Here is a 72,089-nt window from a genome sequence, read left to right on the forward strand (position 1 = left end):
CTGGTGGATGTAAACTCCACCCCTTGTTGCCTTTCTTGCCCCTGCTGAAAGGAGCTAGCTGATGTTTCCATACTTGGGGGAACTTGCTGCCCCACGGTCGTTTCTTGACCCCTTTGGTTGCCTGCTGTCTCCTCTATGAATTCTTCATCTGAATAGGGGTTTAACCTTTGTCTCTTTTCTCCTTGCTGATATGTAGATGCCCCTTTGGGTGTCTCTTCTTTTCTATCTCTTTTCTTAGCCCTTTCCTCATTAAGAGTAGTCTGTAATACAGGAATTTCAATCACCTTTGCCTTAGTTGAAGGGTCTTGCGCTTGACTTTGTTCATCTGTAGAAACCGGTCGGTCTGCCATTGTCTCTTGCTGCTCAGAATGATGCACTTGTTGTTCTGAATCCTGCACTTCTTTTCCTTTAGCTGTCCCCACTAGTGGAGCACTTTCTTGGGCAGGCCGTTGGGAAGTTGTGGCAGATGATGTACCCGCTCCTAGGTGTTGAGGCGATGTAAAAAACACTTGTCCAAAAGATTCCAGGTCAACTGCTTTTTCAAGGTCTTTGATTGCTTTTTCTGTTATCTCTTCTTCAATAAGCTCTTCAATTAGTGTGCCCTCTACCCATTCTTGTTTATTAGCATATTGTTCAATTTCAGGGATATTGCAGTGTACATATCCCGCAAGCTTGTGTTTGATCCTTCTAAAGGCTATGAAGTGATTGGGGTGATAAGGTGCCCAATAGAAGCTTTGTTTTAGCAACAGAAATTTTTTCAAAATCTTATTTGCCTCTTCACAGGCTTCTTCTCTCTTATTGAAAATAAATGGGCCCAATTGATGTCTTATCTTGAGCTGTGCCTTTTTGCTTTTGCCATAGGAGTGAATCATATCTAAATTACCAAATTTCCGGAAGTATTCCAAGGGAAAGAGTCTCATAGGGACATATTTTGGCGGTCTGTAGGGGGCTAATTCACAGCCATAAATCCTGATTACTGTGTGGTTTTGGTAAAAATACCAGTCACCAATGCTGTAGCTTTTGGAAAGCTGTAGAATCTTTTGCATCTCATCCGTGAGTCTGGGAAGAGGAGTGCTCACCAATAAGGAAGAAGTTGGATGTATAAATAGGTCAATAAACTCGCAGTAAGTATAAGGAGAGTAATAAACATGGTGGCAGACTAATGACCAAAATATTACAGACCTTCGCTCCCCCTTAGCATCCAACTTTTTGAGGAAAACTGGGAAACTATCAGGCTGATAGTATAGCAGTAAATGATATATGTAGGAGGTGTAATTGAACACTCTTTCTCTCTCCAGGTCCATGAATTGCTCATGAATTTTGTCAGCTATGAAGGTGGCATAATCATATTGGACAACAGGGGGCTGTCCTGGAGCAAACATGGACAACATCACTAAGATTGTGTCATCAACAAACTCACTGGTTTTGAATCCTAAGATGCAGGATATCATGTCTACCAGCATTTTCCCTGTTTCATTGAACCAAACATGTAGATAAGGAGGAGGTTGCCGAGGCTGACAATCTGGTTGCATGAACAACTGGGCAATCCTTGTGATCTCTGAGCTGGGCAGTTTGGCACCTTGGTCAAGCAGAAGTTTCATGGAGAGAGGAGCCAGAGGCTTTGTTGGCTTAAAGTTTAGCATCTCATTTATGGCTTGAGGGGTGATGTGGAACAAGACAGTCCCAGATGGAGCCAAAACTACTCTTTGAGTGGGCTCATAATTTTCACAACATTGATGGATGAGATCAGGGAATACATTTACTTGTGGAAGATAATAGATTGGCATGTTAGACTCCCAGATACCAAGGACATCAGTATTGCTTCTGTATCTTTTCCTTATCTCACAAAAAGTTTCAATGTGATATTTGTTGCACAGTTCAACTGTTTCCTTCATTTGGAAATCCCTGTCAGCAAGGGGCAGCCACTCTAAGTTCTTATGCGGTGCATTCAAGGGGGCAATATTTAAGGCCACTGGAGCCTCCATGATCCACAATGTTTACAATTGGATTTTGAGTTGGTATGTGAACAGGAAACAAGGTGCTGGCAGTAAGTTTTTAGCAAAATTGCTACAATTTGAATTCTGTATAAAAGTGGTCTTAGTGAGTGACACTCTCCGGGACAACAGAGTCTGCGGAGTCTTTTGATAAGGAAACTAAAAAGACAGTGGAAAAGGGGCAGCTTTTGCAGGTGCTTTCGGTGGTTTTGCAGGCGGAGGCGAGCTTGATTTTAGGTTTTAATGGATAGTTTATCAGAGGGCCACATAATTGACAAGTTTTGCCCGGAAGACACGGTCAAACAGTAAGTTGGAGCACAGAGGTTTGGGGAAACAATGAATTTTAGTTAAATTCAACTCTCTCGGTGATTTTTAACAGAGAAATCACGTAAAAAAAACAGGGTTTATCGGTGACTGACGGATAAATACATGTTTCCCAAGAGTTTGGCGCAAAATGCAGTTGCAGGTAGAGCTGAGGAGGTGAGGTTTGCAGGTTAAACTCCTCTGGGTGGCGGATTGGAGCTATGGTGATCAGATCGTCGTGAATCGAATGCAAAGTTTCCGCAGACAAACAAAATAAAAATAAACGAAAAACCATCACTTTCGTGACTTTTGAACAAATTTGGGCTTTTTTCACTTTTTGGCGCTTTTTATGCTGACGTCATCATGACGTGGTTTTTGTCGCGTAGTGGGTACGGAGGGTGACATGGCAGCTGATGTGGGCGCTGACATGGACGGATGACGAGGCAGACATGTCGGTGGAACAGTGACATGGGGGCTGACGCAGGTGCCGACGTGGTGTATGACGTGGGCAGCGGGGACAGAAGGCAGTAACCGGTTTCCATCGGACCGCTTTTGGTACGGGGGCGGTTTCCGTCAGAGCGGGCCCGATGCAATCAAAAGAGGGCACACGTCCTTTGTACGACGGGAAAACCACCGTTCTATCGGGCGCTAACTCTCGTACATCGGGGCGGCTCTGATATCAACGAGAGCCGTCGGATGGGGAGGGCCCGATCCGACGGTTGACGGAACTGCGAGCTGGTGGCATGTTAATGTACGGGACTCGCTGCCATTTTTTAGCAATTAAATATTGTTTGGCGGGGTTTAAACTTTGGGTTATGGGTTATATGGAATGCGGTTATGTGATTAATCAAACATTAATCAAATCCTGATGTTTATGCACAACGACTATGGTTATTCGTTGAACCGGAGGTTAGCGAATCCCATGGTAACAAGTGGTGGGTTTTTATTGGTCCCAGGTGGACTAATGACTCCCGAAAGAAAGTTTATAGCCATATTAGGCCGGGGGTGGGGTATTTACAATATTTTTGGGTTTTTGTAGATTTTTATACATAATAGGGGAGGGGAGATATAAAGGGGATTTATATATTAAAGTTAGAATATTAATATGAATGTGAAGGGAAAAGCGCTAGGTGCATGACATTGAATCACCTAGGCTTTAGGGTGTTTAGGAAAAATAAAACTTTTTACACAAGAAATGTGGCTTTTAGCTCTTAAGCCAACCAACAATTTCACTTGAATTTTCATGGAAATGGAGGGAAGTCAAGAGTTTTTGAGCATATCTCAATCTCTTTAAGGGATGTTAGTGAGTGTTTGTTGTGAAGGAGGAGAGGGGAGGTTAGACATGCAACATCTGATCTGTCATCACACCTTTGCCAGGGTTTTTGAGAAATCCATGAAATAGATCATATTCAAGAGATGACACTGCTGATAGCCCTGTTTCTGCAACTTCAATCTACTTACCCATTCTACAATTCCTAGCATTTTTTCTTCATTCTAATTGGGTGCACTTGAACTTGCAAACCCTGATGTAACTCTTTTTCTTTTGACTGCCCTCCTATCTAAATCTACCCTTATCTCTTCCAAGGGCCCAGATTAAGCAGTTGGGCTCCTTAATTTCTCTTATCTAGCTAATGATCTACCAAGCTTGAACTGTTTGGACAGATCTTTATACTCTATTCTATCATAGTAAATTCAAATATGGACTAGCCCAGATTGAGCTGTTGGGCCATCCATCAAATGTGACTAAATTACTGATTGCATGACTTGAAGTTCTTTCAAAAATGGAACAGTAGTGGCATTTGAGCTAGCACACTTTCCTAGTCTTTTGGTTTGGGGTTCATTTCTGTTATTTTTTCTGACCAATTCATTTTTCTTTCCCTTTGATTGTTCTTTTAGGGCATACCCTCTTTTCATTTTTTAATTTTCTTTGTCTGTATACAAAATATGGAACCTTTGCAGCATGAAAAGATGAACATATTTGGCACTTCCCTGGTCAATCATGAAAAATGAAACCTATTGGTATAGGAAACTAACATGACTCACGTATTTCGATAAAATCTAAAAATATCTGTAGATGACAATGACTCATTTCTCAAAAACTGTGAAGCATGTTGACCTAAAATTAAGTGGGTTGATTCATCTCATCCCCATGCATCTATTGTAAACACTTCATGGCAAATGGGTATAAGGTTTAAGAGATATGGTGAAAATATGTTCGTTGTATTAGAGCAGTAAGAAAGTGTAGTGAAAGGAAGAACTACAACATATTTTTACACCTTTGTATTTGCAAATGATGTCACAAGGTTTGGCGTAGCTACAAACTCACCAAGCTTGAAATTGAATACTATAACATAGGGCTCTAACATTGGCTCCAATGGGGATGGCATCCTCCCTGTGAGGTGCCAAAGAACGTCGTAGATTAGTAGCCTAATCCATTGGGCTACTCCCAACCCTGGAACATGTTCCTACTCTACAAGCCTGAGAATCAAAACTGAAATCTAAACTGATTTGTACACTTGAACTATACATGCTGCCAACTGAAATTTGAAACTACCGAAAATTGAAACTGAAAATTGCTACAAAAACATTCTTAGAATGTTGAGCTTATTGGCACACCATTTCCTACTCTAACCTGCTGAAGAACTACTGAAATCAAGTGATAAAAAAAATCCAGTGAAGCCAATCAAGTAGTTTCTTAGATAGTATGGTTTTTTTACCATGCTTGAATATAATAAAAAATGAAAAACATAAGAGCAAAGGAAACTGATAATACATTTGATCCTCATAGTGGAAACATGACTGAAAAATTAACACTGAAAATTCCTTTCATATAGATAGATACAGGATCATAAAAGGCATGGATGTCATAGTTTGATTGCTGATCCTCAAGGCATTCTACAATTTGATTGTCATGGTTGGACAATTCATATGTGCTCTCTTTGCCAACATATGTTTTCAACTCTGATTCATCAAACCCATTCCCAAAAACAAAACTTCTTTAATCTCGATATCAAAGGGTAGCACCACCTCCTTTTGTTTTGGATGAATAAGGTTTTCAAAGGGTTAACTATGATCTTGGAAATTATGGTATTGTATTTGGGCCTCTAAAATCTCAATATCTTTCACAAGATTTTCAGCAAATGTTTCTAAAAAATCAATCTTACCTTCTGATCTGCATTTGCATGACTTAAAATAAATATACAAAAAGATTGAAAAAACTTCATCAATTTGATCATCATAAAAAATGTCCCAATATTCCTTAAAAACTTCAATAGAAACAAGAATTTTAACATACCATGTCATCTCGATTGACTAGGAAACTAGATATGTACTTTAAACTCTGAAGTTTTTGGATAGTGGAGTCACCATCGAATGTTGAACGTTGAATTTTGGATCTCATTGACAATGGAGTTTCCCAGTGAATAATGCACAAACTTTTTGTGTCTAATCACTATTCACCATCAGTAATTAGATTTGAAACTTGATGATTCTTTCCCAGGGAAGATGGAACCTTTCACTCCCTGACAACAACGCCACTATGTTAGCACTTTGTAGTTCCTCCAGGCTAAGGAGAGGAACCCAAAGGTAACCACAAACCACTTTAAAACTGGAATCTATCCCTTCCAGCTTCAGAGAGGGCTCTCTCTATATGAATCTTCAGTCACTTAGATGACTGGTTGTCTTAGGTTTTAGGCTAGGTATTGAGATCAGAGAGGAATAGGTCTTAACAGTTTGATGGCAAGGAAGAGGGAAAATCCATTGGGCATGGAGTCATATTAAGCTAATGATTTTTCAGTGATATTATAGGAAAATGAGGAATCCTTAGGTAGGGGCAAGGTAGTCAATCCTTATGGTGTATTTGTCAAATTTTGTTTTAGAGAGGTGATCAGATGAGTAGTGGAATTGATAACATCTAAAGCATCTAGTTGTGGATGAATTTGAGATATTACAATGGAGTAAAAATACTAAAATGTTCAGTTAGCCATAACAAAGCACTTAAAAGTGAATTCTGAAATAAATTATGCTTAACTAAACATTGAAGACATGAAATTTAAGCATGTAAATAACATAATATAATGAGAAAAAAAATAGGAGATAAACATCACCATAAGAGACTGACGCATGAATCCCTGAACAAGTAGACTTCAACCTTCATCATTCAATGTAACTTAATGAAAATGTATTATCTACCAAACCCTGACCAACCAACCTTTTTCAAACTAAAGTTCATAAAATATATACTATAATCTCATCCTTGGACTTAGGATATCAATCTCAACCATTTCCCCAAAGATAGAGTCAGTTACATTAGATTTATAAATTGTCTGCTAAGAAAAAGGGATCGAATTTCTGGAAAGTAGGGGTCAACGATTAGATCATAGCTCTTGAATAATGACAGTTGTTACAAAAAAAGGATGTTTTTGTATATTAGCTTGCTCTAGAGAGAAGTCTCTTTAAGTTTAAAAAATCATTCTCCATCTCCCCAGAATCTGTACCCAAAGATCATGACTAAAACAGGAAATGATGAAATCTGAAAAATAGGGTGTAAAGATTCATTCGAATATTCCAATATATGAAACCAATGAAGAAAATGAAGGAGAATTTTGTTATTTGATCTATTCTTGACAAAAACCTTTTTGGTTTTCAAAATTAGCTTCGCTCTTTTAGAAAAGCATGCGAACAAACAATGACCGAAAGAGGAAAAAATACATAATTTTATTTTTTAAAAATTAGGCCTCAAAGGTCATTGAATATATCCCAAACCATGAGAGATGTGTAAAGTATGAGAGAGGTTTTTGTAACTTATGGGCCAAATAAATAAATAAAAACCTCTCATATTTTACAAATATATCATGGTTTTGGAGATATGCAATGACCTTTGAGGCCTATTTTTCAAAGAACAAAATTCTGTATTTTTTCTTGTTTCATCCATTGTTTGTTGGTGCACTTTTCTAACAACGGGAAGCTAATTTTTCAAAACAAAAAGAGATTTTTGTCAAGTATGGATCAAATAAAAAAAAAATCTTTAGTTTCTTCAAAGGTGTCATATATTGAAATATTCGAGTGAATCTTTATAGCCTATTTTTTCAGATTTCATCATTTCCTGTTTTAGTCATGATCTTTGGGTGCAAATTCTGAGGAGTTAGAGATGAATTTTCAAAAACTTAAAGAGGTTTCTCTCAAGCACAAGCTCATATACAAAAAAATCCTTTGATTTTGTAATAAATTTCATGATTCGAGAGATATGATATAATCTTTGACCCCTATTTTCTAGAAATTCAGTCCCTATTTCCTGGCATGAAGTTTCTAAACTAATGTAATTGACTCTATCTTTGGGGAAATGGTTGAGCTCGAACCCCTTAGTCCAGGGATGATATAATTTTGTATATTTTATGAATTTTAGTGTGCAAAAGGTTGGTTTTTTAGGGTTCTATAGAGAATACATTGTTCATTGTACATTTTCAATAAGTTTCAGTGAATGATGAAGGCTAAAGTCTACTTGTTCAAGGATTCATGCGTTAGTATCTTATGGTGATGTTTATCTGCTGTTTTTGTTTCATTATATTATGTTATTTCCATGCTTAATTGTCATGTCTTCAATATTTATTTAAGCAAAATTTATTTCAGAATTCACTTTTAAGTGCTCTGTTATGGTTAAGTGAACATTTCAGTGTTTTTCATCCATTGTAATATCTAAGATTCATCCTGAGATAGATGCTTTATATGTTATCAATTCCACCACTCCTCTACTCACTTCTTTACAACGAAAATTGACAAAGACAGCATAAGAATTTCCTACCTTTCCCTGTCCAAGGATTCCTCATTTTCCCATCATATCACTAAAAATAATTGGCTTAATACGACTCCATGCCCAATGAATTTTTCCTCTTCCATGCCATCAAAATTTTAAGACTTATTCCTCTCTGATCTCAATTACTAACCTAAAACCTAAGACAACCAATCATCTAAGTTAATGAAGATTCATATAGAGAGAGCCCTCTCTAAAGTTGAAAGGGCTAGATTCCATTTTTAAAGTGGTTTATAGTTACCTTTGAGTTCCTCTCGTCAACCTAGAGGAATTATGAAGCGCTAACAGAGTCATTTGGATAACTCGCTAGACATGCCTCTTGGTGTGGTATGGTTACAATTAGGGCATAATCTAAGAGAGGAACTTAATGAAAGATTCACTAAAGCCTCCCTTAGGTTAATTCTTTTGGTAGCACTCGTAACCCCAACTCTCCCCTCAACCCTCGGAATGGAGAGTCCCTCATGGAAGCTGCCACCGAGTGGAAAGAATACAACTGTGATCAATCCTCTCCTATACTAACTTGTCCTGACTGAACTAAGAGGATAACCTCTATTGGAGCCCCGAAAAAATATTGGCCATACACCTAGAAACAAAGGTTGAAGCTTCTGACAAAGAAACCAGAGTTGAAAATCCATTACACTTCAGAAGAATAACAGAGCAAAAAGAAAATCCAAAACAATGGGTGCACACCGAAAGAGCCAGGTAGTTATAATTACCTCAGGAGAGAGATGAAACCACCCTAAATATTTTATCAAAGCAACACTATTGAGTGTCGAGTAACCTCCTAGAGTAATGAGACCATGATTTTGGTGTTTCCCATTAGTCGCTCTACAAGTACATGCCCTCTCCCCCTTTGGATAAGAATGCACCACGAAAGGAGCCAAAAAAATATTTCCTCAAGGTTTCGCCACCCAAAATATCCCAACCACCAGATTCCACCATGAAATCCTTCAATACGAACCAAGGATCATAATGTAAAAAGGCAATTCAAATCACAGAGATGCAGGACCAAATTCCTAGCCACTAGCAAAACCTCTGCTCCTCCCTCCACGACATCACCTCTGTCGTAACGATTGAGTTAATTTGATAGGTTACACCATTTATGAACAATAATCCTGCATGTATTCGTGCATGGGGGAGGCATGCAATGCCACCCCCTATCTTAATCATTATGGGAGTTGATGGGGTGGTAGGCACCCTCCTTCCCCCCTGAGATCCCTTCCTCTCTGATCTTCCACCCCCATCGAGGTATTTATTATTATATATATGTATGTGTGTGTAAGAAAGAAAGAAAGAATTATAACTTTATATTATAAGCATAATCTAGTTACAAGGCCAATACCTTACATATTAAGTTGGTTCTTATTCTCGAATATATATATATATATATAAACTAAATTCTATTTTTTAATAATAAAAAAAGGTTATATTTTATTTTATTTTGGAATAAATGGACATTTAAATATAAGACAAAATAAGTTCCTTATAAAGACTCAAATCAGCTGTATTATTATTTTATATGGTTGTGACATTTGGGGTTGCAACATTTTTAGAGAATCACAAAAAAAGAGATAACAAATCCAAAAATGCTTTACATCTTATCATCTCAAAATTAAAGGCAATGTGCTCTATATTATCATCCTCACAAAAGTTAGTTGTTTCCCCTTTGAGACCATAGTTATGACTAAATGTACCAAAACAAGACAAACAACATGGAAAATAGGAGATTCCTAACAATACTTTAAAATCCAGTAAAAACCATTTTCAACTCAAGTGGGTTGACATAAAAATGCCAAATCTTGGCTATATTATTGGTGAATTAATAAATAATTTATTTTATACAATAAAAATAATATACAAATATTATTACATTTAAACTTAAAGATATTGTGTGATAAGTATTAAAGGGTATATTGAAAAATAAAATATTATAAAAAATTTATCACCCCATAACTTGAAAGATCGTAAGTATCTATCTATTTTAACTAATTAAAAAAATTCAATATAGTAAAGCAAAATATTCGACAATCAATAAAGTATTATAAATTTAAAAAATTGTATAATCCAAAGCAAAATATTTTACCACCAATAAAATATTACTAAGTTAAAAGAATTTGAATTTTTATGATATTATAAGAGTTTAGAATAAAAAATATTTATATTCAAACTTTCTAACACATATTAAAATGTAATTTCAAAATATTAATTTTAATTTTAATATTTTTAACTTATTAAAATTATAATAATTTTTTAAATACACAAATAAAATTATAAAACAAATCAAATAATTTCTTATAAATACTTACGTGATAAAACAAATCAAATAGTTTCTTATAAATACTTAAATGATAAAAGTGTTTACACATATTTGATAACTCGTAGCAAAAAACTGAAACAACATTAAGTTACGTAAAGGGAATGAAGTATTTTGATTCCTCTATTTGTAAATAACACCCATAAATTTAATAAAGGAAGTGATGTAAACATGACATACTTATGAAACTATTTATACTTCATTTAATTTAAATAATGTGATACCACATATGCATCATTGTCTAAAAGATTTATCATTACCAAGACCAGATTTATCATTACCAAGTTGTGACACCTTGCATTAAAGGAAGGGTCCCCATTTAAAATAATGTGATATCAACCGTGCATCATTGTCTAAATTATCTATCCTTCACCAAATTCTCACATGTTGCATTAAAGTAAAGGTCTCGCATATACATCCTTCTCCAGGTTAGCAATAAAGTAAAGGGTCTCCATTGGGGGATGACTAAAGAGATCTAGTTTTAGAAGGAAAGTATGTGGAATTCCATTTCAAAGTATCTATCATTACAAAGGAGTATCTAGGTCGATTGATTGATTAGTTAATCAATGTACCATTTCAAATGGTCGAGCACCTAGATATATGTTGATTGATTGATTAGTTAATCAATGTATTATAATGTATTATAGGATTTAATGAGTTATAAGAGGTGATAATTAATTATATTAATATTGTTATACTAATAGTGCGCAGCATAAAATCAAAGATAAACACATCAATAAAAACATACACAAATGACACAATGAGTTAACGTGGTTCACCCAACTTTAATCTGGGTTACGTCCACCAAACATAGGCATCGACAATCTTTATTATCAAAAACAGAAGATTACAAGATAATCAAGCTCTTCACAAACTCTCACACACCCTCCAATCCGTATGGAGACCTGTTTTATAGCTAAGAGAATCTAACTGACTCATACATCCTCCTACAACAAATATAGGGTGCATTAACTCTCTCCCAACAAAATAGAGCTAATATAGCAACACAATCTGATTGTTGTCACCTACTAAGATTTTTGCCTATTTTATTAAAACCGAAAATCTCAACAATCTCCACCTTGACAAAAATTAGCCTGATGCCCTGTTTCTTTATTATCGCTCATATGGCCCAACCTTTGATGCCATAGGCAAATGGAACTACTGTCATGTTCAGACACCGTAGACACATGAACTGACCCTGTTCTTCCTTCTAACTGAAACAGATTTCCTACTTTCTTAGCTTTCATCACTAGTAAAATACCTTTGTAAATTTTCATTACTCCACCTTGAATTACAGTTTTATATCCATTTGTGTCAAGTGCCCCCAGTGAAATTAGATTTTTCCTTAAATTTGGTACATGTATTACATCAGTTAATATTTTGGTTGTCCCATCAAACATTTGCAGTTGTATACTGCCTATTCCCACAATATTAGATGTGACATCATTACCCATGTACACAACTCCATCATTAACTGATCTATACGTCTTAAACCATTCTCTATGAATACACATGTGGTTTGATGCACCGAAATCTAACAACCAATGTTGATCATGATTTGACAAATTAACTGATAAGACTTCGTCGCTCATACCTGAACCAGATGCCGAACCTATATCGGTCATGTTCGCTTCCTTCTTCTCTATCGATGAAGCTTCTTTAGAAGTTTGTTGTCGCTTCCAGCAATCCTTCTTCAAGTGCCCCGATTTTCCGCAGAACCAACACTTTACTTTACTCTTCTTTCCTTTTGACTTTGAACGCAAATCGATGTGCTTACCAGAGCGTCTTTCTCTAGAACGACCTCTAGCCATCATTGCCTCTGATGTAGAGGTGTCAGCATTCGACCGCTTCTTGGTCTCCTCAGACAACATAGCTCCGACGACATCATCAAATTCAATGGTTTCTGATGAACTAAGACTGATAGAAGTAACAAAATGATCCCATGAATCGGGCAACGAGCACAATAAAGTTATGGCTTTATCCTCAGATTCAAATTTTACTTCTATGCTTTCTAATTGTACCAGTAGAGCATTAAAAACATTCAAATGATCAGTAATCGAAGTACCTTCCTTCATTCGCAAATTGTATAGCTGCCGCTTCAGGAGAATCCGATTTGTCAAGGATTTTGTCATATACAGCTTCTCCAACTTCGTCCACAAACCCGCAGCAGTTTTCTCTGACACGATGTTAAACAAAACATCATCAGCTAGACACAGTCGAATACCGCTCAAGGCTCTTCCATCCAATTCATTCCATTCATCATCTGTCACGGGGTAAGGCAGTTTGGATCTTCCCGATAGTGCCTTTGCCACACCTTGCTGTACCAGGAGATCATGCATCTTTACCTTCCAGATCTCGAAGTTATTTTTGCCATTAAACTTCTCGATTTCAAATCGGGCACTCTGAGTTTTCGCCATTTTGTTTAAAACAAAGAATCTCCAATTCCAACTTTTAAATAAAAGAAGTTAATAAATAAAAAACCACCTATGCCTTATATTGCCTTTACTTTATATTTAAAAAAAAACCTTTTGCTGTTTGCATTTCAAATTACAATTAAAAAACAGTGTAATTGGATTGACGCGCAGCAAAACATAAAATGAACTTGTCGCTTGCTGACCAACTAACGATCCGCGCCAACTAAAAAACGGTGTAAGGCAAGAAAATTGGCGCGAGTTTACCTTTAGTTTCCGCGCCCATTAAGTTCTTAGCGCGCTGGTGTGCTTCTGAACATCGGTCCAGCGCCAACTCCAATTCTTGGCGCACCTGGTCAGTGCTTACCCGCGCCAATTGACAAAACGTTTGAAAAAAAAAACAAAATACTCCACCACGCACTGAGGCTGTTTATACTCCACGTACGCAGGTTCAAACGCAGGGTTCACACGCTGTCAATCTTTATGCGCTGGCATAACACACACCCTTCTGGCATACGCACCCTTCCGCAGCAAACTATGTCACGTGGAGTTTCACGAGTTATTTCAACGGTGTTGAACTTGATGGCATGCGCACAATGACGCGTTTTGGTTCTCTTTGAGAACTGAATTCCTTTATTACGCGGCAATGGAGCGCAGTTTTATTATGTGTTTTTGGTTGGGAGCGCCGTTCAGCCAGCACCACCGTGAAACAGCGCAATTTCCCACATAGCAGGTCAACAGCCGGTTCAATCCACAGCAGACTTGGACCTGCCCCTCCTCCGCTGCGCGCTCTGATACCAATTGTTATACTAACAGTGCGCAACATAAAATCAAAGACAAACACATCAATAAAAACATACACAAATGACACAGTGAGTTAACGTGGTTCACCCAACCAATTTGGGCTACGTCCACCAAACATAGGCATCGACAATCTTTATTATCAAAAACAGGAGATTACAAGATAATCAAGCTCCTCACGAACTCTCACACACCCCCCAATCCGTATGGAGACCTGTTTTATAGCTAAGAGAATATAACTGACTCATAAATCCTCCTACAACAAATATAGGGTGCATTAACTCTCTCCCAACAAAATAGAGCTAATATAGCAACACAATCTGATTGTTGTCACCTACTGAGATTTTTGCTTATTTTATTAAAACCGAAAATCTCAACAAATATGATTTAAATATATTTTTTATAATGATAATTAATTATATTGACAATTTAATTTTTAATTATATTTTGAAATTTATATATGTTTGTATTTAAAAAAATTAGCAATTGGATTAATTTTTTTATTATATATATATATATATATATATATATATATACAGTTGTTGGGTATTAGTTTTTCTATTCAAAAAAGAGAAAGGAGCGAGTTCCCAATACGAGGATTTTGGAACTAGCTAAAATAGGAGGGAAGATAAAGACAACGCCATTCCAATCAGCTAAGGAGTTGAGTTCATAAGTTCCTAGTTTTCCAATTATTGATTGCTTGTAGATTTTTACAAATTGTTGCAAAAAAACTTGACATCTACAATTCATATAAACTAAATAGATATAACTTGAGATGCATTCGTTGATTCAAAGTAAAAACTACAGAAAGATCCCATTTCTGATTTACAAAGGGTTCTTCTTTTGGCTTATTATTGATGCTCTAGTCCCCAAAATTATCTCCAGTCTGGTTGGTGAGGATTCCTTTCGGGAATGTGATTGATTCCTCTAGATGTGCACACCGATTGCTGAGAGCTTCAATTTATGAGTTTTGACTGGTGAGTCTTCCCATTAGAAAGGCATTTTCTGACTTTGACTGATACCAAATTTCTCTGACTGTTTCTCTCAACTAGTTGATCATAAAATTGTTGGTTCTGTAATAGACACGTTTTTCATTCTTGGAAGCTTTATCCAAAGGATTCATGTTCCCTTTGTAGCGAAGGAAGATCTTTGCGTTTTTCTTCTTGTATATGAGAAGAGAGAGGCTCCTCGACAAGGAAGGGAGTGGTGCAGCAGGAGAATGCAAAGGAAGAAAGGACTGTAATGAGATGCAACGTTTCAACGGAAATGCCAACTTAAACAGAGAGCCCGAAAGACTATAACGAGCTAAGAAGCTCGAAACAAAGACTGCAACTTGCCTTAGACTATCAGAGGGAGAAGATACACAATGTGATAGGGAGTTTGGAGGACATAGCGAATGAAATCTCTCTCTCTCTCTCTTTCTCTCTCTCTCTCTCTCTCTATATATATATATATATATATATATAGATTACTTAAAAAAAAAATCTCAAACCTTATAGCTTACAAAACATTTCATAACACACTCATTACTAATTAACTATTGCAAGAACTGATTAAATTTTAAATATTATAAAAAAATTATTAATATATTTTAATAATGATTTAAATATTAATGAAATTAATTAATTAATTTATAAATTGTATTATTTATTTTATTAAATACTTTCTAAATTTTAATAAATAATTTGCTAAAAATAAAACAACATCATAAAAAGGTCATTGGTAAAAGGTCAAAATTTATGGCAAAACAGTATTGGAATAGTTAAATATAAGTAATCATATTAGAGTAAATTGTGACTATAATAAATATAAATTAAATAAAGTTCACATTCATTGTTTTTTTCCCAAAAGAAAACTTGTAATTTTATTAATGAAAACAAAATTACATGTTGTAGGTGTTGTGACGCATTTCATTGGCAAGTCAAAGATTGTTGATCAAAAAATCAATGAAAGCAAGTAATAATGTACAAAAGGGTAGTTATCATGCTTTTCTCCCTTTTTTCTTCTCAACCTTACACCACTCCCCTTGAGTCGGCATCGAAGATACCAGTGCAAGTGAAGTGTCAGACTCAAGTCGAGAGTTGTCTTTATCAGAGTCTGAGTTGTCTGATGTATGTAGTTGTTTGGATCCACTGATATCCATTGTTTCTGGTATCTTTGTCGGTTGCGAGTCCATCGGATCTTGTGGATTTAATTCCTATGCTTCTGGTTCTTTGTTCATCTGGTTGTTCTCATTGGGTCTGGGCTGTTCCACATCAGTTTCCTCCTCCTCATCAGAGAGTGCTGGGGGAAATTTCTATCCCTTGGGTGGTTTCCCCGTTTTCTTCTTTCGTCGTGTATCTTTTTTGGCTTCAGGGCACATATTTTGTAGATGTCATGTTTGCAGGCAGATTCTTCATTTAAATGTTGTATTTTCATAATTTAGTATCTATGTCTAGCTCCACTGTTTGTGCTTCAGTTGAATTCGATCTGGAAAGCCTTTGCTGAGATCTACTTCCACACAAAATCATGCGAAAGTGAAAATTATTTCCTCCAGTGTTTATGTGTCCATTTTAACATAACGCCCAATGGCGTTATCGATACCTGCAAGGACTTTTTGGTTCTAGAGATGTAACGGGAGGTTGTGTAAACGAACCCAAATTGGAATCCTGGAAACAACCTTTATATTTGCATCAAATTTTGGAAACCATGGTGTGATGAAGAGACCTGTGGATCCCCAGAACCATGGTCCCTCCCGAAATATAATGTCTCAAGCCTCTGTTGTAGGGAAATTTACAATCAAGAAACCCTTGGAACAAAGGTGAATTTCACAGAGTGTAGTCTAGTTTGTGAAAATCCATTGGAAGAGCTCAACAGTTTTTGGCCAGAAACAATTGAATCGACAAATTATATCTCGTTTTTCAAAAGTATTACAATGCTCCTCTATTTCTAGTATATCTATGTTTAATTCCGAGGTATAATTCAGTGGCTCCACAATATATGGACTGGGTTCAATTCCATCTTTCTTTGGTGATGTTGTAGGTGTATTTTTCCCCTTGATGATTTTCTTGAATGCAAGTCATCCATTTTTGTGCTTCTGATGTGTTTCTGTGTTTTTTGTTGAGATGCTCCCAATGCCTCCTCTGGCATAATTTGTTTTACTGTAGTCTGCTACACCGCCTCTCAGCCTCAGATTGAGTATTATGGTAGACATGGGTAAAATATTGTAGTCCTTGAGGGGCCTGGGGTCTTGAAGTGCTTTGCCCCCAAAAATTAGATGTTGCAATCCGATAGGATATCTAGCATCATGGGAGATGAGATTCTTCAAATGAAACACACAGTCTGTTTCATGTACCCAAAATAGAAGAGACATCCCGGAAGGGGATTTAATAAAAAATTGAAATCAAAGAGGATTTACAAGAGGTCTGGGTTCTGTTTCCATTAGAGGATGTCTAGTCTAAGCAACATCGGATGCACCGTAGTGGATTAAGGTTTCTGTGTTCTCCTTCAGGGTTTTGTTACCCGGTATATATTGGTCGGTATCACTTTTATGATCAGTATCCCACCCAATAACAGGTATCCTGTCCAACGTTGAAGACCAAGTTGGAAGCATGTTAATGGGGAGCATTATATTTTCCCCCACATATAGTCCATGAGGTAGATCTGCGCAGGGCATGGGAGTACCCTTCTTCTTGCCTCGCAGATAGGGTGGGCGTTCTTTATAGCCAATGATTGCAAGGAGCCTCCCTCCGTATGGTCCTAACTCCACCATGGTGATGCGCTTCCGGTGTTCCCTCTGTCAATTCACACCCCCGGTTGTTCCATGCCCCCTTGAAACACCCTCAAGCTTAGACATACACAGTTAAGTGTTTCACTAAACCGGTGACGTTCAGTTACTTTGTGCCTAGGTAGATATACAAACCCTAAGCAATAAATCAGCCATGATTGATCCCATCGAGCTGGTTCCTCGGATGATTCCCAACTAGGAGACTGGATCCGCCGTCTTCCCTATGCTTTGACTTCCCTGCAACATAGCAAGCTGCCCATGGGATAGAGAATGGCATTGGCGCCCCAAACCCCATTTTTTAGCAGAGTAACCCTAACCTTGTATTCCATTTTCCACCTGATACCTATTTCCAGTATGACATGGTTGTTCAATCCACATTCATTGTTTATATATATATATATATATATATATATATAGTTAATATATTTTTTCATCCATTAGATCATCAATTAGACATATATAGTTTATCCATTAACCTCTTCATTGTTGTGGCTTACTACAAGGGAAACAAAACTGATGACAATGGATACGTTGTATTAGTATTTTGTCTAACAAAATGAGCAAAATAAAACTAATAGTTGGGCATCCCTATGCCAAGACAAATGCATGACACCCTTGACAAAAACATTGCATATTATTTGTTGGATAATACTAGTAGACCATAACTATAGACTATATAAGAAAATAAATAAAATTCCATGATCATAAGCCAAACATAAAACATGTAAAAGCATCAATCATCAAAAGTTGTTGTTGGGAAAAAATCCTGCACATAGGGGTCTGCTAGAGAGTGACACACAGATTGAAGATGCCTCTCAATGTGGTCCAACTAGGAATCTAGGCTAAGTAAACAAGAGCTTTAGTGTCTTTGAATATGTTGGATGTCATTGAGGTAGGTTATAATTGCATTGCAATCTTCATGTTTCTCTTTCAAGATATGTCCCAATAGTGTTTCCATTTGCTAGTGAAGGGTGATGGAATGGAGATGCTAACTCCTACACCCCTTTGTATGGAAAGGGTTGAGAAACCAACCAACGAGCCCAACTTGAATTTCAAAATCCTAATGGGTTTGTCGATATGTAGCAGTCAAGGATTTAACGTGTTGTATTTCCCCTTGAACTTCAAGAAGAGCAACAACGAGGTAAATTTCAATGATTGACTGTGCTTGGGTCTACCCAAAGAACCATGATCTCCAGACCCATGCCTTAATTTCATTCTTTGTTTTGGCATGGTGCTTGGTAAGGACTAGAACTCAACAATAGGGGCTTCCAGAGAAGGGATTAGGGAAATGAAGAGACTATGAGGAGGTTAGAGTAGAGAAAATTGGAGGGGAGGGGACTGAGACTAGGCTAAATAGAGGAGTTGAGATAGATTAAGAACTGCATGCTTGCTCCATTCCTTGTCTATTGGTTCTTGGGTACAACACCCTCACTGGATTTCATTCAATCTTATCTACTATACCCCAGAGACGATGAACGGGAAACAAATTGTTGAAGCAACATAGTAGTAAGAGAAATGGAAGTCCATACTAGGAGGGGCTAGCCCTTCCTTCACTGGAATGCCAAGGAGCCAAACATTGAGGGGGGTAAATATCACATGTAACCTAGAAAGAAAGTAGAACTGGTATAAAATGACAATGCAAGCTCAAATAGAGTGGGGAAAAACAGAGGGAGTGAGTATTGCCATATTAATTTGTTGTGGGTGTCATGACTCGTCGCATGTGTGACTACATGGAGGGAGTTGGCCATGTCATTTCACTCTTTAATTCCTTGAGAGGTAGTGCAGTGGCGGGCTTTCCCTAACCCCCTCCCTTGTGGTTTCATCGTTTAAGCTTAAAAAAATGAAGCGAACTTTGATAACTAATTTAAAACTTCATTATATTTATTTTTGAATCATCATTTTAAAGGTTATTTTCTAAAATTTTATCAATACAAATAAATTAAATTGATTAAAATAAAATTAATAATCTAATTTTAAGGCTATAGTTAATTCAGTAATCAATTTGGTCTATAATGCCTCCTTATTTGTGTGATGAAAGACTCACCTTTACAGAGCAATTCAACTATTAAAATTTACAGAGATATATATACTCTATCTCCTTGGATTTGAACCTATAACCTTTTTTTTGTAAGGTTAAGCACTTTATATTTATTTTCAAAAAGGAAGTACATAACTATTTTCCATAAGCTACTGGTTTGCCACTTGGGAAATCAGATCAATGGAAGAGGCTCAAAATTTTGAAATTTCATATCATAAAAGAAACAAGTCTATCACTTAAACTAAAAAGATAACTAGCAGAAGTACATTAGTTAGATTAATAAACAAAATCAAAATAGTGCCATTGCAAAAAGTTGTAACAAAATACTTGGCTCACCTGATCATGTCATCCTAATGGATATTCCACCTAGATTGGTGGGGGAGAGTCACTTTCTTCTTCAAATGGGGTGAAATTAATGTCTAACTTCTTCTTGGATAAAACTAAAATTTTCTATCTAGCTTCTCAATTTTCTCCCTCACTTTTGTTGTGCAGACCATAATGATCTAGGTGGCTCCAGAAACGCTCAAAATTCATAAGTGGTTTTGGAAAAGCTCAAAAATAAAGTTTTCATATTGAAGTGAACCAAGGTTAGATTGAAGATATTAGAGCATGATTTCCAATGGTGCCAACGTCACCTCAATCCGAGTTTGTATGGGAAAGTTATGGGTTGTCAAAGTTTTGGTCAAACTAGGCCCAGTGGTAGCCACTAACGAGGCAACAATTTGGAATTTACTAGCGCATAGATTCCAACCACTGGAATGGGTGAATTTTTCACCTCTTTAATTTGTTTAGTAACCATTAAAAACCTCCACCAAAATTTTAACTATTACCATGTTAAAATAAAAATGAGGTGGCAAGCTGCCACCCCCCAAAAAAACATACATATATATTATAATGTGGTGGGCGGGCCACCCGTTGGCGGACCTGCCCAAGCCAACAACAGTCAATACAAGTGTGGTCGATGTGGTTCGAACCCCCTTGACCGTGTAGGCCAGCTCGCCCAATAGGCAACCCATCCAAAAAAACAAAATCAAACAAATCGTACCGGCCACCAAAAAACAAAATGAACAACATGCCAATTTTAACGCCAACCAACAATTTATATGGGGGAGGCCCATGGGCTTGACCTCAAGACCTCCGCCCACCTAATCTAGGCACCCACCAACTATCCACAAGCCAAGCATTGGTGATTTTGCCCACACAAAAATATATAAACTAGTTTCTCTCATTTGCCCAGGAGGCAGGGATAATTTTAAAGATGGAAAATTATCTTGAAGTTTAAAAACATTGGCGAATCTCACTAGTCCCTAATATGCAAACTATAATTTTTTTATTGATGTAATTGTAAAATTATTCAAAATTATAACGATTTTATACATACTCACTATATAATGTTGGCGATTCTTAAGGTAAAATAATTTTATAGTGTAAAATTTGGATGAATCATTTTTAGAGAAAATGGAAATTGACGAATCTTTTTTTTTTGAAAAATAAAGGAAAATTAGCCCACCTGCGAATATTAGCCCCTAAAATTTTCCATGCCAGGGGGAGAGACAGAGCGGAACAGTGCGCACGAAACCCAACCTAGGTAGGACATGTATTTCGATGCAGGAATATTTTGAGGAATATTCCACCAAATATTCCAAGGGAATATTCTACAATATATTCTTTATGCAGCTTCTTTAAGGAATCTTGGAGATTCCCTAGGGGGGTAATTTTTGAAGGTAACAAAGGTATGTCAACTTTATACTCATTTTTATCAGTTTTCCGCAAGAAATCTGATGGTGCAATAAGTTTCCACGTCTGAGCAGCAGAATTTCGGGCAGTCAACAATAAGGAATGTTTAGGGACTCTTTTAGATTCCTGAGGGTCCAGATTCCGATGGTGTCAGAAACAAGTCGAGTTTAGAGTGGTTTGACATGATTTTGTGCCACGAATTCAATGGTGCGGTTGATCTCTTCATAAAAGCTTCACATTTTTAGGCTATCCCCGGAAGTGGAGGTATATGATGCAGTAATGCCATGTCTTTGTTTTGATTTTCAAAGGTGATGATTTTGTTGTTGATTTTGGAATCACGATTTCCATTACACCAAAACTCGCAGGTGTTAGTAAACAAACACATCACCAAAGTTAACGGATCCTCGAGAGGCGGTTAAGCACATGCCACGAAACACATGGGAAACGATAGATTATCCAATGCCCAACAATCTCCCTCCAGCGTGAGTTGCATGTGATTCGAACTTGAGACCTTTAGATCTAATACCACTTGTTGGAATCATGATTTCCATTACACCAAAACCCGCACATTTTCAGAGTTAAACAGACACATTTTCAGAGTTAACAGATCCTTGAGAGGCGGTTAAGCACATGTCACAAAACACACAGGGAGCGCTAGATTATCCAATGCCCAACAATTGAGATCCTTGTTACCATTATGTTGAAGGATACTTGTAAGCCATGTCATGTGAGAATTTATTGTCTTGTCATGCTAAAGGACGGCCCATATGAGTGAGAGTTCCTGTAGGAGAACATCTCGTGGAGAGACATGCCACTCTAGTTGAGGGAGTTTATCCTTGTAATGACAAAGAATGTACCATGTACTTATCATCATCTTGCAGCATTTAATGAAGCAACCTCCCCCCTCTTGACACCAGACCCTGAGACATAACCCACACTCGGTAAACTCCAATATCAATGTATGTGTGTGCTTTGATTTGATGGTTGTCATTTTGTTTCCTCTTCTTCAAAAGTATGCACATGTGGTATTTCATACTCTTTCACATGCAATTCTGCTAACATCATAGAAGTAAAAGATTTTAGTTAATTCTGGTAGCTGAAGAGATCCGGATCACATAATCTCTTACCGAGTGTCTGGTCATTAAATAAGAACTCTTCACATAAGAGTGTTAATATGCCAATGAAGTTGACCACTTACATATAAGAGGTGTATCAAGATCGAGTTGAAGTACCAATTTCTAGGATCCATTGCCTTGTTTCCCTTTCGACATGGTGGTTAGGGATAAATCTATGGTCATGATGTACTTCCTCTTCAACATATGAATTGGTTCATTGAACCACTTCAAGAATCACATTTGAATAACGAGCCGTAGCTCGACGAGTCACAGTATGAGATCAAGGTTGTGAGGAAGATGAGGGATTGACTTCTGAACTCATAGAGGGGGTACTTTTGCCCCTTCCTCCTCTATGTTCTGTAGAGATTCTATGTTGAGCCATTGAAGGAGGGGAGAGAGAGTAGATAAGACAAAAACCTGAAAAGACGAGATCCACCCAAAGAAAGGATGAGGGAGAGGTACATTGTATTGAAGGAAAATGCAACTCCTTGAAGGAAAAGACTCCAAACTAGAAAAAGAAATAGGGTTGGCTTCCTCAGCTTAACAAGCCTCTTGTTACTCTCACACTTGAAAACCCAAAAGAGTGGAGGCCAACATGGGAATTCAGTTGGAGAGGAAGGAATAGGAGGACATGAGGACTAAGCCAAAAACCATAAAGGTACCAAGAGATTGACAAAAGAGCCAACAAATACAAAGCAAAATTTGAGATTTGGAATCAAAACTAAAAATATGATAAATAAAATCCAACAAACATGAAAAATTATTGTGAAACCAAATTTCCAAGTCTCTTGAGATCCGAACTTTGAACTAGCAATATCAAATCCACAAATCTCCACTTTTAACCCACAAACGCAAATTAAGCCCGAGAATAAGGACATTACATCTTAAGAAAATTCTTCGAACTGACACCCAAAAGCTTGACGACCGCCAAGGCCCCAAGAAACGAAGGTTCCAATTAAAACACCATTAAAATAAAAAGAGTTAAGCTTTAAACAAACCGCAAAAAAATAAATAACTCACAAAACTTTCCATGTTACAACTTCTACTAGATGATAGACCAATTTAAACCATCCTATCAAATCCTCAACTTGCTCCACCATTCTTGGTCATGATTCCGTTGTTTTACTGTCAATAAATCGTAATTATGTAAAGATCAAGATTAAAGACAATCTTCAAATTGGATTGTCCTTTCAGAGTTTTCTTCTTACTAATCTCAATTATGAGACTCACACACCTTTGCCCCACGATCAACCATTCAAATGCGTTGTATTATGTTTCCAACTCTCCATGGAGTGGTGTATGGTCTGCATCATTTAATGCCATGGTTCTCATGTAAGTGGACGTTTGAATCCTAATTCTAGATACCCTTCTTGGAGATTGACCCATATTCATTTATTTACTGATAAAATATATAATTCAAAAAAAAATATAGTTATAAATGTTATATCAATTTGAATAGAAAAAGGCAAAGCCCTAACATATTATTATGGTGGTATACCAACTTCTCATCCATTTAGCTTTATAAATTCTACGTATCCATCACTCACAACTTGATTAAAGCGTGAGGACAAAGGAAATATATATTGCAAGGAATTAAATGCAAGAAAAAGCATTCATTAATCATGTTAGGATTATAATAAATGAAAATGTTGATGACTCCTAAGTTTACAAAGTTAATTAATATACAGAACTTATGGGAGGTTGCTTGCGAAAACAGTTAGGGATATTATATAAATAGTGTTAGGAGAGAAAGCGTATACCATAGTAAAAAGAAATGACACGTATAACTTCAAGGGATCAGCCTTTTTTTCTAGCGTGTAGGTTATTTAGATAATGATGTTAGATGGGTATCCACAAAATATCATTATCAAAATACAACTTGCAGCATCATTAATACAATTTAATACAGGATTTAATGCCATTTAATATGGAATTTATGAGTGCAGTTGTTTATAACGCGATTTTTTGAAAGTTTTTTTGGTGGGTTTTTCTGGTGAAAATCCGGTAGCAATTTATTGGAATCGCAAGTTTGATAGCTAGCTTTTGCACAATCAAAGCGTTCCAGGGGTTTTTCAGGGTGTTGAATCCGAATATGCAGTTAAAAAACCATTTTAACTGCAACAAATCATGATTTAATCTCAATTTCTTCCGCCGGATTCGAATCTCCAAAAAGCCGCATTATAGACAACTCCTTTATGAGTGACTTTTAAAACATAATTTAATGTTATTTAATATAGAATTATATGGTTTTGGGGCAGTTTAATGGATAATTTGAGATATGGGAAATTGATAATTGGAGATATAAGAAACTGTTGAAAGTCGAAAAATCCAAGTTCAAATTTTTTTTGTTATGAATAAAGTTACGGGAAGGAGAATATTTCATAACCCAAAAATTTACTGGTAATTATGTGTTAAGCAAAATATTAGATTCCTTTAATTTTATAAAATTACATATATTTAATATTTATATAATCGGATATACACTAAATTACGATCACGCAATCAAAACACTTCAAGCGAGAAAATTAATTTTAAATTCAATTTCTGTTATATTGAAATATTTAGTTGGAATTTGTCCATCAAAATAGAACTCCTTCCATCATTAATGCCATTTAATATCCTGGTAACATTATTGCCATTTAATACCGAATGTAATGTCATTAATGCCATTTAATATCCTGGTAACATTATTGCCATTTAATACCGAATGTAATGTCATTTAATGTGCAATTTATATAATGTGACATTAAAGTATGTTCGGATCAAAATACTTGGTAAACGTACACCTTCAATGAGAGGATTGATTTTAAATTCAATTTCAGTTATGTTAAAGTGTTGTAATTATATTAGTTGAATTTTGTTAACGAAAATGTGATGGTGAATTTAATGATTTTCGTTAAACATAAGTAATTTAATTATGAGTTGTTTTTAGTGAGATTTTTTAAAAGTTTTTTTTAATGGATTTTTTGCATAATTTTTTAAAAATCTGGTAAAAATTTATTGAAATTATAAGTGGTTTTTTTTTAGAATTTGGCAAGAATTTATTGAAATCATAAGTTTGATGGATAGCTCCTGCAATCGAAGTGCCCTAAGGTTTTATACAGTGAAAAATCAATTTAAATAACATAAATCAAGATTTCAACTCAAATTTTTCCACCGATTCTGACATTGGAAAATCCAAAAAATCACACTAAAAACAACTCATTTACTTATATAAAAATAGTTTTAAAGTATTAAAATAAAATTTTATTTTACTACAAAATATATTATTTTGAATTAAGTGGTTAAGTAATATTAAAATATAATAAATAACCTAATATTATATATTTAATATTAATAAAAGAATAAGTGATAATGGAAATTAGGTTTAAAGTGTTGTAAATAAATTATTGTGAGTTAAAAAGCAATATCTAATAAAGAGTTTGATGCAGGAACTTAATAATAATAAAATAGTTAAGATTTAATATTTATTTATACAATTAAAGAGATAATATGACTATTAGTAAGTTATATACAAAGTAATTTAAAAAGATAATATTTTTTTTTTGTGATTTTTAAAAATTAATGAATTATTTTTAGAGTTGGATGAGCCCAATTAGTTTTGGGTGCATCAATTAATTTAACCTTGAAATTTAATTGACAAAATTAGCAAAAACGAAATGAAATATTTTTTTTCTAGTTAAGACTAATCTAAGTACCCACGGGAGATTTGAACCGGTGACCTATCGCAAGGAGTGCCTTAACAAGGCACCCATTCACCATCAATCCAAAGCCCCATGGGCAAACTAAATGAAATATTACATAATAGAATGGATGTTAATTTGTTGAAGATGCCACATGAATCAATTCTTTATATTGGATTGATGTCATGTTGGGTATCACACGTGAGTCATGAAATCACTAAAATGACCAATTGCAATGACAGAACATTTGGTCACATATGCGAGGTGGTGTCTCTCAAAATGTTCTCTACTCAAAGAATAATGCCTAAAGCATCTACTAGGGGTAAAACCTCCTTGCTTTAGGCCAACCAAGGAAGAAAATTTGGCCAAAGAGGGCACCCCTTTCCAAGCGTAAGATATTTTTATGTAAAACACACATCACTAGCACTTTGACATAATCAAAGTGAATAAGAGCATTTGCAAATCTAGATTTAGACTTCAAAATATTCCACATCTAGCCTTTAGCCATGGGGCAAAATTACCTTTAACAATGAAACCAGCGTTAGTTGGAGGAAAATGACAGCTTGAGGTATAACATTGATCTATGAATACTAAAAGGATGGTGATTGTTAGGTAAACTTGACTCGGGGAAAGAGTCAAAGTTGATCAAGTCAAATAGTGGTGATTTTGACACGTTGTTTAGCGTACCGATGGTTTTCTACCCATGGGATTGCATGTGATGGAGCCTTTAAAAGGTTGTGAAGACTTCATTATAAGGGGGCCATGTAGGTGAGCAGTGAAGGCTCATTTGGCTATGGTTTTGGCCAAGGGCTAATGGAATTCTGTTAGGTTGAGTTTTTCCCTGGAGTTGGGATTTTACCAGGGTAAATATGGTGCATTATATGTATGTTTTATTATTGTTAATGTGTTTAATTTTTTTCTTAATAAATAGTTAATGCTCTTCAGTTAAAATTCTAACATGTGGGATTAGAGCCAAATATTGGCTCCAAAGGGATGCCTCTGTCACCAAGGGTTTATATGGATTGATGAATATAAATTCTTAGAAGAGATCTAAGTGTTGTTGACTACCAGGGATATATTTCTCAATTTTTGAGAAGTTCTCTAAATTTATCCAGTGGATGTTAGTGTTAGTGTTAGAGTGGTGTACAAGTTAAGGTTATCGAACTTTCAAATTGAGGTGGAGGAGCTCATAATGCAGGAGTGCAACCTACTCTCTGTGGTCTACAAGAACGTGATCGATGGTCCTTCTGCATGCACCTTCATAACCTGCATGGCCCTTTCCTGCCACTTTTCTGCTATCAGCGCCTTCCTCTACACTCTCACTTCCCTAGCCCTTTGTGAGTCTCCTACATCCATCCTTTCAGAAACATCACAGTCCCCTGTTTAGTAGCATTTCCCCCCTTGTATCCTTCCCCCAGCACTGGGGTTTTATGTTGCCATACTTGCTTCTTGGAAAGAAATTAAACCTTCCTCCACCATCATAACTTTAATCCAAAGAGGTACTTCCTTCAGCAATTTTCCCCTCATCCCTTCTCTGAACACCGCATCATTCTTCGAGAAGGATTAATAACTTTATGTCGTGAACTAGACCACGTATCCCACCAAAGTAGACTGTACCCAAAATTCCACTGCTCTGATTAGATCGATGTCCATGTGTTGGAGCATTGCAAGATTAGTGGAGCCCCAACCACGACGAGATGGTTGTTGTCCTTTTAGCTAACCCTTCACTTGCAGTCTCCACAACCAATTGTATAGTTCCTCTTAGAACTTACACCAGAAGATCTCATATTGATTGCTTGCAGCTTATAAGTACAATATTTCGTTGTTCACCTTAGCAAAAATCCATCTTCCAAGGACATCTTATTGCGACTCAAAATGATCCACTTGGTCGTCCCACCAATTTATTATTTCTTTCTTAAAGATCCTTGATACCATATTCCAAACCCCTCTTTTTGATTTTAGGTCCCAGCGATGGAACCATTTGTTGGCATGAAAATGACAATAGGGAAGAGACCCTGGGTTGAGGCTCAAGGGGCCAACAAGGCTCCATTGTAGTCTAGGACAACTCTGGAATTTTCACCTTATCCGGAGGGTAAGGAGTCTCACCCGAGGCGTGTCGCGACTGAAGTTAGATGGAGCTAGGAGGGGTATCGATGAAATGTAAATAACATACAACAATAGCTCATCACACTCAATTAGTTGTACTATCTAAGACTGTCATTTTGTTTATGTCATCACAGGAAACTATCTAGTTATTGATCATTCATTTAAAAATTTAAGGATCCCACAAGGAAAACAACAATACAATATGGAACCCAAACTGCTTCTTTCATTAACTAGAATATAAGAGAGTACATGACATAATACAAAAGGCTCAAGGCTCGTTCATCAAATACACAAAGAGTACTTTTCATAGAATACAACTGATAGGAATGGACATAAGCAGAGCCAAGGACAGTCCTAGCTCTTCTGCAACCAATCTGGCTCTTAGGATCCTACCCTTGCTCACCCACTTCATCACCAACCCCTTCCTCATGCTATCTTTTTCCTTTTATCCTTTGCTCTGCATTCCCACTGCCAGTTCCGTTCGGCTGACTTCGCCCTCAATTGCCTTCTATTTCCCTTGCTCGGTTGCTTCTGTACTCTTCCACCACCTTGCCTCAACTACCCGTTCACTCCCAATTCCTGTACCTTTCCTTTGGATATCAATCCACAACCCAAACCATTGTCCCTGCCACCTGTTCTTAACCTTTCTTCCCGCCAAAATCTGAAATTCAAAACGAAGGTCCCAACACTGGGCTCTTGGCATTGGTTCTACTTTTCTCTCTAGTCCGCAGCTGGTCTCGATCAATTTCGAGGGGCTGCTAGTATATCTAGAGGATTCCCTCCTCTCTGGTTCTGCAAGTCCCTTCGATACTCCACAATGAAACTCTATCCCTGCTCCTCGCACTTAATTTCTCCGACAAATATGGAAGGTTCTTCCTGTTAGCTTCGCTAACAAAAGGCCCAAAATTGGATCCATATATGTCATAAGAGTCTCCAAAATGACTTAAAAAAATCATACATCGATCGAAACAAGCAAGGGAGGAAAGCCCTTGGAAGGGCTAAAAATCACTATCGAGAGGCAAAAAACTAAAGGAAAACCATAAGCACAGGCTTAAAGCAGGCATTGCACGACAGCCATTAGATCTGGCCGATCAACGACCCAGATCTAAGCGGAAAATCGCATATCGGTCGGGCATAAGTGACAGAATAAAGGCAGGCGCATGACCTCGCCGATCAGCGATCGCCGATGATCGCATCGGCGGGAAACATATGCTGTGATCTATATATATATATATATATATATATATATATATATATAGCGAGAGAGAGAGAGATACAAAGGCTCGGACATTGAGAGATCATCGATTGCGATGGGGTTGCATCGTTGTATCACATCGGTGCTATACCATAAGGTGGGGCCTATGCATAGGCGTATGTGCAATGCGATGCACAGACTTGACAACATTATAGTTGGGAATTCGTAATGTTTGAAGTCCGCGCCATGCGATATAACCCAGACCCAAAAGGGTCCGGGAAGTGATATATATAATATTTAAGGTTCGACAACGACAATTTTCTCGTGTTTTTAGTGTTTTAGGCATATTTCAAAACACAAAGGAAAAGTCAAAATAGGCAGGATTTTGGGCGAGCCGTGGGCGGTAGTGGTTTAGGCCGAGCTCCACCCGATGCCATACAGCAACTGCCACGTGTCCAAGACAAGGAGAGAGAAAACCACCCTCATTGGGCAATTAACTCTAGTACAAAGGAGGCGTCGGAAATGAATAATCACCATTGGATTTGGGACTCCCAGATCGACGACGGAGACGTGTTGTCATTACAAAGGCGGACCTGAGAGGGGAATAAGCCATTTCTAAGGATTTATTAAGTCCAAAAAGGATAGAGGTAGGCTGGATTTTCACAGTGTCACTTTCTGTTTTAAACAGAAAACAATCCTGTATTGACATAAAGGGGCCATTTAGAGGGATTTAAGGGCCCGAAGACCCATTGCACCATATCACTGAGCCCGGGAGACATATTTTCGGGAAACAAGAGCCTGGAAGGGGAAAGAGAAGAGCCATTCCACCACACAGACAACGCAACATAGAAGCATCATGGATCACGTGCAGCTAGCCTGAAACAAAATCGGCCATGAAGCATCAACATACAACGCAGCTCATCCATAACAACATAATCAATTGTGGGGCATCTCTAGCACGAGAGAGCTCCCAGATAGCACAACAAACCACCCAAAAATATTTGAAAATTGTTATTCCTCTGTCAGAAGGAGGAAAAACCTCCAAGCCATGCTTTCCTTCAGGGAATCAAACAGTTAAGGGATAGAGGGGATAGATTAAGACTCTGAGCCTTCTAGAGAGCTCAGGAGCATTGTAAAGGGCTTAGAAAAGGCAAAAAACTAAATTTAATAGGGGTTCAACTTATGGAGATTATTCCTCCTCTGTTCCTTCAAGCCCCTCATCTTTATTCTAGCAATACAAGCTCCTTTTGCTATTACATGTTCAATCCCCATTTTCTTTACTGTCCTATGCTTGCACTTGAAGCATTTTTTCATGTTTCCTTTGTGTTTAAGGCCAGATAACTGTCATCTTATCTCTACTTTTAGATTTGTAAGCTTCTTCGCTGCCTGTACCTAACCATTCATATGTGGTCATATATGCATCTACCAATACAGTCAATATTCTCTTTTGCTGCCTATAGCTAGTCATTCATTTATGTTTATATATGCAATCTGTTGATACAGTTAGCATTCTCCATCTATCCATTAAATCTACAAACTATTGAGCATTAGTGGTCTAAAGCCTTGTGTTGTTGAGGGTGTTCATGCATGTCTTGAGTGAGAATAGAGTTGAAATGATTATCTGACTTGATCCAAACCATCATTCATTCCAGTAGCTCAGATAACAACACTAAAGATTATATGTTACCAGGCATCTCCGAGCTACAACCTAGGAGAGTTTCCTGGAGTGCTAAGATAATTGGCGCCGTTGCCGGGGAGAGGAAACTGAAGCTCAGCTTCCCTGGGAAACGACACAGATCCAGCTTTGATGATAGACAAAGTCTGGGCACATTAGTGGTTGTAATCATCTATCTAGCAACTCTACTGGAGGCTGAACCTCTTAGCGACTCCACTTCATAGTTCTGGCTCAGTTTGTGAGGCATACTCGAAGAAATCCTCAAAAGCTACAAGTTGACCCAGTACCTGACCCTGAAAAAATCATCAAAGAGAGAACGGTATTGCAGAAAGGAGCATCAGGTTCAGGAAAACCTAAACAATCTCCTATATCTCTTCAAGAAAGGCTTGTAATATAACAAATACATGTTAAGAGTATAGCATCTAATACTAGAAGTGAATAAAAACTCTCAGAGATGCATAAAGCTCCTTATTCTTTAGGTTCTCCTTTTGCTTTAAGCCTAAAGGAAACCTCACCTCCTATCCATCATAATCCTTTAGTCATGTCAGTCACTCCTCAGCCCTCTATCATTCAGACTTCCAGTACTCTTTTAGCCACCACAGCTATGGTAGGCCCACAAGGACCTACCAAAATGGAAAGAATCATAGCTACCAAGTAGGGGCCTCTAATACTACCCACTCCTTTGAATGCTACGCCGACTGGAGAATATCAAAAATATAAACCTAAGTTCATTGGGACTGAAGGTGTTACTGCTGAAGAACACCTTGAGTCATTCTATAGCTATGCTGATAATATGGACATTAGTGAAGATGATGTGTGGATGAGGGTCTTTACCAAAGCCTAGATGGAGAGGCTAGAAAATGGTTCAGAGAACTAACCCCAAGATCTATAGCAGATATTGAAGCTTTAGATGATGCATTTCTAAAGCATTGGGGGGATAAAAAGGACCTCCTCTATTACCACACTGAGTTTGGCAACTTAAAGAGAGAAAACAGTGAGTTGCTATCTGATTTTAATAAGAGGTTTAACCATATGTACAACAAGATACTAGCTGAAGTAAAACCCACTACTACCTCTTCTAAACTCACCTATGCTAGCGCTTTTGATTCTGACTTCTACCTACTGTTGAGGGAGAGGAGATGTGCTACTTTGGCTGACATGCAATATGCAGCCTTGGAAGTGGAATCAAACATTAGGGCTACAAAGAAGCTCAAGGGAAATGTTGATAGAAGAAGACAGAGAGGCGAGTCTTCATCATCCTCTGATCCTAAGGTAGATAAAATGACCAAAATGATAGAGTCATTAGCATCTGAAATCTCTAAACTAAAGGTTGAGTAGCACCCGAGGAAGGGGAGAGCTCCTAATACCTTTTCTCCTAGAAATCCAAATCCAAATCCATATAGAAGAACTAATGAGCAGTTGCAGATTTTGCAAAGAAACAAAGATGCTAATGAAGACCAAAGGGTGAAGGCTCCTTTTCAAAATATAGTCATGGAAGAAGAGCAGTTTGAAGAAGAAGATGAGATCCATTGTCTGGAAGACAAAGGCAATGCTTCCTTTTTGACCTCAGCTGCCTATGAAAGGTCATTATTCAATGGCCAGATCAACCAAGAATTGGATGGTGAAGCTATTCTACAAATCGTAGATCAACACCAATATAATCTGAGGTCTATGATGAATAATGTCAAAGAAACTCTTATTCATAAAGCTATTGTCCCTGCAAAACAACAAGCTAATAAGCAGAAGCAACCAGCAGTTGACCCTAGCATCCTCAAAGCTCTAGCCATAGAGGTAAGAGGCCTTGACAAATCCCCTTCTTCTTTCAGTTTTCAATCAGAAATCTAGAAGCCAAGAATACCTATGCCCCTAATTGAACCAGTGTAGAATGAGTCATTCAAGAAATCTATCCTTGAGGCTCTTGAGCCTAAAACCATCCAAGCTTCCACTGACTATGTAAATCTGCAAGATGACCAACCAACTGTTATTCTCAACCCAATGATTGAAAATTGTGAAGACAGCTCCCCATCATTCTATGTTTCTCTGTATATTCATGATGAAATCCTTCACAATTTCCCTCTAGACACTGGAGCCAACCATAATTCGATGGCTGAGGCTGTCATGGATAACCTTGGTCTTGACATTACCAAGCCTTATCAGTTGGCCTCTATACAGCTTAAAAAACCAGTTTGCCAAATCACAGAGGAGGAAGGCCCACAGATTTGGGACATGTTCTTTGATGGGGCTTGCTCTAAGGAAGCTGCAGGAATAGGTGAAGTCCTTGTGTCCCCCACACAAGAATGCATTGATTCACCTTTTATATTAACTTTTCAGGTCACAAATGACACAACAGAGTATAAAGCAGACCTTATTATTCAACAGGTATACAAAAGCTTCCAAGCAAAACATCCAAGGCTAAGAGCATACAGAGATAAGGTGAAATATAGACCATCTCTGCCTGATAATATCAAATGCTGTAAAGTTTTTGAAGTAGGTGATCAAATCAATAGGCTTTTGCAAGTCTTTGATGAATTTGTTGATATACACCTTAACCAAGAGAAAGAAACCTTTAACAGAAAGGCAAAAGGGTCAATTTTCAATTTGGTGACTGTTTTCTCATCAACGATGCGTTAAAGGAAGGAGGAAATGTTTTTGATGGCCCATTCAATGGGTTGTTCTTTGAATTTTATTTCAGTTAAGGCTTTTAAGCCTTGATATTGTAAATATTTTGTTTTCAAAGTTTTTATTTCACGCTTAATAGACTCCATGCCCAATGCAACACTAGGAGGAAGATTTGATCTTGTTGTATATAGGAAAGGCATTGATATGAGATCCTTAAAACCTCACAGGGAGGGTTTCATCCCCAGAAGGAGCCAATGTTAGCTTCGCTGACAAAAGGCCCAAAATTGGATCCATATATGTCCTGAGAGTCTCCAAAATGGCTTAAAAAAATCATCCATCGATCAAAACAAGCAAGGGAGGAAAGCCCTTGGAAGGGCTAAAAATCCCTATCGGGAGGCAAAAAACTAAAGGAAAACCATGAAAATACCATAATCACAGGCTTAAAGTAGGCATTTCCCAACAACCGTTAGATCTGGTCGATCAACAGCCCAGATCTAAGCGCCAAATCACATATCGGCCAGCTAAAGGTGACAAACTAAAGGTGGGCGCATGACCCCGCCCGGGCATTGAGCTATCAGCAATTGCGATGGGGTCGCATCGTTGTATCGCATCGACGCTATACCATAAGGTAGGGCTTATACAGAGGCGTATGTGCGATGCGATACACGGACCTGTCGACATTATAGTTGGGAATTGGTAATGTTTTAAGTCCGTGCCCAGGCCATTATTAACATATTTTCCGTGTTTTTCGTTATTTTAACGAAATACAAAGGGAACGGGAGATAGTACGATGCGATATAACCCGGACCCGAAAGGGTCCGGGAAGTGATATATATAATATTTAAGGTCCGCCAACGGCAATTTTCCCGTGTTTTTAGTGTTTTAGGCATATTTCAAAACACAAAGGAAAAGTCAAAACAGGCAGGATTTCGGGCAGGCCATGGGCGGTAAGTGGTTTAGGCCGAGCTCCGCCCGATGCCATACAGTGATTGCCATGTGTCCAAGACAGGGAGAGAGAAAACCACCCTCATTGGGCGGTTAACTCTAGTACAAAGGAGGCGCCCGAAATGATTCATCACCGTTGGATCTGGGACTCCCAGATCAACGACAGAGACATGTTGTCATTGCAAAGGCGGACCTAAGAGGGGAATAAGCCATTTCTAAGGATTTCTTAAGTTCGAAAAGGATAAAGGTAGGCGAGATTTTCACAGTGTCACTGCATTTTCTGTTTTAAATAGAAAACAAACATGTATTGACAGAAAGGGGCCATTTAGAGGGATATATGGGCCCGAAGACCAATTGCACCATATAACTAAGCCGGGGAGACATATTGCCAGGAAGCAAGAGCCTGGAAGGGGAAAGAGAAGAGCCATTCCACCACACAGACAGCGCAACATAGAAGCATCATGGAGCACGTGCAGCTAGCCTGAAACAGAATTGGCCATGAAGCATCAACAAAAAACACAACTCATCCATAACAACAAAATCAATTATGGGGCATCTCTGGCACGAGAGAGCTCACAGGTAGTGCAACAAACCACCCAAAAATATCTAAAAACTGTTATTCCTCTGTCAGAAGGAGGAAAAACCTCCAAGCCATGCTTTCCTTCAGGGAATCAAACAGTTAAGGGACATAGGGGATAGATTAAGACTCTGAGCCTTCTAGAGAGCTTAGGAGCATTGTAAAGGGCCTATAAAAGGCATAAAACTAAATGTAATAGGGGTTCAACTTCTGGAGATTATTCCTCCTCTGTTCCTTTCAAGCTCCTCATCTTTATTCTAGCAATACAAGCTCCTTTTGCTACTACATGTTCAATCCCCATTTTCTTTACTGTCCTATGCTTGCACTTGAACAATTTGTTCATGTTTCCTTTGTGTTTAAGGCTAGATAACTATCATCTTATCTCTGCTTTGATAACTTAGATTTGCAAGCTTATTCGTTGCCTGTAGCTAACCATTCATATGTGGTCATATATGCATCTGCTAATACAGTCAGTATTCTCTTTTGTTGCCTGTAGCTAGTCATTCATTTATGTTTATATATGCAATCTGCTGATACAGTTAGTATTCTCCATCTATCCATTAAATCTACAAACTATTGAGCATTAGTGGTCTAAAGCCTTGTGTTGTTGAGGGTGTTCATGCATGTCTTGAGTGAGAATAGAGCTGAAATGATTATCTGACTTGATCCAAACCATCATTCATTCCAGTAGTTCAGAGAACAACACTGAAGATTATATGTTACCAAGCATCTCCGAGCTGCAACCTAGGAGAGTTTCTTGGAGTGCTAACACTTCCCCCCCTTTTGGGGCTCAGGGGTGATGTTGTTTTTGTTTTGCAAGGTAGCTCTAGGCGGGGAGTGAGAGGCTCTGGTCACGGGGGTCGTGGCGCCTGTGGAAGTCGCAGCTCATCCATGGCTTCTACGGCGGGCGATCATCGACAAACAGTCTCGCAACTCAGTCGTGATGCAAGTGTGGGCGGTCGCGGGCATGGGCATCTCTGGGGCTTGGTAACGCAGGGTCGCTCCAGCCAAGGTCGCTCTAGTTCCATATGCATGACGTCTTCCATGATGACAGGTCTCTCCTCGACAATTCTTGAGCTGCTTCACTCTATTTCTACTCATCTGATGCCCATGATCAAGCTCATGGAGAGAAACATGAGGCTGTCATGGTTAAATTCAAGCAACTCCAATACTTTCAGTGCCATTTTTGTGAGAGGGTGGTAGTACTTTGGCACGGCCAAAACCTGCTAACCGAAAAGTTGGAAAAGCTCGAAACCTAGCTTGCTCACTTCGAGAACTATGTGAACTGCATGTATCGTCTGCCACCTCCCCTAGGTACTAGGTCGAACAACCCCGCTTCCATCGCATCCGACAACTGAATATGTTCACTAGTATATTCCTTGTTTTGTTAGTTTTATGGAATGTTAGACCTCTAAGGTTTTGGACCTCTTTGCTGGAAATCTTGCTTTTTGTATGTTGTATGGTCATCACATTGGTCAACAAACCTAGTCGGGGTTAGACCACATGGTTTTTGATATCCATATATATTCTTTAGGATTAATAGAAATTTTAACTTACAAAAATTGGAAAAACAAGTTTTTTTAATTAATTATTTTTAATAATAATAATTTTTTAAATTAATATGTTTGAATATAATCATTGTATTAGTATTGTTTAAACAAATATATCAACACATTACACCTTTGTTCATTGTAAAATGTAAATAATCTATATGTGAATCATTTCACAATAACATTTTACAACATTAAACACTACAACGAATTAAAAAACTCATTTTATTCCATATGAATAAGGACCCTTCTTGATACAAAATAGAAAAAAATAAGGGCTAAAATGATTAAAAAATAAATAAACAAAAATTGCAATTATTTTAACCCATCACCATACTAACTTAGACATCACATTAAACAAAATATTGATTTTTTATATACAAATATTCCAAAATATAAAAATTATAAGGTTCAAATAGGTGATTATTATTTACCTCTTCAATTAGGTGATTATTTACCTTTGCAATTATTATCATCGTTGAAGTTGTTTGCAAACCTCATTTCTTCGTTAGTTAAAAAAAATGTATATAGGTCACCATTATTTACTAACTTGATTCTATTTTTCTCCATGCTTTATCTATTAAACAAAATATTGAATTTTTATATACAAATATTCTAAAATATAAAACTTGTAAAGTTAAACTAGGTGATTATTGTTTAGAAAATCTTCGGCAAAATCACATAATCAAACATTTGTCGACGCGTTTCAAACCAACCAGTGTGGTTCATCGTCAGGACAAGTTGAAGAACCAAACTGGCAAAGCTTGAATAAATAGAGCGTGCAGAGACTCCAACAGCTATCAAGCTAACGGCTAATTTGACCTAATGCTCCTGGTCAAACCACTAAATTAGTAAATTAATATTTCTAGAAATCGCTAAATAGGTAAATAAGGGAATTCGATTGTTAATTAAAAAATAAATATTATCATTAATATCTCAAAAATAATATTAATATTTAAATTATTATATCTCATAATATATATTAAATAAATTATTCCAATATTATATAAATACAAGAGAAAGGTAATAAATCACTATTATTTTAATAATTTAGTTACACTAGGTAAATGAGTAATAATTATTTAATGGTCTCTTTTAAAAGTATATTAAAATAATGGTCCATTAAAATACTAAGGTATATAAAATAATATATGTTTATTATCTCCAAAACCTTAATAATATATGTTTATTATTTACCTCTTCAATTAGTTGTTTGCAAATCTCATTTCTTCATTTCGACAATGATAACATATCCATATTTATAATATAATATACATATTTATGTAAATTAAAAAACCTAATTAATAATAAATTAAAAAATAAATATCATAAATTATTATTAATTTATTTTTTTATTTTTTTTTTATTCTAAATTTTATCTTTATATTTACATAAAATTATATTTTTATATTAATATAAAATTCTTATAATAAAGATATATCAATATAATAATAAAACATTTATTATCAAAATTTAATAGAAGAGTTGCCTTTAAGTGAAATTTTTAGAGTTTGTAATAAATTTCTTGCGGCGGGAAAAATTCTGTGATCAAATTTTAATGTGTGTTGTTTAAACTTATTTTTTGACCGGATTTAGCACTCTGAAAAATCTCTTGAGCATTTCAATTGTACAGAGTTTATTTATAAAACTTATGATTTCCACAAATTTAATGAACAAATTACAGCGAAAAATAAATCAGAAAATAAAAAAAAAATAAAAATCACATATAAATAAAACCTTTAATAAATTATAAAAATAATTTATTATAAATATTTCATAAATTATTCCATAAATAACCACAATAATTTCAGTTATAAAATTAAATGATAAAAGTATTTGTCTCATTTAAAATAATGTCAATAACGTCCTATCAAATAGAGTCAGTTTCCCCAAATCTATCCTTCACCAAATTTTTGCATGTTGCACTAAAGTTGGTTCAATCACTAGAACGGTAAGTGGGATTTGTAAAGTGGTGTAGTTTTATGGGGAATGTAAGTGGAATGCCATTTCAAAGTATCTATCATTACATAGGAGCACCTAGATGTACACGCATATCGATTATTTCAAAGTATCTTATCATTACATAGGAGCACCTAGCTGTACATGCATATTCATTCATTAATAACCATCCGATGAGTTAGAAGTGATCATAGGAATGAGAAAGAATTGAGAAACTAGTGTCATTATTGTTAAGTAATTTAAGGAATTACACGTTGTTCGATGAAATTACACGTTGTTCAATGTAACGGGACATTGAGAAAAAGACACGTTGTTCAATGTAACGGGACATTGAGAAAAAGACTTAAAAGTTACGTTAAGTTTGAAAATTAAATTAAATAATTTACTTTTTCTAACTAATCATTTAAATTAAATTATTGATATTTTTAACTTTAATTATATGATATATATATTTTATATTAACATTAATCAATGAATAATTTAAATAAATAAGTTAATTATCCTCTTAAACTAACCATTAATAATATTTTATTTATTTTGAATCCTAACTTGTATTAATAACCTAATATTATAACTTATATATATATATATATATATAATATAATAATATTAAATTAATATAGTAATTTGACTTATGGACCGTAGGTCAAAATTAGCCGTTGGTCGATTTAGCCGTTGGAGTCTCTACTCAGACTATTTAACATGCTAAGCTGGATCTGTTTCTTCAACTTGTCCTGACGATGAACCACACTGGTTGGTTCGAAACGCGTCGACAAAGGTCTTTCCTCATGTGATTTTCGCCGAAGTTCTGCTTACAACTATTATGGATCACAAAAGCCTCAATTCAATAATTGAAAATTTGTTTTAAAAAAATTAAAAATATAATTAGAAAAAATAATTATAGTAGTATTTTTAAATATTTAAAGTGGGAAAAAAATTTATGCATGGTAAGAAATTTATATTTATATGATTATCACTGAAAATTTGTCCAAAAAAAGCTTTTGAATAATAACGAAGTATTTTTAGGAATAAGTTTGGGAAAGAGTTTCTAATATAGAGATTTTTAAGTTAAATTTTTATTTTTGGTATTAATAAATATTAGTATGCCCCAATATAAAATAATGCATAGGTGGCATTTACAGGATGTTGTCTTTAATATCAAAGATTTATTATCTAGATTTCATTATATTATTCACCAGCACACCCGTTGGGAAGTGAATATGGTAGCAGATGCTTTGGTCAATTAGGGAAGTCAGGAACGACACCTCACATGGGATGGAGCTTAGTCGGTTTTTTCATCTAGGGTCGATGTTCAGGGCATTAAATGATGGGTGGAGCAAGATAAGTCCAAGTGGGAAGCAAAGGTCCTCGATGGGGATGTTATTAAACAACCCTGTAATAACAAAACACATGATTGACATGCCACGGACTAGAGTGGAGTGTGGGTTGGTGGACACAGAGAACAATGCCACACTCTACGCCTGTCACATCTACGATACCGTATGGCTCATGTCTTGCTCCCATGTTGGGGGTCACTTTCTCGAGTCTCGTCGTTTTAAATGATCAGGTGGTAGAATTTGGGATGGAGTACGATATAACCTTTTGCATCCAAGATTACACTTAGTAGTTGAGATGGTTCGACTCTCACAAGGGGGATTGGCCATGTTCTTGGGGATTCCTGACATATAGATTTATGAGCTCATGATTTACGAGAGGTTTGGGATTTTTAAAGAGTGTGTAAGACATGACAAATGTCCTTTCTTGGACCTCGCAAACTCTCATATTATCTTTCAAATGCAAGTCTCAATGTCGTCAATACCCCTTTATAACTGCATAGGGGTCTTTCATGGGCGGAAAAATTGTTCTGTTAATTGGGGTGATGTCGAGGATTTCACCACACCGTCCGACTCCTAGTTTATACCTCACCTAGCTTCAATTTCCATGGGAGGTTTGCTTCCTTATAGGTATCATCTTATTCTTAGGTTTTATTTTGTTGTTAGGTACTCTGTCTTTTGGGCCTCTACTTATTATTTCGAATGTTTTTGCGAGGGTCTAGATTTTCTATCCTCTTCCTTCACAATATAGGAAGTGGTCCATCCTTTGAATTGGTGGCAGTTCTGCCCACCTCGTTGCTTGTCTCTTCAAGGTTTAGAAAATGCTAGTATATCCTTTAATTGCCCAATTTTGGTTTGTGGCGTCTGGTATCTAGACACATTATCCATTTGTTTTTAATGGTGGGAACTGGCCCTCTATCATACTATGTTCAAGATATTTTGTCTTGCCTTCCGTGTGTTTTTCTAAAACCCGAGTTTCATTGTTGGTAAAGCTTGTGGGGGTGATGAAGTCTTGGGGTATTTGCTTATTTTCATCTAAATGGAAAACCTCTCTCTCCCTACTCTATAGCTTTGTGGATAATGCCCTTGTAGATAGGTTAATTACCTCGTATTTCAACGACATTCCCCTTTATGGTTCATGTCAGTTTTATGGTCATTTGTTTAGTTAGTATTATCCCTCTCCCTTTGATCTAATGGCTCCTTGACATAGAATGCCAAGTCGCAGAGGTGGAGCAACAGGCTCATCTTCTTCACATTGATGATTGTTTGGATGGTATTATGTGGCGAATTACTTTGATTCAGTTCTTCTAGAAGTAAGGAAGGAAATTCTCCTCCTTGAGTCAAACTAATTTGGTGATCAGTCTTATTTGTTTGATTCAAAGGTTACAGATGGCAGCCTCAAATGGATACCTGACTTGGGGAGATTCAAAAAGCATCAACTTCACTTTCTTCATTCCATAACACTTCACCAACATATGGAAACCTTGCTTCATATGGTTGTTCAGGACAAGTAGGTAGACAACTATAAAATATTTGCAAGAAAGAAGGACATCAAGCGGATTCTTCGAAACATATGTGTTAACCTCGACGACATTGCGACTAGATTAGCAAGGGTGGAGAAATTTATCATCTTTGACTTGGATACAAAGTTAGAATAGATGAATAACATCCATGCTATCATCAACGACCCACCAATTAACACTTCATCTCATGCTACCACCTCTCCACATGCAAACTCTTCTCCCTTCTCTCCAATCATTACCTCAAATTAAAGGATTTTGATGGTTTCTGCAGTTGCCACTACCGAAAGACGTTGACATGGGATTTCTGGTAGTAGTTTGGTTTTCCTTCCTGACCTTCAAAGGCCACTTGTTCTGTTTCAATGTTATACACTCTTTATTGCCTTTAATAGTAAGGCAAGGATCGCACCTTCGTTTTGGTTAATGTATGGGGGATACAATTATCTGTAGTGAGTTTTACTTTCTTTTTTTCTTTTGTTTTTATCATCAATTGTTTTGCAATGCTCTAGGGCACTGGTGGTCATAGCTGATAGACAAATTATTTTGCTTTGTCTCCTTCTTAAGTTTTGTATCTTATTTTCCAACTCGTAGTTTTGGCGGTTTTTTTTGCATACACCTGGTTGAAGAACTAGTCTCCCAGGTTAGTCTTTTTGGTTTATGGATTAGTTAATGCTATTAATGTAATACTTTTTCATATTAATGGAAATATCTTGCTGAAGCTTACAATTTTTTTTAATAAATACTAGTATTATTAAATTAAAATGAAAATATTTTTATCCAATTATTTACACTTTTTTAAATTTTAACTGTGAAATTGTTAGCTAAGGGGGTCTTCTAGTCCCACAAACAAGGAGATCTCATAGAACAATTTGATGTCGCCCTTAACATTATCATCATCATTATTATTGTTATTACTACTAATTTTTCATATTTTGATTTGTATTGGATCATTATATTTTTTTTTTGTCCATCTTGATGAATTTGGAGTGGAAAAAGTGGAGGAATCAACTCATGGAACCATTTTTACTAGTGGGACCCAGTTTGGTAAAACGAGGTCTGAAACCTTCTGGAAGCGTTTTGAGGCATTAGATGAACTTTTTGGGGGTAAAATTTGCCACTTTATTGTAGCACCATTTAATGATATTCTACACACAAAAATATTTCCAAGGACACAAGAAGCGCATCAATCACAGTCAGTATGCAAAATTTATGCCACTCAGAAGTTGACCTTCCTATATTCACACCTATAGTTCTTGAGGATGCCATATCAGCCCCCATTATTCATGGAAAAGGGGCTAGCCATGTGATTATGTTGTAAAAGACTCTAGAAGAGTCTATATTGTAACTCTAGTTAAGAGTTGATGTAGTCAAAATTAACCACTAGTAGGCTATTAGACTGTGTTATAACCGAGCCACTAGGAGGAAGAGACATTCCATTCTTTCGAACTCATTGCACCACTTGTAACAATCATTTAAATGCATCACTGTATAAAACTAATTAAAAAACACCAACACTTGAATATGAATACAAGACTTAGTTTATTGAATATAATGAATCAATATAATATGTTATGGTGCTAAATTTCTTTACTTTAGTGGTATGCAAACACAACTTCTTGTTTTTGAATATATTTTATTTACATTGGAAAAACAAGTTTTTATTTTTTTTTTTAAAGTTAATTGATTAATTAATTATTTTTAATAATAGCAATTTTTTTAAATTAATATATTTGAATATAATCATTGTATTAATGTATTGTATTGTTTAAACAAATATATCAACAAATTACACTTTTGTTAATTGTAAAATGTAAATAATCTATATGTGAATTATTTCACAGTAATATTTTACAACATTGGACACTACAGTAAATTAAAAACTCATTTTATTCTAGAGATCTTTCTTTATACAAAATGGGAAAAATTGCGAACTAAGATAATAAAAAATTCAATCAATAATTGTTACAATTATTTTAACCAAATTTAAACAATATATTCACATTAAACAAAATGTTAGATTTTTATATACAAACATTCCAAAATATAAAACTTATAAAGTTAAATTGAGTGATTATCATTTACCTCTTCAATTATTATCATTGTTGAAGTTGTTCTCAAACCTTATTTCTTCATTACTTGTCAAAGATATTATATTTAGGTTATGTTTTATTTACTAACTTGGTTTTATTCTTTTTCATGCTTCATCTACCCACATAAAGACAATGATAACCATATCCATATTTATAATATAATATACATGTAAATTAAAAAACTTAAATTAATAATAAATTAAAAAATGAATATTATAAATTATTATAAATTATTTATTTATATATATATATATAATATTTTTATATTAACATGAGATTTTTATAAGAAAGATATATCAATATAATAATAATAAAAAAAATTATTATCAAAATTTAATAAAGTTATTTATAAGTTTTGGATAGACGATGATTAGGTGTTTTGTTAAGGCACTTCTTGATGTGAAGTTACTAGTTCAATTCCCCACTCTAATTAACTTGATATATTGGACATGATGAAGATGTAGTCCCACCCAACTTATAAAAGATAATAATAATTAATAAAATAGTTGTTTTTAAGTGAGACCTTTGGAGTTTCTAACAAATTTTTGACCATAATCCATAAAAAACTTTGTAATCAAATCTTAATTTATATTGTTAAAATTAATTTTTTTATTACATAAATAATTTTAGTACTCTGAAAACCCCTTAAAACACTTCAATTGTACAAAGTTCACCTATCAAAAAACTTTACAAAAAATTTCACATATAAACAACACCTTTAATAAACTATAAAAATAATTTATTATAAATATTCCATAAATTTATTATAAATTATTCCATAAATAACCACAATAATTTTAGTTATAAATTTAAATGATAACAATATTTATGTCATGTCCTTGACCAAATTTTTGCATGTTTCACCAAAGTTGGTTCGATCACTAGAACGGTAAAGGCTTCTTATTGGTGGGATTTGTAAAGAGATCTAGTTTTATGAGGAATGTCATTTCAAAGTATCTATCATTACAAAGGAGCACCTAGATGTCATTTCAAGTATCTATCATTGAAATACATGCATATTCATATTAATTAATTAATGTATCGTAGGATCCTATGAGTGACAAGTGATGTTAAGTATATTTGACACATCCTCTATGATTTCCAATGAGTTAGAATTGATCATAGAAATATTGACAAATTCCTTATGATTCCCTCGTGGAATGTTGAATTTTAATTTAAAATATTAAATATATTAATATTTTTTATATAAAATTATTTTTAATCTTTAAAGAAAAGTTAGATGGAGCTTTGCTAATTTGTTAAATATGGTGTGATATTCCCATCATTTAAAGAATTTTAGCTGAGAAAGAATTGAGAAACAAATATATTTAGTCAAAGTTTCATGATTGTTCAGTAATTTAAGAAATTACACACATTGTTCATTGTAATGGGACATTGCCGAAAAGAATTAAAATATGTTTAAAGTTAAGTTTGAAAAAATGTTAAAAAAAAATAATTAAATAATAAACACTAAATTATAGTGGTATTTTTAAATATTTAAAGTGGTATTTATAAATATTTAAAGTTGAAAAAAAATGATGTATCGTAATAAATTTATATTGAAAAATAAATTTAAGTTTTATATTATAATTGTATGGGAAACATTTTCTATGTTTTTGAAAGCTTTTGATTAATAATGAAGTATTTCTGGAAACAAGTTTGGGAAAAAGTTTTCAATATAGAGATTAATAGAGTTCAGGCTTCTGTGATCCATATCAATTTAGAGAGAGAATCTTCGGCGAAAATCACAAGGAAAATCATTTGTCGACGCATTTCGAACCAACAAGTGTGGTTCATCATCAGGACAGGTTGAAGAAACAGATCCAGCTGAGCAAGTTAAATAGGCAGAGCAGAGACTCCTGACTAACGGCTAGTTTGACTCAAGGATCGGGGTCAAAAATATTTTATTAGTTTAGTTAGCAGAATTAGGACCAAAATATAAATTGAAGGGTAATTTAGTTTACAAATTTTAATAAAAATTAGTTAAATAATGGACCCTAAAAGCAATATATATAACATAATATTATTTAAAATATTTAAAATAAAAGATCTAACAAAGGTCAAAAGGGGGCCATAAATAATTAAATAAAATAAATTAATCAAATCAGAAGTAAAAACCTATAAATATTATTAAATAAATAAATATTAAATAAATAAATTTAGAATAAATATTTATTATTTTTATGTTAAAACCTATAACTATTATTAAATAAATAAATAATAAAATAATCAAATCAGAAGTAAAAACCTATAAATATTATTAAATAAATAAATATTAAATAAATAAATTTAGAATAAATATTTATTATTTTTATGTTAAAACCTATAAATATTATTAAATAAATAAATAAATTCGGAATAAAATTAGTTAAAACATAATAATAGTAAATAAAATAATAAAGATAAAATAAAATAAAATAAACAAATCAAAATTAAAAAAATTTAAAAATTATGGAAAAATTAATGGAAGAAAATCACAAAGGATAGAAAAATAAGTAACGAAGAAATAAGAATAAAATAAATAGGTTAGTTAGAAAAACTAGTTAAAAAGTCTGAATAAATAAATAAAATAAAGACAAATAAAATATAGGAGGGTAGGTTAGTTAAATAAATAAATAAATTCAGAATAAAATTAGTTAAAAGGACAAAAATCAGTTAAAATAATAATAATAATAATAATAATAATAATAATAGTAAATAAAATAATAAAGATAAAAATAAAAATAAAATAATCAAATCAGAAGTAAAAACCTATAAATATTATTAAAAATTATCGAAAAATTAATGGAAGAAAACCACAGAGGTTAGAAAATTAAGTTAAAAAATGGTAACAATGTAATGAATAAATGAGAATAAAAAGAATAAAACAAATAGGCTAGTTAGAAAAATTAGTAACAAGTCGGAAAAAATAAATAAACTAAAGACAAAACAAAATGTAAGAGGGTAGGTTAGTTAAAAAAGTAATAACCGAACAAATAAAATAAGAATAAAAATAATAAAAATTAGTTAAAGGACTAAAACAATAAAGGTGATAATAGAATGAATCAATAAAAGTAAATCCATAAATCAGTAAAAATGAAAAGGTTAATACTAGATAAATAATAAAAATAATAATAAAAGTAAATAGATAAAAAGAAAAAACCCTACAGAAGAGGGCGGAAACCAACTAGGAGGAGAGAGCAGGGACCCAACATCTACTGACTTTCCAGCCATCGTCTCTATTAAGATTGCAAGATCTTTTTTCAATTTCAAGCGCTTCCCTAAATTTACCATGATGGAAATGCGAAATCCTAGCAATAACACTAGCCTCCTCAATGCAAACATGATGATTGGTTTTCTCAGCATGTTCAGCTAAAGCGGAGGACTTAGCTCTCTTATGCTTAAGGTCCGCAGCGTGCTCACTAATCCTTTGATTAATAGAGCGACCAGACTCTCCAATATAGGGGGTCCCACAGGAACAAGGGATCAAATAAACCCCTTTCATATCCTTAGGGTCGATAGGATCCTTTACAGATCTTAGGGACCCACGAATGGTGTTCAGGGGCCTGAAGGTCACAGGGATACTATGCTTCCGGAGAATCCTCCCAATCCTATCAGTAGTCCCCTGAACATACGGAAGAAGGACACCTGGGATTCGTTCCTTCGGTTCCCTTTTATTCAAAGAATTCTTGGAAGCCTTAAGGAAAGCCCTCTGGCCCAAGTATCTACTATAGCCATTCTCAACAAAGACACCAAGCAGATGGGATTTTTCATCCTCGAAGCTCTTTTCGTCGGAGATTCTAAGGGCCCGAGTAGCAAGGGTATTGAGGACACCCATCTTTTGAGCCGGGAAATGGTGGGAATTGGCATGAAGATACTGCTCCGTATGAGTTTTCTTACGAAAAACTCGATGGGCGAGGGAACCATCACTATTCTTAGAAATAAGAATATCAAGGAAAGGAAGGCATCCATCAACTTCTTGCTCCTTAGTGAACTTAATGGCTGAGGATTGGTTGTTGAGATGATCAAAGAAGAGATCAAGCTCAACCTGCCCATGAGGCCATATGACATTGGTGTCGTCCACATACCTTCTCCACAGCTTAGGCAGGAGCCGAGAAGAGCTAAGAGCCTTGGATTCAAAATCTTCCATAAAAAGATTAGCAACAACAGGGGAAAGGGGGGAGCCCATCGCAACCCCACAGGTTTGCTCGAAGAACTCTCCTTCAAAACTGAAAAAGGTGGAAGTGAGACAGATCTCAACCAACTTAGCCGTGTCAGGATCTGTTAGGCGATGGATCACCTCCATGGCTTCATTAATAGGGATGCAAGTGAACAAGGAGACAACATCAAAACTAACAAGAATGTCCCCAGGATCAAGCTTAATGCCCTTGAGTTCTTCAATAAAAGAAGCAGAGTCTTTCACAAAGGACTCTATTCGACCAACCAAGGGTTTAAGCTTTAACGCAAGAAACTTCGCCAGAAGGTAGGTAGGACCTCCAATGGTGTTGACGATGGGCCTCAAGGGGGCACCTTCCTTGTGAATCTTGGGGAGACCATAGATTCTAGGGGTAATAGGGTTGCTTTCAATGAGCTTATGGTGCAAGGAACTTAAAGAGCCAATGGATTTAATGGCCAAGGCAACATTTCTTGCAACCTTCTTCAAAGGATTTTTTGAAAGCTGCTTGTAGCTACCACTATTATGAAGATGATCCAACATCTTGCTGCGGTAATCAACCCTATTAAGAATGACAGCAGCACCTCCTTTGTCTGCTTTAAGAACAACGATATCTTTGTTCTGGTTCAAGGATCTGAGAGCTAAAAATTCATCCTTGCTAAGGTTACTCTTAGGCGGCCTAGCCTTTCTCAAGGCAACAGCACAATCCTGCCTAATCGTATCCTTGATCCTATCAGGTAAACCCCTGATTCCAAACTCAATATCGCAAATGATATCTTCAACGGGAATCTTTCTAGGGGCCAAGGCAAAATTTAAACCTTTACCCAGAACCTTAAACACCGAAGGGGGAAAATTGAAGCTAGAAAGATTAATAACCCTTTTAGAAGAAAGGTTATCAGAACAAGGAGACACCTTATTCTTAATAAAATTCGAGTTAGAAAAGAATTTGTTACTTATCCGAATATTATTAACCCTATCATAATTGTTATTGTTAGTAAAATATAGAGATTTTTAATTTAAAATTTTATTTTGGTATTCATAAATAGTAGTATGTTTTCATATAAGATAGTGTATAGATGGTATTTGTACGATGTTGTCTCTAATATTAAAGACATGTTATTTAGGTTTTATTATATTATTCTCTAGTATTCTCGTCGGGATGTGAATAGGGTGGTAGATGTTCTAGCCAATTACAGAAGTTAGGAATGGCACCTCACATTGGAGGAGCTTAGTTGGTTTTGTTATTTAGTGTTAATGTTCAAGGCATTAAACGATGGGTGGAGCAAGATAGGTCCATGTGGGAAGCAAATGTCCTCGATGGGGGTGTTATTAAACAATCCTATAATAATAGAAAGCATGATTGACATGCCAAGGATAAGAGTGGAGCGTGAGTTGGCGAACATAAAGAACAGTCCCACACTCTACACATGTCACCTTTGCGATATCGCATGGCTCATGTCTTCCTCCCAGGTTGGGGGTCAACTTCTCGGGTCTCATTGTTTTAATGCTTAGGTGGTGGCATTTTGGATGGAGTATGATATAACCTTTTTCATCTAGGATTATCATTCAATAACTGAGATGGTTCAGCTCTCATAGGGTGAAATGACCATGTTCTTGGGGGTTCCTGACATACATATTTATGAGCTCATTGATGAGCGCATGATCTACTAGAGGTCTGGGATTTTTAAAGAGTGTGCTAGACATGACAATTGTCCTTTCCTAGACCTTGCAAACTCTGGTATTATCCTTCAAATGCAGGTCTCAGCGTCGTTGATAGCACTTTATAACTGCATGGGGGTTTTCTGTGGGTGGCAATATTGTTATGTTAGTTGGGGTAGTGTTGAGGGTTTCACCACACCGTCTTGCTCTTGGTTTATACCTCACCTAGCTTCAATTTATGTGGGAGGTTTGCTTCCTTATAGGTATCATCTTATTCTTAGTTTTTATTTTGTTGTTAAGTACTCCGTCTTCTGGGCCTCTTCTTATTATTTCAAATGTTTATGCAAGGGTCAATGCTTTTCGTCTTCTTCCTTCACAATATAGGAACTAGTTCATCCTTTGAATTGGTGGCATTTTTTCCCACTTCGTCACTTCAAGGTTCATACACAATTGGCATATCCTTTAATTTCCCAATTTTGTTTTGTGGGGTCTGGTATCCAGACATGTTTTCCATTTGGTTTTAATTGTGGGAACCAGACCTCTATCACACTATGTTCAAGATATCGGTCTTGCCTTCTGTGTATTTTTCTCAAGCCCAAGTTTCATTATTAGTAGAGCTTGTAGGGGTGGTGAAGTCATTGGGTCTTTTCTTATTTTCGTCCGATTGGAAAACCTCTCTCTCCCTACTGTATACCTTTGTGGATGATGCCCCTGTAGTTAGGTTAATTACCTCTTATTTCAACGTCATTCCCCTTTTTGGTTCACGTCGATTTTATGGTCATTTGTTTAGTCAGTATTATCCCTCTCCCTCTTCTCTAATGGCTCCTTGACAGAGAATGCCAAGTTGCAAAGGTGGAGCGACATGCTCATCTTCTTCACATCGGTGATTGTTTGGGTGGGAGTCAGTGGTGAATTACTTTGACTTCGTTCTTCTAGAAGTAAGGAAGGAAATTATCCTCCTCAAGTCAAAATAATTTGGTAATCGATCTTATTTCTTTGATTCAAAGGTTGCAGGTGGCAACCTCAAATGGATACCTGACCTGAGGAGATTAAAAAAGAATCAGCTTCATTTTCTTCATTCCATAACATTGCACCAAGATATAGAAACCCTGCTTCGCATGGTTCTTCAGGACAAGTAGGTAGACAACTATAAATTGTTTTCAAGAAAGGAGGACATCTAGCGAATTCTTCGGAACATCTGTTTTAGCCTCAATGAAATTGCAACTAGGTTAGCAAGGGTGGAGAAAATTTTCGTCTTTGACTCAGATACAAAGTTAGAAGAGATGAATAACACCCCTTCTATCATTAATGACCCACCAGTTAATGCTTCATCTCCTGTTGCCACCTCTCCACAGGAAAACTCTTCACCCCTCTCTCCAATCATTATCTCAAATTTTAAAAATAAGATGGTTTCTGCAGTTGCCACTACTAAAGGACGTTGGCATGGGATTTCTGGTGGCAATTTGGTTTTCATTTCGTACCTTCAAAGGTCACTTTTTTTGTTTCAGTGCTATACACTCTCTATTACCTTTAGCAGTAAGGCAAGAATCATACCTTCTTTTTTGTCAATGTATGGGGGAAACAGTTACTTGTAGTGAGGTTTACTTTGTTTCTTTTGTTGTTATCATCAATTTTTTTGCAATGCTCTAGGGCATTGGTGGTCATAGATGATAATAAATTATTTTTCTTTGTGTCCTTCTTAAGTTTTGTATCTTATTTTCCAACTCATAGTTTTGATGGTTTTTTGTGTACACCTGGTTGAAGAACTCGTCTCCCAAGTTAGTCTTTTTGGTTTATGGATTAGTTAATGCTATTAATGTAATAGTTTTTCATATTAATGGAAATATCTTGCTAAAGATTACAAAAAAATTAATAAATACTAGTTTTATTAAATTAAAATGCAAATATTTTTATCCAATTATTTACACTTTCTTAAATTTTAACTGTGAAATTGTTAGCTAAAGGCGTCTTTTAGTCCCACAAACAAGGAGATCTCATAGAATAATTTTATGTCACCCTTGACATTATCATCATCATTATTTTTATTATTACAACTATTTTTTCATATTTATACAAAATAATACAATAATGTAAAGATTATATTACAATTAAATCTTATTTCAAAAATTATTTAAATAATTTGACTTGGCTTACATGTTTCCTTTGGGAAGTTGTTTCTCCCCTTCTTAACTTTTTTAGCTCCTTCTAAGTGATCCATTCCCTTGGTCTTGTTCACTATGGCTAGACCTAGTCACTCACAAGGTTGTAGGGGCAGATGTTCCAATTCCATTCCCTCCATATTGAGAGCTCAATGCTCGACAGAGTGTGCAACTATTGTATATGTCCATTCCATTCCTCTTAGAATTCGAAAGGAATAGGAGGAAAAAAGAGAACAAAGGGTGAAACATTAGTTTATCACTAATGCATATGTGGAGGTTGAAGTGGGGAGTTGGGTCCTACACATGGGAACACAAAAACTAGGCACACAAGATATATGCAACCTATAGACAATATTTACTAGTAATTGAAAACACTCATGTGAAAAGTACTAGTGGAATGTTGAAAAAATCAATAGGAAATTATTTTATCCATTGATGAAATGCAAAGGCAAATAAAGAAAATCATACACAAAGTCTCCATCATGGAAAAAAAAGTTGGCAAATCTAGATTTTTCATCCTCTAATGAAGAGGGGGCCTACCTTGACACCATACAAGTTGACCCACCTTCCAAGTAAATGGATCCACTATTAGTTTTTGTGTTATATTATGTTAGTAGCAAGTTTGCATCTATAGATATGGATAATCATTTGGTCAATAGTAGTAAGGTAGCTAGGTAGAGACTGTAATATCTTATTGGTTCTATTTTTAATGTTAAGCAATTTGTAGTGACAAAAACTTTATTGCTATTCCATTGGTTTAGTTTCTTATTCTATTGGTCTATCTTTCCAAGTGACAGACCATTAGAAGTAGCCATTTTCACACATCTTCCTTCAGAATTGTGATACAAGCTTTACCCCCCTTTTTTGACGGAAAATTCTCTTTTGTGGATAGAAGTGGATCCCTTAGATCTAGGGTTGTGATCTAGAAACACCAGAAACCAAAAAGACCAATGTTTTCCTTAGTGAAATTAGAGAATGGAGGAAAGACCTACCTGGAGGCCAATTCAATTCCTCCTCTTCTCTTAGCATGTAAACTTTAGCTCCAACTCCAATTACTATAAATGGAATCTGCAAAATAATCATAACAAGCAAAAGAACTACAAGATATACATAGCATAGACTAATATATTTAATCAATAAGTCAAGAGGGAATTGAAATACATATGCATCAAATAGGCACAAGTATAGGAAAACAAAGTTTTTTTTATTAATGAAATGTAGGAGAAGATTACAACCCTTTTGCAGTTCTTGACAATGTAGATGTATCCCACCAAACTTTTCCTTCCTTAGCCACTAATCAAGCCATCAATCACAACTCAAGATGGTCATGGATCCTTAGGTAAAAAGCAGCAGCATCAGGGCATAGCTAAGGGTCTCAAAAAGCCAACCCAGACTCTATGGGAGGAAGTGAATTTATAGGGTAAATAGGGTAGTTTGGGTTTTACCAATATAGGACTTAGATCCACATATGAAGGAGAAAAAGCTCTAGGGATCAGAGATAAGACCTCTAGGATAGGAGTTCCATATCTAAATCAATAGTAAATCATTAAAACCACCTTGAACCTTCTGGAAAGAGAATTTTCATAATTATTTTTTATTTTTCTCAAAATTCTAGAACCATCACACCTGCAAAAAAACACAACATGTGATGGCCAGTGCAGTTGCTATGTTATGCAACGTGCAATAGTGTATGTTGCATAAAAGACAAGGTGTGATGGGTCCAAAAATGAGTTTTTAAGGTTATTAACCCGAAATTCTTGTACTTTTTGGAGAGATAATTCTTAAGGCTTTGCAAAAGGATGATTGCAAGGTGTCAATGATGTTAATTGAGCTAGATTTCAGGTCATTTGAGCAGATGTGACAAAATGACCTATAATAGATTGCCCCCTGAAGTACAAATTCAGACACAATTGTTGAGGACTAATGTTCTTTACTTTTTGATAAGTTTAGATCAAGAAAGGTTGGTTGAGATCATCATTTCTTACAATACATAATCATCATGATATCATTGTTGAGGTAGACATAATCCTACTTAGCACATAGGCCAATATTACATGTACAATAATCAAAGTCATGTCCACTAATAACAAATGGTGGACCCATACTTGGATGACTTTATGAACAACCATAACTATCATACTTAGTGATCTAGTATGAATCCTAAGAGTGCAGCCCGGATGGATGAAACTAGATTTGGGGTCTTCTACCTTTTCACTCAATAGTAAGTCGTTAACGGATTCGAGAGGAACCACTGATAATGATAATGGTCCTTAAGGTACTATAGTACAATCTATGTGACGTGAATGAATGAGTTGAAGTTGAACACCACATAAAACCTCTCAGTCGAAGGCCCAATGATACGAGCTTGTCGCAGAAAGTGAGGAAAAATTCCATTGAGGTATGCAAGTTCCAAGAAGAGAGTTTCTTAGCCAAACTTATAGACAATGTGTTGATGTCGACAAGAAGTGACCCATCATAAGAGGGTGTTGATGTATCCCCCATCAATGACATGAAATGGGTATCAAGATTTGAGACAAAATATAATTATGTAAAGCTGGTTCAGGAGAGGTGGACATGAAGTAAGGCTTAAGGTATTGTAGCAGATGTCAACTAAGGGTGGACTTTCTCTTGAACATATCGATAAAACTGAATGGAGTTGGAAGCATTGAATCAAATACTCATGATTAAGGTGTGATCAACAATGAAGCAAGTGAATTCACCAACCTGAAACAGTCATGGAGGTGAAGTGAAAGAGTGTCATTTTCAAGAGTGAATTACTGCCATTAATAGGTAAAATGCCCTATTTTCCCAATTTCCCAACCATTTCTGCCCATTACCTCTTTGTCTTTTGAAAATATTGATGAGCATAACATATGCTTGATCTTTAAGTTCATCCTTTGAATCATTCCTTCTGAATACTTTTAACAAACCCTGAGAAGAAGTGGTTTGGTCTCATCATGCTTAACAATTCCATCGTTTTTTAACAGTGTTACAAGTCCAGAAAAGGTTTAATTCGACTCATTTTTCATGTTTAGAGAGTTTGAAAAAGAGGCGAAAAAGAAAACTCCAAGAGGTTCCTTTTTGTACATTTAGTCTCTTAGGCCTGAAAAGGCAAAAAACAATACCCACATAAACCTTTTAGTCATGTTCGACTAAAGTATTCATTTTTCATAAATAGTCCATCGTAGTCCAGAAAAGGGTTAAAATTATACTGGGCAAACATCTTTTAATTTACTTTATCGAGTTTGAAAAGACAAGTTCTCAATAATCTTTTCATGTTTTGAGAGTCTGAAAATAGCTGAAAGAGTAATCCAGAGGGTTCCTTTTTCATAGGTTTAACAAGATTGAAAAAATGATAAAAGTGTACTCATTCATCAAAATTACTTGTATTCAACTTATAATATGCATCAAATCCTCAAATTACCTTTTAACATACTCTAAACACCACAAAATATTAAAAATACATGATATATGGTAAAAATAAGGTAGAAATATTAAAAATAATATTAAAAGATATTAAAAATAATGACTAATTTTGACCATAAAGTAATTCATTTTTTACCATTTTCATTTTTACCAAGTTGAGTGAGCTTTGAGTGGGTTTTTACCTCCGATCTTTAGCAGTTGATTGTGGCCAATCTGGTGGACCATTTTTAGTATTATCAATTCCAGATAAGAGATCTATCTATTCCCTTCATTTCTATAGTTTCCATTTCTCATTTAATGCATTCTTTAGGAAAAATATTGTGTTTTTAAGTTTAAAAAGTCACCCTTGGCCCATCGCACCCCTCCTATGTCGAAAGGTATGCTTGGTTAATAAAATTAACATTGGGAAAGGAGATCTAGTGCACGCACTAGTGGGGATGAGTACAATGGGTCACTCTATCCAAGAAAGAGACAGTGTAATGGGTGCAAAGGGTTCCCAAAAAATTGATTTTTGTGTGATTTTTCTCCCAAGAACTTTCAAATGGCTGATTTTATGTGTTCTTCCATGTTATTTTGCAGGCATTCACCGAAGACAAAATGGCTTTGACCTAGAGAGAAATACAGCATGAGATTCATGATATAATTGTTATCAATGACCCATCAACAATTCAAGCTTTGAGAAACTATGGGCTTCTCAAAATTTTCATGATTCTGGGCATGAGGGCCCAATTAGAGTTACTGGAATATTTGGTCAAATGTTGGGACACACAGGGACTATCCTCTTAGGGAAATCCTTTTCACCATTACTCGGCTAGTTGGCAGTGTTGCTTTACATTTAGGCACCAAAAATGAGATGCAGTAAGCCTTAGAGTTCTTGGGGCCTACAACATCTAACTGGTGTGAAGGGTGTAGGTTCTAACCCCGTATAGAAATTACATGCATACTAATTCTAAAACACATAAAATAAACAATGTGAGAGCATAACACATAAAACACATATACACATAGATTTTCCCTGGATCCCAAAATTGGGACTACCAGCTTGATTTTTTCATTATGTTCCTTTCAATGTTATAATACATCTTTATACATGTCGAAGCATCTAATACCATGGACCGAAAACCATCGCGCCCAATACCATGGACTGAAAACCATCGCATCCAAAAACATGTGCGAAAATCATGCACAAAACCATAGGTGGGTCTGCCCAACCTAACATAGGGTCCAAAACCAAAAATTTTTGGGGCAGAGCCATAGAGTGGGGTTACATGCACCCCTCAAACCCCCTGTGACCCCCCTGCTACACAATCGGCGCAACGAAGCGGGGGCTCCGCCCCCCCTCTAACCCCTCGATTAACTACGTGGGTTAGTCGTGGAAAGAATATAACACAACCCAACATTCTCCCACTTGTTGTTTTCTTTCCACAAGGGGTCACAAGAGAGCTTAGTCATATATCCAGCCCTGCAATGCCCATTGTTTCTCTACACCAAGAGAACTTCTTAGAGCTCACATATTTTGTCAATGCATCTGCAGTATTTTTCAAAGTGTCCACCTTTACCAGCAACACCTTTTTGTCTTCTATCATATCCCTCACAAAGTGATACTGAACATTAATGTGCTTTGTCTTTGAATGATATTTAGGGTTATTTGCCAAGAAAATTGCACTTTGGCACTAACCCCATACTTGAACACAATCTCTGCAACCAAACTGCTTCCTTGCTTGCATGAGTGGCTGCCATGTATTCTGCCTCTGTAGTTGATAGTGCCACTATAGATTATTTCTTACTCATCCAACTGACTACACCTCCAAATAGGTTAAACACATACCCACTTGTAGAACTTCTCTAATCCAGATCTCTAGCCAAGTCTGCATCAACAAAGCCACAAATATCCAACACTCTGTCTAATCTTGGTCTTCCTTGGTAGCACAAACCATAATCACTAGTGCCACGCAAATACCTGAAAACCCGCTTCACTGCTGTCCAATGCTCCTTTCCTGGTTTTAACATAAACCTACTCAATACTCCCACTGCATGTGCAATGTCTATTCTAGTACAGACCATCGCATACATCAGGCTACCGACTGCACTTGCATATGGAACACGGGACATGTCCTCTTCCTCTTCCTGTGTCTTGGGACACTGTTTAGCAGATAACTTTACACCTACAGGAATAGGAACCTTCATTGATTTACTATCCTACATATTAAACCTCTGCAATATTGTCTCAACATACTTCCTCTGGTTTAACCAGAGCTTCCTCTTTTTCCGATCTCTTTTAATTTCCATGCCCAAAATATAGTTTGCAGCACCAAGATATTTCATGTCGAATTTGGAGGACAATTGGGTCTTCAAATCTTGGATAATTTCTTTGTCATTTCCAACCAAAAACATATCATCCACATACAAGACCAGATAAATAACACGGTCACCAATTAAATTAAAATACACACAGTGATCTTCTTTGCTTCTGGTGAAGCCAAGTCCCTGTATAAATGTATCAAATTTCTGATATCACATCCTTGGTGACTATTTTAGCCCATACAAAGACTTCTTTAACTTGCATACCAGTTCTTTCTTACCCTTCACCACAAAGCCTTCAGGTTGCTTCATGTAGATTTCCTCTTCCAGATCCCCGTGAAGAAATTTTGTCTTCACATCCACCTGTTCTACCTCAAAATCAAAAGCAGCAACAATAGATAAAAGTAATCTAATAGAAGTTACCTTGGCAACAGGAGAAAAAATATCACCAAAATCAATTCCCGACACTTGGGAATAACCTTTTGCTACCAATCGAGCTTTGTATTTCTCCACCTTTCCTTTTGAATTTGTCTTCTTCTTGAACACCCATTTGCTGCCAATGGGTTTCCTTCCAGCCGACAACTCCACCAGATCCCAAGCCTCATCTTTGTGCAAAGATTCCATTTCATCAACCATGGCCTCTTTCCAGAGTTTTCATCCTCTGAATCTACTTCTTCCTTCACAGTTCCGGGATCATCATCAGCAATAGATAAAGCAAAATTTGAACAGAAATCAGATGGATTATACCTTTCTGGCTGCCTTCTTTCTCGAACTGATCTTCTCACACCCGAAGTTTGTGGCTCTTCATCATCTGATTCTTCCTCTGTTGTAGAGTCTGATTCTTCCTCCTTTAGCTCAAACTCTATCTTCTCAGGTTCCTTTGGTTGGACTTCATGTTTAATAACATCTTTCACCTCTCTGAACACCACATCTCGGTTGTACACAACGTTCCTTGTTACTTGGTTCCAAAGCTTATAACCCTTTAAACCATCCTTATACCCAATAAAGATGCACTTTTCAGATTTACTATCCAACTTGGTTTGTTTCTCCTTTGGAACATGTACATATGCATCACATCCAAATACCCTCAGATGTGAAAGAGAGGGTTTCTTACCAGTCCATGCCTCTTGTGGAGTCTTATCCTCCAACGCTGATGAAGGTGATCTATTGACCAGGTAACATGCTGTCTCCACCGCCTTTGCCCAAAATTCTTGTCCTAACCGGACACCACTAAGCATGCTTCTTGCCCTTTCCATCAACGTCTTTTTTATTCTTTCTGCAACTCCATTTTGCTGAGGTGTACATGGAGTAGTCTTCTACCATGGTATACCACACTTCTTACAGAATTCTTCAAATTCCTTACTGCAAAACTCTCCACCGTTATCTGTCCTCAACACCTTTATCTTCTTCTTTGTCACCAAAGCCTTAAATTCTTTAAACTTTTCAAAGACTTCAAATTTCTTCTTAAGGAAATATATCCATGTATTCCTTGAGAAATCATCTATAAATGATACATAGTACATAAACTTACCCAGTGATGGAACCTTCACAGGCCCAAACACATCATTGTGCATAAGATCTAATATCTGTTTTGCCCTCTTACCAGAGGGGAAACTCACCCGATTCTTCTTCCCATATACACAATTTTCACAGAAATAAAAATCCAGAGAGTTATTACTCATACCTTCTATCATACCTTTATCATGAAGTATTCGTAGGCCCTTCTCTCCAATATGTCCAAGCCTTTGATGCCACAACATGGTCTTCTCTCTAGAGACCACTAGATTTTCTGCTCCACTTTTAGGAACCATGGAATTGTTGCACCCATCAACAACAGTGCTACCTTGCAGCTTGTACAGAGTTCCAATTCGAACTCCCCACATCAATACTAGTTTCCCCTGAACCATCTTGCAAGTATCCTTCTCGAACACGATTTTTACACCTACATCATCCAACTTGCTTACAGAAATCAGATTTCTGGCGAATGCAGGAATATGCAAAACACCCGGAAGTGTTCTAACCCTTCCACTTTGCAACTTCAACTTTACTTTTCCATGACCAACGATTCTAGCCTTCCTGTCATCCCCCAAGAAGACATCATCACCATCATATTTCTCATACTCACAGAACCACTCTCTATGGGGAGTAAAGTGAAAGGATGCACCTGAGTCAATCAACCATGCCTCATGATCTACATGTGTACCTGAAGAAGCCAAGTGCACGTCCCCATCTTCATCTGAGGTGGTTTTCGCCTCTGCAGAAGGAGCATCATCAGATCCTTTTCCTTTATTAGGAGCTTTAGATTTACAATCCTTTTTGTAGTGCCCTTCCTTTCCGCATTTCCAGCACACCACCATTACAGGTTTTCCTGGAGATTTAGATCTCCCTCTAGATTTAGATCTCCCACTCAATGACTTATTTTTGTTTCTGTTCTGGGACCGTCCTCATAAAAATAAGGCATCACCATTCTGGATCTCCATATTTTTCCTTCTCATATCCTCCGTCAGCAGGGATGAGACTATTTCATCAAACTGCGAGGCAATTGCATTGCTGCCTATTGCAATAACCAGACTATCCCATGAATCTAGTAGAGAACACAACAAACTGATGCACTTATCTTCATCTGAAATTTTAATATCAACAGATGCTAACTGACTTACCACAGTATTAAATGTGTTCAAATTCTCTGTCACCGAGTCTCCATCTTTCATCCTCAGGTTATACAACTTTTTCCATAGGAACAATTTATTCACCAGAGACTTAGATTGGTACAAAGTCCCTAACTTGTCCCACAAAGACTGTGCCGTAGCTTCTCCCTGATACATTCAACAACACTGAATTTGAGACGCACAATCGTATTGTGCTCTTTTCCTTCCAATCCAACTTCTTCCATTATTCATCGGACACTCCCATTGGTTTAGTACCCGGATCTACCGCGATCCACTAATCTTTATCCACCAACAGATCCTCCATCTTGATTTTCCACAACTCAAAACTATGACCATTAAATTTCTCGATTTCTATCTTTCCACTGCTCGCCATCTTCTTTCACCACTAGAATCGATACCGCAGATCTCCCATTGAAAAGGGTCTACCACAGGCCTGAGCGAAACCCCTCAACAACAAAGGCATCCCCTTGAAGCCAAAACAACTCTGATACCAAACGTAGGTTTTAACCTCGTACAGAAATTACCTGCATACTAATTCTAAAACACATAAAATAAACAATGCGAGAGCATAACACATAAAACACATATACATAGAGATTTTCCCTTGGATCCCAAAATTCGGACTACCAGCTTGATTTTTTCATTATGTTCCTTTCAATGTTATAATACATATTTATACGTGCCGAAGCATCCAATACCATGGACCAAAAACCATCACGTCCAAAAACATGTGCGAAAATCATGCACAAAACCATAGGTGGGTCCGCCTAACCTAACATAGGGTCCAAAACCAAAATTTTTTGGGGTGCTGCCTTGGACCCCATAGAGTGGGGTTACCTACACCCCTCATACCCCCTGTGACCCCCCCACTATGCAATCGATGCAACGAAGCAGGGGATCCTCCCCACCTCTAACCCCCTGGTTAACTACTTGGGTTAGTTGTGGAAAGAATATAACACAATCCAACAAAGGGGTTATAGCCAACCTGAAAGAACAACTCAAACGAGAAAAGATGAGACGAATAAAGAACTTTGGATATGGTTCTATCATAGTATCCATTTCCTTATAGAGGATACCATTACTTTGTCCTCAGCGGTTATCTTGTTATTTTTCGGGACCTAGAGTGCCTCTTATGAGGCAATGGGTAAATTTGATGTCTTGTCATAGGGTAACACCTATGATGATATTTACCCCTACTTTCTTCATATGGTTGTGAAATAAACTAATCAAGATCGAGGACTACCCTTATGTTTGATTTCATTTCCACAAAGACACAAAGCTTGTCTTACCCAAAGGCAAACAATGGGGTGATGTAGGTAAAACAAAGTCATTTTGGATCTTTTGGTGTTTTGGATTTTAAAATTTTATTTTATTTATTTATTTTTATTTTTATTTTATTTTTTATTTTTATTTTTTTTATGTATCAAATACTAAATATTGGTTTTTACATGAAGATATTGGACCTATACAATCAGTAGGCATGTCACTTATTCATCGACGAGCACAACCACATATCATTCAAGATGAGGCTGCAGGGGCAGAGGAGGAGATGGGTGATCCTGACACCATGGAGATACTCACTGAGTTCAAGCATCATATTGAGGGTTTGACCTGTAGTAAACCAGACATAGGTATTAATTAGGTCCTCATCTGTCTGCAGTGATACACCATAGGATTGTTAGAGTGTATCACTCGTTTTCTCTGCAAAGTTCCTCGGGAAATTGCGTGTTTTCAGGAGCATCAATAGGGATTAGTTTCCAGGAGGATTTTTAGCCATATTTTGTCTACATGTGTTTTGATATTATAGGTCGTGTGGCAATATGTGTCTCAGACAATTTTTTGTGAAATCAAACATTATATACATTTTTCTATCTACGGATGTCTTCTACTTTTATTCTACTCTCTTGCACAATGTATGATTATGGTTTGTGTATTTACATGTGTTGCAAATGTCTTTCCAATGCATAATTTGCTAATTCATCTATTAATGTATTAAGACTCCTAGGAACATGTTGATATTGGATGTAATCAAAATTTCGTTCTAAGAGGTGAAACCTTTAAAATATGCGTAATAAAGTTGGTCTTATGATTGAATAGACATTGTTTAAATATTGTACCACAAGTTGGGAATTGATTTTGGCAACTAAATGGAAAATCCCACAGGAAATAGAATCAGATAAAATTTTTATCACTACACTAATGTTATTAGTCGAGCGAAGATACAAATCCCTTGTAGACTCACTATCTCGTCATCGGGAGCATAGATTTCCCATGTTTTGGAAGAAAGGTTATGAGTACTACAACTAGCACCATCAGCATAACCAACATATAGTTGAGGGAACATCGACATCTGCAAATCAAATTAAATTAAATATGAGCCTAGGCGGTAGAAAACTATAGAAACCCACATTGTAAACACACTAGAAAACCTATACTTATGTACATAGTGACTATGCAGAATAAACCTTAAGAATAATATTTTTCAGGTACAACCCATTTCAAGGTTGTACCAACTAAATTCCATCAAATTCAAACAATTCATAGGCCCCTTTCGCTAGTACACACTTGACTATATATGGTCCTAACCATAATAGTTCAAACTTCCCAACCCTAATTTGTTAACTTCCTAACCCTAATTTGTTAACTTCCTAGTTGTATAAAAGGACTAGGCCACCTTCCGAAAAGGCGCGAGGTTAAGAAATTTGGTCAAATTGTGCTTTGAGATGTTTTTTATGAGCCTTGTTGGATAATGTTGCGTCACATCGGTTCTCATCTAGGAAATCTAGGTGCAAAATTTTTTCTTCTTGCACAGAAATTATGGGAAGAAGCTCGACGACTAGTTTTAAGGATGGAATTTGACATTCAATCGGGAGAATTGATTCTAGATGATACACCAAGTAAAAAGGTGTGAATCCAGTTGTTGTTTGGATAAAAATAATAATGGGAAAATTCATCCTATGAATCCCTACCATGTGTTGCATCATTGTTTTCAAAACCTTATTAATGGCTTCTACTTTCCCATTATCTTATGGGTAATAGGGAGTTGTCTTATGATGTGGAATTACAATTTTTCTCCTAATTTAATTCAAGGGAAAATTAAATCAGGATTTTTCTTGTTGCATTTTCAACACTCCCTCTCAACAAGAAAGGGATTATCAGATACCCTAATCCTACCTCTATGGAACTCAAATTTGTATCTTGACAATGCCTTAGTTAAGATGTTTGCATCATGTTCCTTTGTAGGAATGTACTCTAGAAACATTATTCTCCTTTGCACACAATCTTGTAGATGGTGATACGGATGTCGATATGCTTGGACCGATCATGAAAAATTGGATTCTCAGAGAGCTTGATACAACTCTGATTGTCACAGTAAATCACTGTAGGATCCATCTGCAGACCAAATAACCCAACAAGGATCTTCCTCATCCAGATAGCCTCACAAGCTGCTTGATTAGTAGCCATGTACTCTACTTCTAATGAATTGAGTACAACTAATCTCTTCTTCCTATTGTACCAAGAAACTGTTGTTGACCCAATACTGAAGATTCCTCCTGATATTCTCTTCCTTTCTGATGGACTCCCTACCCAATCTACATCTGTGAATCCTTGCATCTTCACTCCCTCTGTCCATCTGTACCAAAGACAAAATTTTGTAGTGCCTCTTAGGTATCTCAACACATGTTTAGCTGCCTTCCAATGGATTTTGGTTTGATTAACCATTGCTTGACTTAGTTGGTTAACTACAAAACACATGTTCGATCGTGTGTTCACCAAATACATAATTGAATGCACAAGGTGCCTATAAATAGTAGCCTCCACTACTTAACCTGAAGTAGCATGTTCCTTCCTCCAATTCCCTGCTAGAGTAGTCTCCATGGGTTTGTTTTTCTCTATTTGGAACTTCTTCAGTGTCTCGTTGGCATATGTTCCCTGAGAGACAAATAGTTTTCCATCTCCTTACCATACTTCCATACCAAGGAAATAATGCATGAGCCCCAGGTCCTTCATCTCTAATTCTCTTGCAAGTTCCTCTTTTCAAGATTTTACTAGCTTCTCATCACCTATTAGAATTATATCATCGACATATAATACTATAATAAATAATTTACCTTCAACCACAATATGGTAAAGGTTTGCATCTGCTTCACTTTTGGTGAAGCCCAACCTCATGAAATAGTTGTCGATCTTGGTGTACCAAGAACGAGGTGCTTGTTTCAATCCATACAACACTCGATTCAGTATACACACATGTGACTCTCTTTTGAAGGTCTCAAATCCTTTCGGCTACTCTATGTACATCTCTTCCTCAATCACTTCATTGAGGAAGGTTTTTTTCAAATCCATCTAATGTATTTTCCATACCATTTGTGCTAAAAGTGTTAGAATAGATCTTATTAAAGAGTACCTTGCTATTGAAGAAAATGTCTCCTCGTAATCAATTCCCTCCACTTGAGAGAACCACTTGGCCACAAATCTAGCCTTATGTTTCTCGAAACTCCCATATGATGCTTTCTTCACCTTGTAGATCCACTTGGAACCTACCACTTACTTGTCCTCTCACCTTGGGACAACTTCCCAATAATTTTTCCTAATAATGGATTCATAATCCTCTACCATGGAATCAACCCATACTAGTTGCTACATTGCTTCCTTAAATGAGGATGGCTCAGTCTCTACACTCTCACTCATCAAAGCCATGTAGCTAGTGTACTGATTTGGTGACCTCCTCTGCCTACGTTGTGGTTTGGGTGCTCCCACATTCTCTCTAGCATCATGCATCAATCTATTAGCTTCTCTGGTGTGCTTCCTTCCATCATTGGATGTCTCTGCATGAGTGGGTGCTTCCACTCTTTGCTCCTATGCATGTGGTTGCTCCACATCATCTTGAGGTTCTTCCTTTGGAGCGAAAAGCTCCTCATCTGCATGTAACTAAATATCCCTCTTAAAGGAACATCTCATGGCCTTCTCTTCACTGAACTTCACATCTCTACAAACAATTGTCATCTTGTGAGATGGAAGGTACACTCTATAATTGTGAAGTGTATCAGTGTACCCCACAAATATGCCCAACCTAGTTGTCGGCTCTAGCTTTTTCCTTGCACCCTTAGTAACATGACAGTAAACTAATGAACCAAAGATCCTAAAGTGTGACACATTTGATTTCTTCCTTGAAAAATTATCCAGGTGTACTCATACTGAGAAGCCAAAGAGGACTCTTGTTTACACATATGCAGTTATGTTGCATTCTTCATCCCAAAAGTGCAACGGTAGGCCTTGATCATGTAACATTGCTCATGAAACTCCCACAATAATTTTGTTCTTCCTCTCAACAACCCCATTCTATTGTGGGTTATGGGGTGTTATTAACTCCCATCCAATGCCTTTTGATGCACAAAATTTCTTGGACTCATTCGACACATATTCTCCATTGTTATCGCTCCTCAAAGCCTTCACTTTCCTGTCAATTTATTTCTCAACAAGTACTTTAAATTCACAAAATTTAGATAACATCTTATCTTTCTTTTGCATGAATAGAATCAAACACTTACGTGAGAAATGATCTACAAATATTACATAATACATTTTCTTGGTCATGGAGGCTGTCGAGAACGGTTCACACACATCTAAGTGAACTCTTTCAAGGATCGCTTGCACTCAACTGTCCTTATCATGGAAGGTGGCTTTGGTGTACTTCCCCAGTGTACGCCCTTTTCATGTATCTCGCTAATCTAGTGCACCCTTGGGAATTTTTGTATAAATCTGTTGCATGATCTTCAAAGCTCCATGGTCCAAGTGGCCCAATATTCTATGCCATAATTCACCGATCTCTAGTCTCTGCAACTTCTTTTCTTTCGTTCTCAAGGAAGCACATACTTCTACATCCAATTCGTACAGGTTCTCCACATGAACCCTGATCCACTTCACTTTTCCTATGGCTATGTGATTAAGGAAAGTATTTCCTTTTATAAATATCACACCATAGCCACAGTCTTCCAACATAGTAATTGAAACTCAATTCTTCTTCAAAATGGGAACATACATGACATGTTTTAATGTGAGAGGAGAACCAGAATCCCTCTGAAAAGGAGTATTGATTCTGGTTGCGCTATACCTTCCATCATCTCCTATATCGATGTGCATATGTCCTTCTCCTCCAAGTTGCTGAAAAATTATTTGTTGTTGTTCATATGAAATGAGGCTCTATTATATAGATACCACACACTACCCATCACCGATGCCACCATGCATGCAATGAGGGTGAAATCCAACCTGAATTGTGAAGCTAGAGCTTCACCTGTCACTCCTCCCAAGGGATTCTTTTCGTCCTTCTTGTGAAGACACTTCGTGGCATAGTGTCCCAGCTCATGATAGTGAAAACATTTAATCTTCGACCAGTCCTTCTTCTTTTCGGCTTGACTAGAATCCCCTTTGGATTGGGATTTCTTCCCTTTCCCTTTCTTTTCCTTTCCATCCAAGGCACATTTATCCTCATCATCATTCTTAGATGAGGTTCCATCTTTGGTGCTCCGCCTTATCTCTTCTTGCACCAAGTTGGACCACAAACGATCCTACTTTGGTAGATGCTCCCTCCCATTTACTGAATCATGGTAGTTGTGCCATCTCTTAGAAAGGCCTAAAAGCGCTAGGTTGAGCAGATCATCTTTAGAAACTGCAATACCAATGTTCCCAAGCACATCTTGATATTGGGCGAACCTGCCCAAGTATTGTGGTATTGTGTTGCCCTTCTCCATATTGATCTTTCGAAGCTTGTCCTTCAGTGCTAGCTTCATGTGGTCACTGTTGTTATGAACTAAACCTATCAAGGCTTTCCACATTGCATATGTTGTATCCTTCTCGTGAATATTCAAGGAAATATGATCTTGAACCCCTTCTAGTTGATCTTCAACCCCTTCTAGTTGGAGGCTTAGGAATAACATTGCCTATAAATTCCTTTATCCCGTTGTCTTCCAACACTTCCTCCATCATGTCCTTCCAAGAAATATAATTCAAACTACCCTCAAGGGCATATTTGAGTCTCAATCTGTAGAACAACATCCTGTTGGCTCTGAAGAATGATCCTGGAAATTCCATTTCTCCTACAAATACAAACTTGTATTCTTCTATTCTAGTGTGATTTGAGCTCTAATACCATGTAGAAATTACTTGTAGATTCAAATTTCTAATTGTAATTTACTAAAACGATAGACTTGAATCTACTCTACTCATCAACGGAAGCAATTAATTGATCGAGAAATCTCAAAGCATACAAGAGAAAGAATTCAATCAACACATTACACAATGATTTCATGCGAAAAGCCACAGCCAAAAACCCTGCTATCTGTATATTTCATTAGTCAGAAAATATTAGAATATTACAATGCTTTGCTCAAGCCCAAGCAACCTATGCACTATCTCTATTTGTCTCACAACTTTCTAGATAAGCCTAGGCCAATACTTAACCAATTTTATGATTTCCCAAGTCCCTATTTCCTTGCAATGTTTCCTTGGAAATTAGCCCCTATTAATTAGGTAAATTCCTTAATTGGAATTGTGTAATCCATCATAGGCCTTCCTATGACTTCATGCACCACTTGTACAATTTGGATGATTATACAACTGATAGTACATTGCCCTTGAACTCCAATATCAACTAGGTAACTCTCATATCTGACATGCATGAGTTATTTATGGTTGAATCATCAGTTAACTAGTTGAACACATGAAGAAACACCCCATTGTTAGACCTCCTACTAGTTCCTCCATCAGTTGGAAGTAGTTTAACTGAATTTAACTTTGTTAGACTGAATTAATTAATTACAACTCAAAATAAACTCAACCAAGGCTCATATAAAGTAGGATACACTCTACTCTAGTTAGACCTCAACTCGAATTAATTGAGCCAACTAAGTCAAATTAACTTAGTTAACTCGTACAAGTTGTCTTGTGATCTAAAATTACAATATTCTCAAAATTTAATTCAAGCTAAAATTAAATCAATATTTTTCTTGTTGCATTTTCAATAGGATTTAATGAATTCCAAATCTAACTCTTGGAGGAAAACCATCCAATTCAAGTACTTTCCCCCCAATAATTGACGTGACAAAATGTAAGTCATCGAGTTGTAATCAGAAACTATAGTAGTATTCCGAAGCAGGATAGAGTGGCGAAATCTCTGAACAACTTACACAATTTCCAAAGCTAACTTTTCGACGTGTGAATACTTGCCTTCAATCTCAGTCAAGCTTCGAATCAAGTAATATATGGGGTGTTCATCTCCTATATCATCTTCTTGTACTAGAACCATAATGTTTGTGGTAACTATCATAGCTAAATAGAGGAAATAGTCTCATTGATAATTAGGGGGATAGAGCAAAGATGCACGAGCTAACACATCTTTCAAAGCATCAAAATCCTTTTGAGCAGTGTGATCCCAATGGAAGGGAACCCCTTTTTTTAGTAGGCAAGTAAATCCTTTTGTAAGTTCTGCATAGTTTGGAACAAATCTCTATACAAATTTATCCTTCCCTCGAAAGCGTTGTAACTAACGAGTGAAAAGGGAGAAGGCAAATGAACAATTTCCCAGACTTTTATAGGATCGATGTGGATTCTGTTCTTGGACTATGAATCTTGGAAGTCCACCAAATTAGAAAGAAACAAAAATTTGTATGGATTTAAACTTATATTATAATATTTAAAATGTAGGAAGATCGCTCTGAAATGCATGGGATGGTCTTCACGATGTTTGGAGTGGGAAATAAAATCATCCAAATAGGGTTGCATTATATGCTTAATATCATGGAAATCATAGTTCATTTCCCTTTGAAAGGTTGTACTAGCTTTCTTCAGACCAAAAGGAAGTTTGTGATAGGAAAATGTACCCCATGGAAAAATCAAGGTAGTCCTATGTTGGTCCGGCGACAAGATATTGATCTGATTATAATTGGAGAAGCCATCCATAAATGAGAAAATTTCACTTATGGCACAATCGTCAACGATTTGGTTGATAAAAGGGGTCATATAATTGTCCTTTGGACAAGATAAATTGATATCCCTATAATAAACGCATACTCTAATCGTACCATGTTTCTCCATAACAGGAACAATGTTCCAAACCCAATCGATTTGAGGAACAAGATAGATAAAACCAACATGCAAAAAAATTTCAACTTTCTACTTTTATGGTAGCATCTTTCTTCGGGTGAAATGGACGTAAACGTTTCCAAATAGGTTTAACATATGGGTAGGTTTTAACACCATCACTACAACATTTGGATCTATGCATGACATCTCTTTTTATGTCCAAGTGAAAACGTCACAAAATTCTTGAAAGAGGTCCTTATAAATATTGATCTCATTGGCAGAACAGGATACACCAATATGAACATTTTCAACAACTCCAGGTTTGATAGAAATATCGAGGGGTATGGCCTCCTATTATTTGCTAAATTCTTCTCGGAATTCACCTCATGAACTTAGACAAAACCCCAAAATGACTCGGTAATGTTGGTTGAATAATAATCTTCAATATTATTCTCAATAATTTCAGGTAATGAGGATTGATGATGATTATCGTCTAATGGGGTTTCGTCTGGCATCATGATCTCCATGATGCTTTCGTTGGTGGAAAATATGTCATCGAAAGGGTCGGAATTTGAACCTAAATATGTGGAATGATCAACCCAATTTACTAAGGCATCAGTATCAGGTTTAGTCGAGGAAGTCGAGTAAATAGCTTCATACTCTAGCTCAATGGGACTAAGTGGCATATGTCGGAAAATGAGTCAATGTTAGAGCTTTCAAGTACCATCCAGAGATAAGTTGGAATAGTAAAAGATGAAATCATATTAATAGAGGCAACTATATTAGGAATTTCAGGAGGAGGGAGAGTTAAAATTCCCAATAATATTGAATTTTTAATCAATCATATCCCAACATGTTCATAAGGTTGTGGAGATTCAACTACAAGTGGAATACTCCCAGTGATTTGCGAATCAATGGAAAAAAATGCAAGCAAAGTTATGGCCACAACGCCCCCTGGTAAGGTAAAGAAATCATCCTAAAATAGGTTGAGACCATGGATACCATGGCATAAACCCATGTTCATCCCAACAATAGGTTATAATCCAAAGGTCCATCAATGCTTTCAAACTCTACAGAGACTGTTTCACCAACTAATTCTACTTGTAATGAATTCAATATCTTGAAAGGTTTAAATCCTTTCCCATCAAAAGCTTTGAGAGTGGACGATGACTAATTAACTTGTGGAGAACCAATGGGTTTCCAACACAAAAGCGACATGATGTAAGTTGAAGAACCTTCATCTATGATCATGTGCTTTATATTTTTACTTCCAAAAACAACTTGAATCATAAAATCCAGTTGGGGTATAATTTTATGAGTATGGTTCTCATGATTAAATACAAGAAGATTCAAATCCAAAGGATCTACTCCTCCAATTGCTGCTAGTAAAGATTTATTTTGGGCAGGACAACTCTGCAACAACTTGAGTTCTGACATAGCTAAAGGAGTCTAAGCTAAATCCTCAACTATGTTATCATTTTATGCAACTCTCAGACGAGGATTAAATGTTGTCTTATGAATCATCCCTTTAGGAGGTTTTATAGTCAATTCAATGGGAAGTTTCTCTATTTTGAGAGGACTAGAAGCAAGTTGAGTAGAACTAGAAGGTTGATCATCACTATTTCCATTTGAAGGATTCAGATTTCCATAGTCCTTATTCATTGTAGCCACCATAGCACTATTCTTATTGTTAATAACAGATAACATCATTACCTAGGAAGAGGAGGATGGGTTTTCACAACCTTATTTCTCTCCTGGTTTGGGAAAGCTTATGTCAAAATGGCATATGCAATAGATGCAAATTTAAAAAAACTATTGATATTTGCACGATATGGACATTCTTTCATGAAATGTTCGTCATTATTGATAAGACATGGATAACGAGGCTTTTGCTTCTCGTCAGGAGACTGATTCTTCTGCTTTTCTTGTGGAGGGTTCTGTTGCTTATTCTTTCCTTTACCCTTTTTCTTACTTCCAGGTTGCTAAGGTTTTCCCTTATTGTATTGAACAACATTTATCTCAAAAGTACTCATAGGGGTAGGATTGGGAGTGTTTTGATTGGTCACAGTGGGAGTGGATTTCAAATTTGTTCGATTGGAAGATTTGCTCACCGACTATTGACTAACAGAAACAACCATGCCATCAGCATCGTGTGATTCCTTTGAGGAGGGAGAAGGTGGAATAGTAAGTTGAGGTTGTATTTATTTCTTGAAGGAATTTCTTAACTACGAAACTGCACCGAGAAACCAACTCGACCAAACTTTAGGTTCAAGCTAGCCCTCAAACCAAGAGGGTTCCCTCAACTGTTACAAGACTTTTTTTAACATTGTTCATTATCACTGGAGAACAACCTATGAAGCACAATGGCCATATCTATTATTTGTTGTAGGTGGTTGTTGATGAGTATCCAATCTATGCTCAGAAATAAAGCCCTCTCTTGCTGAAACTTGATCAAATTGCCAATGTCCAGTTCCGACGGAATAACATAGCTTTAAAGAGTTTGGTAGTGGAATAGAAGAGAATATATGATAATTAAACATTCATACTGAATACTTAATCAACCAGAGATAGTAGTGTTGTGGCCACAACTACCACCCTATTGAAACATGCTTCTGTAGCAAATTTCCAATGGGTCCCCTAGAAGTTTGATTTTTCATCTTTCGTAATGATCTGTTTTATCACATGGATGTCAACTTCTTTCCGAGTCAAATTTTCAAGGCCTGATGGCTAAGCCATTAAATATACCTCTATTGCATGGATCATTCATGACACAGCCTGTCCCTTTATCCTCTCCCTTCATCGGGATCTTTCGATCCTCCCAAACATGCATGGTACATTGGCGCCCGCACAAACCATCATCCCTACCCTTATCATAATTGTTTGTTGGTTTAACTCACAAAACCCTTCATCGCATCATTGTCACATTATAATCCCTTTACAAAGGAAATCCTTCGCAAAACACATACACCATCCCTCTTTCGCTTTTCGCACTCAATATGGGCCCATAACACATGCTACAAGGGCTCCGGACCCGATGATGCTATAAACCATAATATATATATTTTTAGCTCCGAAAGCCCCGTCGCATATCACAATC

Source organism: Pinus tabuliformis, chromosome 4_2 (assembly GCF_031772625.1).
Source record: "Pinus tabuliformis cultivar Carrire ecotype Pingquan chromosome 4_2, CPIR1, whole genome shotgun sequence".
NCBI classification, from domain to species: Eukaryota; Viridiplantae; Streptophyta; class Pinopsida; order Pinales; family Pinaceae; genus Pinus; species Pinus tabuliformis.